At 38.7% G+C, this 72,089-nt stretch overlaps 1 protein-coding gene across 1 annotated transcript; it reads left to right on the forward strand.

The window, feature by feature from the left end:
• Positions 1-10,166: 10,166 nt before the first annotated feature.
• On the forward strand, positions 10,167-52,020 carry LHFPL1 (LHFPL tetraspan subfamily member 1; the record flags this gene model as incomplete). Its single annotated transcript, XM_080719153.1, has 3 exons — positions 10,167-10,548; positions 21,428-21,526; positions 51,839-52,020. 3 exons carry the CDS (start codon positions 10,167-10,169, stop codon positions 52,018-52,020), a joined length of 663 nt encoding a protein of 220 aa, XP_080575279.1.
• Positions 52,021-72,089: the final 20,069 nt, after the last annotated feature.

Below are 72,089 nucleotides of genomic sequence, written 5' to 3' on the forward strand. Positions count from 1 at the left end.
ATCTGCAATATTCCTCAAGAGGTGATATCTTGATCCCCAATGCAGTAAGCTTCAATGGTGGGATTTTTAGACAAAGATTGGATTACAAGAGCTCTGACCTCTTCAGTGGATTAATCCATTGATAATTGAAATGAATACTGATGAGTAGGACCTATTTGGATAAAGTAAGTCACTTGGAGCATGTGTGGAAGAATTTAGCTTCTCTCCAGATCTTTTTCTATTCCCTGGCTGTCATTAGTTGAGCAGCAATTCTCTGCCCATACCTGCCATCATGATCTTCTGCCTTACCTCAGGACCAAAATAATTAGTCCAGACAACTATGGACAGAATCCTCTGAAATTGTGAACAACCCCAAAATCTTTCCTCTTCTAAGTTTTTCCTGTCAGTGTTTTTATCATAGTGATGAAAATCTTAATAATGCAGTTCCCCAATGGCAGGTGTAGGCACTATGTGAAAGGCTATGCTTACTGGTGCATAGAGTGGAATCAACTATTTTTTATACATGTAGCCACATCTCACACACACAGTTATTATGAGTCTGTTGAAACTGGCTTATTTTTCATTAAGGAGGGCCTAGCACTTCTTTTTTATATTTCTAGGAGAAAGATAATTGGGAGATTATTAAAATTATCTGGGGAGCTTACATTCCTGAAAGTCTGACATTTCACCCAAGAGATCATCTGTCCCTCTCCTGGGAATTGCTTCAGTAAGCTATTATTACTGATAGAAATGTGGGTTATCAGTGCATGGAGGAAGAAAAAATGGTTAAAAACTGCTGATGGTAAGTATTTGGATAAGCTAATACAATCATGAATATAAGGTTACATTAGTGATAAAAAAGACAGGACATGTGCTTGTATCCACAGCAGGCAGTAAAAAGTTTAGTAACCTCATTAAAAATTAAGATATGTTGAATGTATTAAATATTGCTAGTTAATTCACCCTTAAAGTCTGAATTATTCTCACAAAATGCTGAAAAATGGGCCTGACAACCTTCATTATAATCCTATTTTTCGTGGGTCGGAGGAGATAACCCAGAACATTCAACCTCCGATCTATAATCCCTGCCCTATTTTTTATTCTTTAATTTCAAACAGGGTCTCACTAAGTTGTGGAGGGCCTCACTAAGTAGCTGAGGCTCTCAGCGAACCATGATCCTCTGGTCTCAGCCTCCCGAAAGCTGGGATTACAAGCGTGTACCACCATGCCCAGCTAACCTTTATTGTATTCTAGGAAAGCAACTGGAATGTCATAGCAGCACAGATATTTGGGGCCAGTCAATATGCTCTTGTAAGCTAGTTACCATTCTTCTTTTGACTCATTTTATCTTTGGTACTGGGGATTGAACCCATGGGCATTATTACCTCTTCCTTTGTTTTGTTTTGGAACAAAAACTCTGACTAGGTTGCTGAGAGTTTTACTACATTGCTGAGGCGGTGTCATTTAACCATGATCCTCTTGTCTCAGCATCCCAAATACTGGGTTACAGGAGTACCCCACCACATCTGACTCTTACAACTCATTTTGATTTATTCAATCAAGCTCCCTATTCACAAAGCATCTAGAAGGGGAAATGAGACACATCTGGATACAGCATTTAGTACAATGAAGAAGGTGATAAATTTCCCCCAAATAAACACAAAGCATGGGAGAGATTACATCAGATTGGAGCAGAGTGTCAGGTAAAACTCCACTTATCTCCAGAGCTCTGTTCTCCTAAACAAAAAAAGCAATTACTATGCCTTGGGATAAATTAAACTAACTTTTCATAGTACTATTATTATTTGAAAAGATACCCTTTAGCCCTTTCAATGTGTGATTTCAGTGGTTTCTTAACTGTAAGTTTGTTACATCGTGGAGTCAAGTATTCCTCTGTTGGAACATCATCCCCATCAGATGATGGAAATCAGTCTGGGGCAGAATGATTCTGCTCTTTCCATTCAGCTGTGGGTTCTCTCAGTTGTTTCCAGCCATATAGGTCTGCTACCTAATTTCAGTTGTAAAGATGATTGAGGACTTTTCAGGAAAGTTAAGCAGGTGAGGAGAGGAGATGATATGGGGGAGTCAAGTGCAGATGTATACACACACACACGCGCGCGCGCACACACACACATGCACGCGCTCACACACCCTGATTTGGCAGCTGTGAGGTCAAAACTTATTGCCCACTAAGCTACTTTCTACTTTAAGTGCTTGCATGCCTTAGACTGGGCTTGAAGCCTCCAGCGTGGTTAGAGTTAATTCCCATTAGGCTGGGCTCCGCCCCTCTCTCCCAAAGGTAAAGCAAGGTTTGCAGGCATCACTGAGAAAAGCAGCCGGGAATTCCACCCTTGGCTGACAAGCTGTGAGAAGAAGTTGTCTCTCAGATCTCAACCTGAAGAGAGGGAACAAGTCAGCCAGCTTTCATGGTCAAAAGGTAAATATGATCTTGGGCCAAATGCAATTGAAACAGCTGTATAAGAAACTGCTTGGCTGTCCCCTTGCCCAGCCCTCCTCCCCTCTTCCTTTCTCAGCTTCCTGTCCTTTCATCTCAAAGCTCAGAGAAGCTATTTTCTTCCCAAGGGCAGTCCGGTATACTTTTTACCTCCCCATAGTCTGTTGTTTATACAGAGGCTGAGAGAAATTAGGGCTGGATTTCTATTTCATATTGACAAGGTCTGAGGATCTAAGGGTTAAGTGCTATGTGCTTTCCCTGAGGGAGTCAATAACCTGAGAAGAGAAAGCACATGCCTCTGGGAGGGGAGAGAGGGATGTTGTTCCAACTTGTCTGTACAAGTAAAAATGAATCCAGTTTCCCGATGTGCTAGGTTGATCTTGTCTAATTGGGGTTCTGGGACTGAAAGTGGGTGATGAGCCTAAACTGAAATTCAGATGTTGAGGCAAAAAGGGCTGGAAATAAAAGATGACACTCATTCACTAGATATTTATGAGTTCCTACTATGTGGTGGTCGTGATGATTTACAGAAGAACCTGAAATAGTTTAACTAAATATCCATTCTTGCAAAGAACACTCAGCCAAGTGGTTTTGTTTTCTGGTAGGAAACCAAAAACAGAAGCTTAGGAGTTAGGAGAAATCACTGATAGTGAGTGGTACTGGGGTGAGGGAACAAAGAGTGATGCCTCACTTCTCTATGGTGTCAAATCCTCTCTATGACTTAGGAGAGAACGGGGTCTTCTCTGGTAAAAGCTGAGAAAATTGGCACCTACTGTTGTTGTAGGTATGCCACAGATGTTATTGAACTTGAACTGTAGGCTCCATCATCTTCATTTTATGGACAAAAGTGAAACTCAGAGATTTTAAGTGATTTGCCTGAAGTTCACATCACCTATAAGGGACAAATGTCAAGAGCCTGTCTCAGATCTGCTTCTGAAATCTGGACTCTTTTCATTAAAACAGTATTCCTTTATCACAAATTACCAATCAGAAAACTGAGGATTTAAAAATATATATAAATGCTCAGGAATTTGAATTCAGTGAATCTGGAGTAAGAGGTCATAGTCTATATTTTCTTTGTTTTTGTTTTTGGTGGTACTGGGGTTCCTGGAAACCCTTCTACCTACGGGCTTTACTCCCAGACCTATTTTATATTTTTTTTAAATTTGGAAACAGGGTCTCTTAAGCCAGAGAGGCTGGCTTTGAACCTGCGCGATCCTCCTGTCTCTTCCTCCCAAGCGCAGGGATTACAAGCGTGTGCCACCATGCCCAGCAATAGTCTGTATTTTTTTTGGGTGGTAGTGGGGTTCCTGGAAGCCCTTCTACCTCCGCGCTACACTCCCAGACCTATTTTTACATTTTTATTTGGAAACAGGGTCTCCTAAGCCAGTGCGTGCAGCTGGCTTCAAACATGAGTGATCCTCCTGTCTCTGCCTCCCAAGCGCAGGGATGACAAGCATGTGCCAGCACGCCTGGCTAATTGTCTGTATTTTGAACAAGCATCTTGAGTGATTCTGAGAACCTCTATTTTGAAATACACTCTTGCTGTACCATTTTGCCTTCCAAACCCTCTGAAGTAGGTGGAGAAGAATTTGGCTCACCTTCTTCCCACTCAATGGAGATGGTCAGCTATGGTGACATTATATTCCTAGCTAAGACAGGGGATGGGAGGTAAATGAATACTAGGTCTGGGATTATAAGTCTAAGAGCATGGGGAATACTAGGTCTGGGGCTATAAGCCTAAGAGAATGGGGGATACTTTTCTACTTAATGCATGTTTGAAAAAGCTAACCATATCGTGCCAGAGTATCTGGGTGTGACACTGAACTTTTAACCAACCAATTGATCAATGAACGTGAGGGAACAGGTGGCTTTTCCAGCCAGAGTAAAAATTGAGCTGAATATTCCTAGTTGGAAAAGCATTAGACATCTGGGAGCTCAGTGTGCAACATTTTGGAGAGAGAAAGAAGTTCATGTGAAATTTCAGGAAAATATTTCTGTTCCCACATTCCAACCTCAAACTCTGGAGAAAGGGAATACCTAGGACCTGATATGAAAGTTTTTTTTAATTGGGGATTAAATTTAAGGGCTATCTCCAACCTATACTTCAGCCCTTTTTATTTATTTTAAAACAGGTTCTTACTAGGTTGTGGAGGATCTTGCTAAATTGCTGAGGCCGGTCTCAAATCTGTGATCCTCTTGTCTCAGCCTCTCAGCTTGCATGTTCTTTTTATGAACTTCCTCTCTCTCTCTCCTCCACAGGAAACTCAACCCTTTTGTTTAGAGTTGGCCTTCTAGATTTTAGATTGCTCATTTGGTCCTCTCCTCTCTTGGGCTTCCAGCTTACTTGCTGCTGGGTGTATCCACCTTAGTGTGATGACAGGCAAATAAACAGTTGAGCAAATAAGCTAGCCCAATACATCTAGTTTTGCTAGTCTTTCTAGCCCAGACAAAAAGAAGAAGGGAGAGCAAAGGTCTGGAAGGAGATTCAGAATGCTTAAAATAGGGTTCAAAAGCCAAGTCTTCCTTTATATGTGTAGCTAAAGGGAAATAGAGGGTGAAAGGGGTACTATGAAAGTAGACATGGCCATCAGGGAAGAGGGAGGACAAGTATAAGGATTGGAGAGAGAAATTGATGAAAAAATATCATATGTATGTACCAATATACCACAGTGAAACACACCATTTTGTATATTTGAGATGGACCAATAAAAGAAAAAGTGGAGTCTTAGAATCACTAAGATACAAATGGAAAATGCAGCTCTTTCAATGATTATATCGTGAGATGATTTTAGACGCTGGAGAACTTGGAGCATCTCCCATTATGGGAATATTAAGACAAGGAGAAATTTCTAAAGGACACAGGTGGTAACAAATATAGAAAGGATGTTTGTGACATACTGTAATTTTTTCAAGGCTGTGTCTGAAACAGAAAGATCTAGAATGGTTAGACTACTTACATACCTAGCTTTATACAAGGATTAACATTGGTAAAAAGACACTCTCCGGAGTGGGACTCTGAATAGGAGAAATCTTTGCCTGCATATCTTATTCATTTCCTAGGAAAGTCTCAACACTAAGATCTATTTGTTAGAGCATCAGCAGGTAAGCAATATACATCATCTGGATGCATGATGAGAAAGACTTGTTCACATTCCTTTACCAGCACAGGTGGCAATAAGGCTGCTTCTCACATACCATTCCCAGACAAGCAGTTGTGCAGCCATATCTTCCTCAGCTGCTGTAAGCTAGATATTTGCTTCCTGACTACCTGTTCTGATTTTTAACTTACTGGCTCTTTTTCCTAGGCCATGATGCCCTTGGTAAGAGAGTGCTTTCCTCAACTCTGAAGTTGTACAACAAGCTCCCATGGGAACAGAAGGATTTGTGTCTTGTGTGGGGAAACTGGAGAGGAGATGAGGCAGAGAAATTACTTAGTTTATTTTTTCTCCACTAAGAAAAATAGAAGAGCTAAGTTTCCATTGGCATTGATACTAAGTTCCTACAAGTAAGTTGGGTATATCTGAAAGAAAAAAAGTGAAAAAATGATTGATTAAAGGCTTGGTGATGGGACACCATGTGGGTGGGAAAGTGCTCAATTTCAGGGGAAAAGGCTAGAGGTAACTTATTAGGAATATGAATTGATGAAGGGTTCTCATCTGGAGGACTCAACAAAAGGAACTGGCCTTAAACTATAGCAGAAATGATTTGTACAGAGATGTAATAACTGATTTGTTGACAATAAGAGTTATTTAGTTACTGAGAAAAATTGTAAACCTTCCATTCCCTAAATTTCTTTAAAAGTAGCAGAAATACCTTATGTGTTGTGACACATGTATATAATTCTAGTACTTGGGAGGCTGAGACAGGAGGAATGCGGGTTCAAGACCAGCTCCAGCAACTTAGTGAGACCCTACTTCAAAATAAAAAGGCTTGGGGCATTTCACAGAGGTAGAATGATTCTGGGTTCAACCTCTAGTACAAAAAAAAGTAGTAGAGATAACCATTTGACATGTATGGCTTAGGTGGATTTCCAACATGCTGTGGTTTGAGGTGACCCCTATCCATGAGGCTATGTTAGAATGAATAACATATATCCAAAAATCAGCAAACATTAGGCTTTGGTGAGGCTAGTAAATGCAGGACAGATATCATGCTTCCCCCCTAGTTATGCTAGTTATGAAAACTTTCTGGCCACATAGTGCATCTTTGTCAACAACTCTCAGAATCAGGTATGCGACTCTTTTCACAGATGAGGAAACCAAGGTAAGAAAAAATACCTAAAGAGAGAAATTCAAGTGAGAGTTCATCAATGTCCGGTTACTGGACCACTTAGTAGGAGCTCTGTGGCGACTTAGTGGTTCCTGAAATGCCATGTAACTGTGAGGCTAGACATTTCAAAACAGGGAAATGAAGCTATTGCATACAAGAAACATACATGAGAAATTAGGATACAATAAAGTGGAGTATTGTTTGTGATTTTTATTGATGTGACTCCAAAGCAACTTAGTTTCTGGCAATGAACTTGGAGTGCTCTGGAGGGCTGTCATGAGGATTACTCCACTGTAGATGTGTATGCAGTGGCATGAATGTGTACACTTCACATGTCCTACTGCCTTCCTATCCAGGAACAGAGAAGCTGGGCTGGACCATATGTGCCCAGTAAACAATGAGTGATGGAATCTAGTCTTTAACCTCATAAAGTCAACACAATGATTCAGAAAATTCTACATTCAAAGGGACAGTGTTGGTAGTACAATAGTTGCTTTAACAGCCTTATCTGTCACAGATGAGGTCAACTTTAATATATTAGAATCTCTTTCCTGTTTTTCTATTGCAGTCTGGGTACCATTTACTAATATAATGTCTTTCTCTGTCTTAGGTTTTCTGTCCCTCCTACTGGTTGTCTCACTGGATATTTTGATCTCAAGGTAATGGTGTTCATGGGGGACAGATGGGGTTAGTTCAGACCACAATGATGAGCCTGAAATAGCTAATGCTCATTTTTTCCCAGTTTTCACAGTATGTTTGGAGACACTGGCCTTCCTCTAACCTCAACTGTCTTCCCCTATAATTCCTGCCCTATCCTTAAACATTTTTTAAAACTCTGGATGGGAAACCATGGAGGTTTGTAATTGCAATACTGCTAGGGTAGTATACAGTGCTATTGGTGTAAGTCTGTGGGGGATGGCCACAGGTGAAGTGGAAAACTATGGCTCTGCCATTCAATCACTGCCTATCTGTGGGCAATGATCCTTGATCTTATCATTTGTAAACCAAGGGGGAATTCCTTCCTCCCCCATCTATGAAATGGTTGGGCAGAACACAGGAAACAATGGATTCAGAAGGAATTATGATGGTGCTGCCAGTAGCTGTTTATCAGCTTTTTTCCTCTCCTCCTCTGGCTTGAGCTTCTTCATCAGGAAATGAGTCCAGAACAGAGGACTGCTTGTACTTTTCATAATCACACAAAGTTTAATATAACAAGTAGAAGCATTACTTCATTGTGTCCAGGCATACCTGCTAACAGCTATTACTCAAAGCTAGTTCCACTCCTCTCCCTGTTGCCTTCAATCCCTCATCACATCTTTTTCTCATTCCCCCCACTCTCAGGCATAAAACCTCATTCCCAGCGGCCCAGCTCAGGGCATTCTCTTCCCAAAACCTAACATTCCAAAGTAAACACCTGCAATTTATGATCTCTGCTCCCTTCCTGCCCAAATCACACAGCACAAAATACATATGTATCAAGAGGGGAATTGTGGTGAAGAGAAAAAAAAGAGCATTGTACTGAGAATCAAATGACTGGGCTGCAGTTTTGCCAGTGCACCTCACTAGCCATTTCCCCTTGGGCAAAGCACTTCCTCTCCGTATTCCCATCTGGAAAGTGATGGGGAAGGGGGTTAGCATTGTGTGGTGGGAATGTGCTGGCCTAGGAGTCTGCATATCAGGTTTCTGGTATTTGCAAATTGTGTCTGGGGAAAATCATTTCCCCTTTTACTGGGCCAAACTCCCCCCCGCCACACACACACCATGTAAAACAAGAAGGTTGAATGAGGTTTTTCATTAAAGTCCCTGGCAGTCTGAAAATTGGATGATTCTAAGAAAAGGTTTTATTAAATGGACATGAAGTGCCATGCCTACTCCATGCCAGGCACTGTTTGATGATGCTTTTGAAAGAGATCATGGCTGAGACCCTGATTATGACTGCTGTTTGCTCCTGTAATTCCAAGTTGGCAATGTGGGACTCCATACACCTAGTTCCTGTACCTCTCCTGTGTTCAATGCCCCCACTCTACCTCCCCTCCCCAACATTACTACATGTAACTTTAAGCAATGACAATGAAGCATGGGGAAGTTTTTGAAACATACTTCACCATCTGCCTGCTGGAGATATTCATGGTGCTGTTGTCAAGCTGCAGTGTGGTCTCTAGTCGCCTTAAGAGAGAAACTGGCCAGAAAGCAATGGCAGATTAATGGATTGGGAGGGAAGTGGTTGGTTTTTGACAGAAGGGTCTGGAAAAACCATTTGTGAGCTAGGCTGAGACTATATCTGGAAAATCTCTCAGCATCTTAAATCTGAGATTACTTGTTCCAAAGGGGACTTTGGAGGGTTCTTACAGCTATATGTACAGGAGTGCCTGATTCTGACCTGTTTCAGAGAGATGGGAGGCTTCCTTAACTATATCCAGCAGAGGACAGAGAGGCTTGTTTTAAATTAGCCAGTCTAGAGTTAACTGTTGTTGGTTGGAAAGTCGCCTCCCCTTCCTTCCTTCTCTTTTTCTCTTTCTTTTTCTTCCTCCTGTTTCTGTTTCTGTTTCTGTTTCTGTCTCTGTTTCTCTCCCCTCTCTCTCTCTCTCTCTCTCTCTCTCTCTCTCTCTCTCTCTCTCTCTTTCTATCCCCCTCTGTTTCTCTTCTTTCTCTTTCTGGTACTGGGGGTTGGACCCAAAGGCAATCTAGTATACCAACATACCCAGTTTTTCTATTTAAATTGTGCTAAAATGACTAAATAGTGCTCTCTCAGTGACAGGAATAAGGTACCAGTCTAGACACCTATAATTTTATTCTACCCCTTTCAACTTGGCTGATATATCCTAGTGAAAAGCCCTTAGTGGCACCCTGTTGGACATCCTACCTGATTCAAATGGAAACAGCATCCTGTCATTCCATGGTAAATTATCTGCCCTCTGACCCTTTGTAAAGGGTCACTCATAAAATGTCCCTCATTTTCCTTCCTTCTTCACTCTCTGAAAACAACTTTGTTCCTGGTCATCTCAAGATAATGGCTCCTTCCAGGCCTTCTAGGCCCATACAGCTATTCCGTAGGAATCCCTGGGTACTCTTGGGTCAGCCTTGCTTTTCTTCAAACTCGATTGACACTATTATTGGTTCACTGCTGTATATCTAGAGTTATAAGCTGAATGGTCAGGCTGCATTTGGTTTGGCAAATGGGTCACTAATTAAGTTTTATTGTTCTTCCATTATAGCCTGGCAACTATAGAACTCTGAACTAGGCTGAAGGAAAGGAACACAGAAAGCAGAATCTCACAAGGACCCAAATGGTCTTCGAGAGAATAATCTTACGCAGAAGGAAGAGTCAAGTGGCACATACAGGAAAGCCAGGACTGGCCAATCAGATAATAAATAAGTCATTGGATTTTACATGGTAACTTTTTTCATTTGGTGCTTTGACCCAACTCATCACCTCATCCCTTCAGTGAGATTTGAGACCATGAGAAGCAGCCTGACCCTGGTGGGGACCCTCTGGGCCTTTCTTTCCCTCGTTACTGCTGTGGCCAGTTCTACCAGTTACTTCCTGCCTTACTGGCTCTTTGGATCCCAACTAGGGAAGCCAGTTTCATTCAGTACCTTCCGGAGGTGCAACTACCCTGTTCGGGGAGAGGGGCACAGTTTGATCATGGTGGAAGAGTGTGGACGTTATGCCAGCTTCAGTGCCATCCCGAGCCTGGCCTGGCAGATGTGCACAGTGGTGACAGGGGCTGGCTGTGCTCTGCTGCTCTTGGTGGCATTGGCTGCTGTCCTGGGCTGCTGCATGGAGGAACTCATCTCCAGAATGATGGGACGTTGCATGGGAGCAGCACAGTTTGTAGGAGGTAAGATTGTGTACCTAGGATGGAGTGAATAGAGGAGTCTTGGGGTGGGGATGTGGAAAATGTGACCTTATGGGGAGATTCACTTTCACCTCCTTCACTTTGCCTAACACTAAGGCTATGCATGGGGACATTTTATTTTAATAACCTGTCTAGGAGTTCCCAAAGTATAACTTACATCAAGATTTTTTTCACAGTAAAATTTACTAGAAGGCAGTGTTCATACCTATTTCTTAACCTCTATATTTTTCACCCACAATGTGCCCATTTAAGAGTATTATGCCACAGTTTATCTCAAAGAAGATAGTAGAATAGTGATTGCTAGAGATTAAGAAGTGGAAGAAAATGGGGGAAAGCAAGATAGTGGGTGTCAAAATAATTAGATTGTAGGAAATAGTTCTACTATTCTACAGCCTGGTAGGGGAACTACAGTCAAAAAGTATAATATTTTATTAAACTTGTGGAGAGAGTATAAAGGTCCTCAACATAAATAAATGATATTTAATAAGATGAAAATGCTAATTATCCTGGTTTTATTATTATACATTTTATACATATACCAAATTATCATACTATACCTCATAAATGTGTATATTTTTTATGAGCCAATCAAAATTAAAACAAAGCAAAGTAAAATTTCATCTTCATTACAGAGTTCATAGTTTGGTATATTGTAATAAAATAGTTATCTTCAAAAAACTGAAAAGAATAATATCTAGTACTGCCTTCCTGTAACACATGCTCGTCTTTCTGCTCCAATATAAATTCAATCCCCAAGAATTCTGCTCTCTGATAGTTACTTCAGAGGACATTGTTCTGATAAGTATACACAAGTACTAATTACTAACAGTCTTCACCAAAGAAATGCATCTCTAATGGTTTTCCTGGTACCTACCATTTTACTATAGGTGACTCCTTATTTGGCCTACATCTGAGGTCATCCAGGTTTCTTATGACCCTAATTTACCCTTCTTGTTCTTTGCCTTTTTTTAGGCCCCCTTTAGATTTAGTGCAGCCATCCTGGGATGCTGGCAGTTTATGGATGGATTAGAACAGAGCAAAATGCACAAATAGTAGAGTTCAGGAAGGCAATGGGAGCAATTTAACTTGGACTGTCCAAGAAAATAAAAATAAGATTAGACAGATAGTCAAATATGTATGCATATGCAGTTTTGCACACCTAGATAGGGCACTAGAAAAAAGTACTGGTAGAACTCACTGCTAAAGTTTACTGTCACATTTTTAGAATCGTTAGCCAATTCATTAACATTATCATCTCTTTAGCATCACAGTATGTGTGACTATATCCAGGAAACTTGAATTCTTTCACCACTTTGCTCTTTGGATCTTGTGGGCAAAACATAACTTTTCCTGTGCTTCAGTCCCTTTGAATTTGTCCTGTGGTAAAAAAAAAATCAGGTCTGAATTTTCTTTTTTCTCTCCAGTGACTGCATTCAGTTGGCCTCAGGGTGAGGTGGTAGTGCTGAGCATAGAGAGTGGTTCTCAACTGGACTGCTTGAGTATCCCCTCTCCTTTCAGAGAACATTTGGTTAGGTCTGGAGACATTTTTGGAAATCAAAACTTGAGAAAGGTACTATTGATATACAGTGGATAAAGGTGAAGGTTACTGCTAAACATCTTATAATACACAAGAAAAAAACATTCCTCCACCCCCAACCAGAAAGCATCCAACTCCAATAACAATAGTACCAAGTCTGAGAAATTATGGACCAAAATACCAAGGTTTCCTGGCCTGCTTATGTTAAAAAAAAAAAAAAAGATTGTTTTTGTGTGCTAGGTAAGGTGTCGCTTTTTGGATCCTTCTTTGCTCAGACCTGTTGTAAATGTTTTAAATCTGAGTGACACAAATTTTAGCCACACTGATTTTTCCTATTCTTTAGCTATTAAAGGTTTCCTAGCCACATTGAAAAGTAGAATCAGATTAATTTCTTTCTTTTTCTTGAAAAGGCACCAAACCAGATGCCACCTCAAACTAAGAGTGACAACCTATCCTCACTTGCATTTCTAATAGCTTCCAGCAAAAAAGAAAAAGAGGTTAAGTGGCAGGAATCAGAAGGCCATTAGCAATGAATGCCAAACGTTAATAGTGGTTCCTAGCTGGATGTGGTGGTGCATACCTGCAATCCCAGGACTTGGGAGGCTGAGGCAGGAGGGTCACAAGTTGGAGGCCAGTATCAGCAATTTAGAGAACCCCTTAGCAACTTAGTGAGACCCTGTTTCAAAATAAAAATAAAATAGGGATGGGGGTTTAGCTTGGTGATAGAATACCCCTGGGTTCAATTCCCCTGCACCAAAAAACAAAAACAAACAAAAAAGTGATTTCTACTTCCAACTTTCTTCCTCATGGGGGCAAGACTGAGACTTTTATAGAACCATCATAGTTCTCCATCTGATGCATTTCCATTGATCTCACCTTCTAGGTTAGGTCTAGAAAGTAAAAGGAAATTGTCAAGGCAAGATGTGGGAAGGTAATGGGGATTCAGACATTCCCAGCCTAAGTGAGACAGAACTTCAGCTTAGTGTCAGGTATATTATAGAGAAACTCAAAACATGAATATTATTTGAGTCTCAAAAGATTCTACAATCCTATATTCCTCAAGACCCATGTTCATAGTACCATGGTCACAGTGTTTACATTTAGATAAGTTTCTTTTCTGTGTGTTGTACTGGGGATTGAACTCAGGGGTATTTTACCTCTGACCTATACTTTTAGTCCTATTTCATTTTGAAACAGGTTCTTGCTAAATTAACCATGTGCTGTCCTCAAAAGTGTAATCCTCCTCTCTCAGCCTCCCAAATATAGATGAGCATCTTTAAAGTTCAAGAATAAAGTGCCATTTGACAGTAGTCCTAGAAAGAGTGGAGAACAAGGTTATGCCTCCAAGCTTACTCAGGCAGGGGAGCATTCCAATAGAATTATTGGAATAGATTCCCAGACCTCCACAACATTCATATCTGCAACATGGGCCAACTAATAGACCTTCCTGCCTCCTCTTTGGAGACTTGTGGCAATCAGGGTTCTATCAGGTATAAAGAATAATGAAAACTGCTTGGATATGGCATATTTTCTAGGAGCACCTTGGCACATAACCAATATCTATTGTTTTTTGGAGATCTCAGATCCGACCTCAGGGATAGACTTTGCCAGTGGCAAGAAGCCAAACACGGGCAGCATTTGGAGTTCCATGGATAAAAAAAAAAAAAAAAAACAAGAGAAAGAGAGGCAGGGGTTAAGTGTATGCTTGTTGTGCAGCTGTGAGGAATTGATTTTGCTGTTCTGGGCTTGACTGCTTCTCGGCAGCTAGTGCATTAACCGAAATTCATCAGGGAGGAGCCAATTTGTTTCAGGTCTGGATTATCTCTGCCAGACCCCAAACCACTGAAGAGATGGAGTATCCATTAAAAACTACATCCTCCCCCTGCCTGACTTTTGTTCCCCAGTCTGGCGGCTGCCCACAGAGATGAGTAGTGGGAAGTGGGAGAGACAGGAAGAAATAAAGAGCTGCTGGCCTGAGTCATACTCAGCAAGGTGACCTGATGGTGCCCTTGGGTCCCATTTGCTCCACCTGCAGCTGATCCAGCTGGATGAGCCCAGGGGCCAAAGAGCCTTCCACTGGGACCCGTGTGCCCTGCTCCAGCCGGTGAAGGAAACATCTGGCCAAGAGATTATTTCAACCCTGGGGATACTGAGGTTTCCAACCGGCTGGCTCCTCTAGTCCCTGAGAACATGGTCATTATTCACACTCCCACGTCCATACATATGCAAAATGCTTGGAATTATCCTCTGTCTTCAAGGTGAGCTGAATCAAGAAGAAATAGGTGAGAAGTAAAAATAAGGAACTCTTTGACAGGAAAAAAGTGTAAGATCTTGGATCTGGTTACTTGAGGGAGGCCAAGAAACATAGAGCAGAGAATGCATCAGAATCACCTGGAGTGCTTAAAAGAATGTGGACTCCACTATTCTCCAGTCTCCATTCCCATTGCGATAGTGATATACACAGCAACAGGTGGAAGGCTGCATGTTCCCTACCCCCAATCAACCCAAAGGAGGACCCTTATCCTGGATATTTTCTGTTCATTAAGGGGATCAAATTAACATACTCAAGGAAGCATGAATGCTTTCCCCTATGTAAGGTCCTAGTGCTACATGCTCCAAGCAGAAAGATGGTTGCTAGTGGAGATGGATCACTGATAACTTGATTTCAAGAACATTGCCATTTTTTTTCTAAAAAAACAATTATTTTTCAGTACATGCATACATTATATAATGATCAAGTGAGGGTAATTAGTTTATCTATCATCTCAAACATTTCTCATTTCTTTGTTATGGGAGCGCTCAAAATTTACTTTTCTAGTTACTTTGAAATATACAATGGTTATTATTGTTATAGTTACCATTAACTATATTCACCCTACCTTGCAAATAGAATACCAGAACTTATTCCTTCTATCTAACTTTAACTTTGTACCCATTTATTATGAGTCAATTAAAAAAATATGCTCTCTGGAAACCATGTTTCCTGGGAAGTCCTCCAAAACGTTTTAGCAGACATTATATCATTTATCCTTACTATGCTGAGCAAGGATTATGAAAATGACTGTTTGGGAAATCATATTCAAGAAAGTTAACATATTAGTAAAGACTTAGGTAGTACATTGGAGCACAGCAGAGAATATTATACAGAGCATCTGACTCCCAGGCTTGGGCTTTATTCACTGGTGCTCTTGATTTTTCTTTTTAGCTTTCAAAAAGAAATGCTATTGCAATGTTTTTAGAGTGGTCTAAGAACCATTTGCATAAGAATTATCTATGGTGTTTATTACTGCAGATGCCTCAGTGCTTTGGCTTAGGCCAAATCTGTCTTTTTCATATTCTGGTCACATTCCCTGATCTCCATTGAAAAGGTAACTACTCTTTTGTATTTCTTCCTTGTCACTTTCCAGCATGATTCCAGTACACACTAAAATTTAAGTGACGCTGCTCAATTTTGTTCATGGTGTGCTTCTTTCTGGAATTATCTTTCTTTACATCTCTGCCTGTAAATATTTACCCATCTCTCAAAGCCTAGACATAATGCAATCTCTCTGTGAAGACTCCATTGATCTACTTTCAACATCTCTAGCAATCTGAACTCCCCTGTAACTCTGAGAGAGAGCATGGGGTTAAAAGGATGGGGGAGGTGAGTGGGGCATTCACTGGAAAGGGAAGGCTGAGACACAGACACAGGGCAAGCTATAACTTTTCCAGAGTAATGTTTGAGTTGAAGTTCCTTTTTTCATTTTTCTTTTCTAAATTTATTTTTCTATTTATGTATTTTATTGCTGCATTGTAGTCATATTAAGAGAAATAAACTAAAATTAATAACAAATTAACCTATGCTATGCTTCTGCTCAGGGTAGTAAAATTGAGCTACCTAGGGATCCTACATGGAAAGGAGGAATGGCAGCTATGAGAAGACAGGGTATTTGGGATGAGGGTGGGGAGTATCACAAAATGGCTGCTCACTTGTCAGGTGTACTAGTGAATAGGATTGGGGGTGGGAAAAAAGAGGGTTGTTAACACCCAGTAAAGAAGCTAGTGTTACAGACGAAGATAAGGCACCTACACAATTGAGAAGGTACAGTTGGGGAAGGATTATATAGCTACCGGGATATGGGGAAATAGTCATTTGGGAGCAGGGGAAGGTTGAGGACAGCTGGAGTGAGGGCTTCAATTTCTGTCTCATATTTTGCACCTGAGTATTTGTATTGCTGTTGAGGTTTCTACAAAGGATGAAACTGAACAAGTGGCCAACTCCAGATCTCTGCTTGGTGAGTGCAATGAAGGCAAACCATGGTAACTACATTTGGAATATTTCATTATTAGAAATATTTTTGTAGTATTGCGAATGGAAACCAGGGGTTTTCTGTATCTGAGATACACCCCCAGACCTATTTTATTTATTTTTTCCGTACTAGGTGTTAAACTGAGGGGCATTCTACTTCTGAGCTACACCCCAAACCCTATATATTATTATTTTGAAACAGGGTCTCACTAAGTTGCAGAGGGCCTTACTAAGTAGCTGAGTCTGGCCGCGAACCTGCAATCCTCCTGTTTCAGCCTCCCAAGTACTGGCATTACAATCCGGCACCACCATGCCTGGCTTCTATTTTATTTTTATTTTAAGCAGGATCTTACTAAATTGCTGAGTTTGGCCTTGAACCTGCAATCCTACTGTCTTAGCCTCCTAAGTACTGGGATTACAGGAGTGTCCACCAGGTCTGGCTACAATTAAATGTTCTTAAGGTGGGAAGCAATTGAGGAAAGGAAACAGATAACAGCCCATTAGACATCTGCCTATGGGAGAGGAAGGAGAATAACTTGTTATAAAAGGATACTTTTCTAGAAGCAGATGAGAAAGAGAGTGCCCAGCTGAGCAACTCTGTTCGTGGTTGGTGGGTCAGTAAAACTGGGATTTATCAATGGCATGTGAAGAGAAAAGTGAGCTGGAGCTTTAGTTCACATGTGGCACAGCTAGATTTTCATTTGTTTTCTCTGCCACCAGAGCTTTTGCTCTTAACATTTTCATGGTGTGTTTTTTTTAAGTGTTGGGACTAAGATCAGAGGCATCAAAATTACAGGGTACTTTAAAAATGCATATTCCTGGATGACAGTTCCTGAATAAAATACTTCATGCCAAATCCCAAGAACCTACATATTTAATAAGCCCCTACTCTTCCAGAAGGTGGCAGAGTCTGGTACTGGCAAATGGTTCCTCTGTTGCTATTTGTAGCACATTTTCACAGCCTGAGATTGATGAGAAGAACTGTTGGGGACAAATATAATTGAAGATGAAATACTCTGTGACTTCATTTTTTATTTTTAGTGTGTCCCCCAGGGCATCTTTCTACAGCTATGATCATAATCAGTCATTAGTTACAAGTCAAATATCTTCATGAAGTAGGTTTATAACATAAAGTGCTCACCTGTCTAAAATGCAGGATGAGGGGACGGAGGGTGGAGGGAGTGCAGGTGAAGCAGAGCAGGGAGTTACAAGCACTGGGGCTGGACTCATACCTTGCAGGGATTCCTGGTCTCTGGCCAAGTACTTCTGCAAAATTGTATGATAACAACTTCAACAAGGATCAAGCTTGGTTCAGCTTTTGGCTTTTTAACTGTTTGTTATGAAGACAAAAAATTGAGAAAGAAATTAGCACAAGGAATATAGACAGCGACTGTGAGAGAAGCCATAGGGAGAGGTAGCTTTTTAATAACAATAAATCTTTGTTGAGTACTTTTTATGTACCAGTCACTTTATGTGCATTAATCTCATTGATTGTTGGAATAGCTACATAAGATTCAGTACTGTTATTATTTTCATTTCCAAATGAGTTAATTGAGGCACAGAGAGATCAAGTGACTTACCTGAAGCCACAGTCTCTAGATGTCAGATGTGAAATTTTAACTCAGGTCAAAGCTGACTCCAGAACCCATTCTTTTTATTTTTAATTTGTTTGGTACTAGGGATTGTACCCAATGTTGTTCTGCCTCCAGACTACACCTGCTGCCTTTTTTTTATTTTGAAACAGGGTCTTGCTAGGTTCTTTAGAGTTTCACTAATTTGCCAAGACTGTCCTTGAACCTGTGATCCCCCTGTTTTAGTCTCCCAAATACTGGAATTATAGGCATGTATTAACATGCACAGACAAACTTATTCTTTTAAACCAACATGTTGTATTTTCTTTCTCTATCTAATGCCTTCCAAATGCCTAGTGCCAGCTAGAGATTTTCTTGCTAAAAGACAACTCTCTCTAGAAAAAAAAAAGAATGCCTAAGGGCTTGATGATTTCTCCATTCAATGAGAAAGTGTTACCAATAACTGGCTATATGACCTTGAATGTATCACTTTCTCTTTCAGAATTTTACCATTCATGTTTGTAAAAGGGAGAGATTGGACTAAATCATTCCCAAAGGGCTTTCCTCTAAGGTTCTATGACTATATCAGATAGCGAGGATGATCTCTCAACTCTGCTATGGAAGTCCCTTCAAATGGCTCCCCTCTTGGGGAGTGTGTGCAAAGAAAGCTGTCTGTTATGTAGGCAGTACATCCTCTTAAACAGGATGTGTTTATTGAACACTTATTATGTCCCAGGCACCAATGATATAAAGATGAAGATAAATATGTCAGGGGACATATACTGTAATGAGGAAAGAAGATGACAAACCATGGTGAAGAAAATATATTACAGGCCATTTTGGTCGCTGGATTAAGCACCAGGTGCTATGAGAACCAAGAGGAGGAACAGGTAATTTATCCTGGGGATTGAGGATGGTGAGGAGCAGCTTCCCAGAGGAGGTAATTCCTGATCTCAGCATGGTGAGGCCTGAGCAGAAAGGGGGCTGGGGAGAGAGGAAGGTTCCCCTGCTGTGCCAAGAAAAGCACTTGGCCAGAGCTAGTTCCTGCTTGAGAAGTCAGAGTTCTTGCCAGTCCTGCGATCTGAATGTGGAGGCTGAAAAGTAGAATTGATGTTCTTTTATAAACTTGCATTCTTTTTCTTCTGGTCTGTGTGGGAAAGTTTGGTCTTTATTTACTCTTCTCACAAAGGGTAGACACTGAAGCAGGAAAAGGCTGAGTTTTCATTTCCAGTTCTGTCTTAAACCATTGTGTATACTCCAGGCAACCTCCTCCTATCATAGCACTTCAGGATCTGTGGTGAAAAACAGGGGTATTTTTCTATTGCCACTGGACAAATTCCAAAGCATAGAAAGGTCTTCGGTGACCAGTTTCATTTCCTGTATGACTATGCGGCAGATACAAATGCTTTCTAATTTTAAGCTTTTGGCTGATGGGAATTTCTAACCTTAATTGGTTATCCTTTTGCATTTTGAAACCTTTATCTCTGTCAGTAAGATCTCCCTATTTCTCTACTAAGGCCCTTTTACTATTTTTAAGGTCGGTGTCTTCTATGGCTTCAGTGAATATTGAGAAAAGCTGGTCTCCTTGTGGCAGACAAGCTTGGAATTCATCCAAAGGCAATAGTATATAAAAATAAATTAATTTTAAAAACAAAAGTGATGTGGGCTTCTGAGCTTCTTAGAATGTATATGGAATCTTCCTCAGTGAGAAAAGGGAAGTGAATTTTCAAAGCTCTGGAACACATTCATTCACCATCAATTAAGCACCCGCTCTTTGGTAGTTCCTTTCTGCAACCACATTCATGGCAGGTGTCCTTACCATGCCCTGTCATGTGGCATAAAATTATAATGATCTTATCATTGTCTTATTTGGTTACAAATGGTAGAGATTCACTTGGGTTCTCATAACGAAAAGGGAGTCTACTATAACGCGAGAAAATTGGAGTTGGAAACCCATCAAGAAACACTGATTTGTCTTTTCTCTAGCTCTTTCATAGAAAGAAATTATTTTCATAGTGTTACTGCTGTATGTCTCTTTTCTACTGTAGTTTCTTCCTATACTAATCCATTTTCTCAGCTTACCCAAAATTGAAATTTACCCATAACTCAACTGAAAGTTTGACACAGACTTGATTTTACCTCCTGGTGTTTTTGCCCCAACCTGTTCATTAGCTCAACATCTTTATGTTTCTTGACAGAAATTATTTTGTCCACCTGATCTCATCATGCCAGGCTATAATGTCACTCATTACCAGACAATCAATTTCATTGCATTTTTATCAGGTGCCAATGCTTGGTGCAATTTGCTGGGGCTAAAGGTAGGATAGGGTCAAACATTATAAAATGCAAAAAAGAAGGTATAAGAATGAGCTATGGGTGAGGCAGTTGCCCTTAAAAGGCAGCTTTGGCAAGCATATCCAGATTTGTATCTCTAAGTCAGAGTCAAATTACCACAAAGTTTTCACAGATATTCTATGAGGTGACTAAATGAACTTAAACCAAAGGGAGATAAAGGTGAGGGACACAGTGGAAGGTATTAGAAGCCAAAGATGGGAGGTGTGTGGCTTGAAGCTGAAACATTATTTTTGTGGAAGAGAGTATAGTGCCCTGTTCACCACAAGAAGCTTTCTCAATGTATATGTTCTTCATAGATCTCAGTTTGACAGTGGACTCTAAGTAGTTACAAAAAACTGTGACCTACTTCTAGCTAGTAGGAACATACCTACCACTTAGAAAAAGCTAGATTTTAGGAAATATTAGCAGTTTCCAGAGTGTTATTCACTGTAAATCAAATTATAAAAGATTGGAGCAGCCAACTTAGTACTATAAGTTATTGCCAAAGATACCTTGGCTGTAAAATATATCTTGGCCTGGGTTGCTTTCCAATACTACCTGTTATACTTGGATTTAAACTATCCCACAGTTCTCATGTGGTAGATAAAGGCAGCCATGTTGAAGGTAGGACTTGGTTGTTGGGGAGGGGTAACTGTGGGCATGACCATTTTTCTCTTTTACTGTCTGCTCCACAACATGATGCACTGAGAATCTGTATCCCCTACTTGGAAGCTAGTCTAGTATAGACTGAAATATCGGCTGGCTCCATTAAACTTTTTAAAAACTTGAAAAAAAAGAAATATCCAGATATATGAGCAAATAAACTATGTTTCCTCTTCTAAGTTTTACATGTCAGGTGTTTGGGTCATAGTAGTGGGAATGCTGAACTGAAACGCTACACTTTTTTTTTTTTTGAGTCATCCACTCTGCTATATATTGCATTCCACCACCTATAGTATGGCAAAGAAATCCTGTTGAGCTGCCAATACCAGATAAATTTAGATTAAAATGGGAAGGGTAAGCTGGGAGTGGAGGAAGCAGAATGTGACCTAAGGTAATCTAGGAGGGGCAGTAGGGTGACAGAAGACCTATTGTACTTTTTTCTAGCTATGTGTATGCTTTTCTTTCCAGGACTGCTGATAAGCTCAGGCTGTGCATTATATCCCTTAGGATGGAATAGCCCGGAGATAATGCAAACATGTGGGAATGTCTCCAATCAATTTCAGTTAGGTAAGGAGGCCTGGGAGGGAGGGCAATAATGTCCCATGAGAAATCTGTATTCCAAAGTGATTTACCTCCTGGAGGGACCTCTGCTTGCTAGTGGAACGTAGTGGCTTGGTCAGACTTATTTAGCCTTGCTAACTCACAAAAGCTGGCTGTAAATTCAATTTATTTATCTCTCTACATTGTGTATGCACTTTTCTCCAGTAATTTTTTTTTTTTTTTTTTTTGCGGTACTGGGGATGGAACCCAGGAACATTATACTTTCGAGCAACACCTGTAGCCCTATCTTTTAACAAATTTTGGGCAACTCTGTCTATATAGGGACTTAAAGTACTTGAAGATCTGCTATCTTCTGAATAAATCCTAGTTACTATTAGTGCTTCCTCCTAGGCACTATTTTTCAAATATAAATTGACAGTATCTCTTATAAATCTATACCAAGGATATAACAAGTAACAATTTAGCTTACACAAAGCATGAAGAAGGCTAAATTAACTGTTGGAACTCATTCCTATTAGACTAGATGATAGATATAGCTCTGGGTCATACTGTTTGCCAGCTTTCATTGAGTATGGCTTAGTATTATGACTGTGGATTGGTAATAGATTAGCTTTTAATTGGAAGACTTCAAAATATTTCTATAACTTATCACAATAGGAGAGAGTAGGAGAGAAAATATCTAGAGTCCCTTGAGTATTGTCAGTTGTAGGAAAGGATTGAAAACAATGATGTCATCCATTCACATACAGCTTGTGCTTCAATACTTCCCTTTCTCTCTGATGCCTCAGACTGTGTTTTTGAGTTTCTTCTGACTAACATTTGGAATAAGGAACTGTTCTCTGTACAAACATAATATTAGGGTAGGTTTATATAAAAGATGTGACAAGTTGGACACCTTGAATATTCAGTGTTCTTGACAGAGCTCACCAGTAAGTATAAAAATTTTGCCATAATGCCGGGCATGATGGCACACATTTTTAATCCCAATATTTGGGAGGCTGAGACAGGAGGATCGTGGTTTGTGGACAGCCTCAGCTACTTAGTGAGTCCCTTTGCAATTCTGTGAAACCCTTTTTCAAAATAAAGAATAAAAAAGTAGGGCTGGGGATATAGCTCAGAGGCAGAAAGTCCCTGGGTTCCATCCCTAGTACCACAAAAAAAAGTACCACAAAAAAATTCTGCCATGAGGAAATGAAGGATAAATACTTGGTACAAATGCCAAAGAAAAGGGAATTCAGACACTGGTCCTGCTAGTTGGGCTATAGAAAGCTAAAACTTTTTCTAATTTTATGCATAATAATTATACAGCATATTGCTGTACAAAAGTACTTAATTTTAATAAAATCCAGTGTATTTACTTTTTATTTTGTCACATGTGCTATTGGTATCATGGCTAAGAATACATTGACAAGTCCAAAGTCATGAAGATTTACTCTTATATTTTCTTCTAAGAATTTTTATAGTATTTTGGTTTTATAATTTGAGTCTTTCATTTTTAGTTAATTTTGTATGTGGTATAAGTGAGAGTTCAAATAAATTATTTTGCATGTGGATATCTAGTTGTTAGAGCAGTATTTATTAAAAAGCCCATTGTAAACTCCTCTTCTATTGAATAATCTAGGGATCCTTATTGAAAATCAATTGTCCATAAATGTTGTGGTATGTTCTCTGGACTGCTGATTATTCCTTTAATCTCTGTGTGTATTCCTATACCAGTACCATACCGTCTTGATTACTATAGCTTTGTAATACTGAATTTGGAAAGTGTGATTCCTTCTTTTTCAAAATTGCTGGGCTATTCTGGGTCCTTTGCATTTACATATGAATTTGAGAATCAGCTTGTGCATTACTGTACAAAATTCAGGTGACATTTTTGTAGAGACTGGGTTCATTAGTTTGGGGAGTATTACTATGATTTTAATGATACTAAGTTTCAATATATGAACATGAAATTATTTTCCATTTAGATAGGTCATATATAATTCTTTTCAATGATGTTTATAGCTTCCACTATATAATATTTTAACTTCTTTAGATAATTTAATTCCTAAGTATTTTATTAGTTTTAAATTTTTATCTTAAATGATAATAGTTATACAATGTGATATTATAAATCATGTGTATAATTGAAGAAAGATTAAATCGGGCTAATAATATTACTTTATTAATTTTATTTTCAGATTGCTTTTGTTAGTACATAGAAATACAAATTTTAATATATTGACCTACTTACTTCAACCTTGCCAAAATTCTTATTAATTCTATTGATTTTAAGTAGGTTTCTTGGGATTTTCAACAGAGAAGATTGTTATCTGAGAAAAGAGATAGTTTTACTTCTTCATTTCCAATCTTGTTGCCTTTGTTTTCTTTTCCTTGCCTCCTTTCTCTGGCAAGAACCTCCAGGACAATGTTGAATGGAACTAGCTAGAGCAGAAACTTTGTTTTAACCCTATCTGAGGAGTAAAATTTGCGGTAGTATTGGTATCTGTATTGGTATCTTCAATCACATTTAACAAAAAAATTTATTTCTGTTTTTGTTATTGTTTTTGAAGTGCTAACTGGGGATTGAACTCAGGGTCTAGCACATGCTAGACAAATGCTCTATCACTAAGCCATATCACCTGCACTTTCTTTTTTTCTTTTATTCAATTTCTGTTATCATCCCTCTAATACATTCTCCTTCTTTAGTTATAATTCTGTCCTATTCCATGTTTACCTGAGGATTCTAGCTTCCTTTGCCTCGATACACTGCATACTGTGCTTTCCTGCAAATCCCTAGAAATAAAAGGATTACTACCAACAAAGGATAACTCCCTTTGTTGGGATACCTTTGAAATCTTTAGAAATTTTCAGTGACTCTCATCCCTCCAAATCATATATTTTGCCCACATTCACATTCTCTACTTTTATGCCCCCATATTCATATCTTTCTGGTAAAAGCTGAAAGTATTGGACACCTGTACCATCCTTGATCCTTTTTTGGTAAGCTTCCAAAGCACACACTACAGTCTCAACTGTTTTAACAGCTGTTCTTTAGCAATGTGGAGGTGCCAGGAGCAGAAGCAAAACATGTTGTAGAATTTACCAATCTTTTACCTGTATTGGTAATGTCATGCTTAAGATAGTGAAAGATTGGAAAATTCAAAGATAGAAATAGAGCCTTTCTCTTCAGATATTTTTTGAATACTGTGGACATTCTGTCAGTGTGAAAGCATCCTTGGCACAGCCTCAGTATTGTGTGGATGGATAAATGAGGTCGGAGAAATGTTTCCTTGCTGTCCAATGTGCAGACTTTTGTTCCTTTCTGCTTACAAGGCAGCACAGTACACTGAAAGATCAATGGCTTTAGAGTAAAAGTCCTCAGTGGTTTTCAAGGCTCTGTCATCTACATTGTTGTATGGTGTAAAATGTCTACAGTAATAATATCTGTTGTAGTATCATTGTGTTCAAGTGTAATAATAAAACATATGCTAAAATAACTAGTATAGCATTTGACTCAAAGTGGTGACCTTCTTTAAGATAGGGAATAAATGTGATAGGGACTAGACTGTCAATTGATGCCATTTACTCTGCTGTAGATGGCATACTGTATTTTGTGCTATTTATTTTAGTTAGGGAGATTCACATAGCTAACACACACACACACACACACACACACACACACACACACACACAAATAAACACTGTACCTACTACAGGGCCAAAGCTTTTTATGTGACTTATTTGAGAGAGATGAAAGGGGTAAGGATAATAGAGGCAGACATTATTATTATGTCAGAGTAAGTAAAATACATTTTTAACTTTGGAACTCTGATAGGCTTCCTATAGCCTTCAGTATGAAGTGAACACACTTGCTTGCATCCCGAACTCATCTTCTCTACGTTTCTATTCCAGCTACACTGAAGCATCCATGCTGTTTTTGTCCTAATTTGGATTATTGATACAAAATTTATGCTATGGCACTAATCTTGTTGCCTCATTAGGTTAAAGATAGCCACAAATTCTTGGACTCTTCCCATAGAGAGACCAAAACTATCTCCAATCTCTGACCCCCAAATCTGGGCTGGCCTATAAGAGCTTTAACCTAATCTAATTACAATTCAGGTCCAGTGGTGTGTGGATTACAAGCACACACTTGTAATCCCAGCATTCCGTAGTTGGAGACTGGAGGGTCACAGTTCAAGGACGGTCTGAGCTACTTAGTAAGGCCCTTCGCAACTCAATGAAACCCTGTTTCAAACATAAAAAGGACTAAAAAATAGGGCTTAGGGTGTAGCTCGGAGGTACAATGCACCTGGATTCCATCCCCAATACCAAAAAAACTAACTCAGGTACATAACCTCTTATTCAAAATGTCTTGGAATAGAAGTGTTTGAGATTGTATGAATACTTGTACATATGTAATGAGATATATTCAGGTAGTGACCCATGCTTAAAAATGAAATTTATGTCCCATATATACCTTATACACATAGTCTGAAAGTAATTTTATACAATATTTTAGTGTATCTCTGTTTTGACTGTGATATATTACATGCATTCATGTGGGAACTCAAAATTTTGTGGATTGGGGAACATTTTTTATTTCAGATTAGGGGCGATCAAGTTACATTTGACATAATACTGTATTTGGCTTCTTAAATACAATTAATATATAGTTTCTATCTTGGTTTCCTGAAACTCTGAGCCATCATATAAAAAATCTTATTACTCTGCTGGAAAGACCACATAGAAAGTTCTAGAAGTACTTTGGAAGAGAGAGAGAGAGAGAGAGAGAGAGAGAGAGAGAGAGAGAGAGAGAAACTCAGCTGAGTCCCACTTTTCAAGTATTTCTGCAAAGGCAAAAGACATGTGAGTAAGCTGTCCTGGATTCTCCACATGGACCATCTGAATACCACTGAATGACCCAAGTAAATTTCATTTAGATTAGAAGAATTGGCCAGCTGAGCCCTGGCCAAATCATGATCCACAGAATTATAAGCTATAATAAATGGTTGCTCTTTTAAGCTGATATGCTCTGGGGTGGTTTGAAATACAGTAATGAGTAACCAGAAAAATGCCAGCCAGTCAGTCTCTCTCTTCTCTCTCTTCTCTCTCTTAACATATATGTATTGAAGGATGTTATTTTTAATCAAAAGTAATGATCATATGTTACAAAATAAAACAAGGTTTAAAATCAAAATCCAATCTTTTTCCTGACCTTGATTTCATTTTCCCCCAAAAAATTAAGACTTTTTGTGTTCTGCAATATATGCTTCCATCTAGAATCATAGGATCTATATAACTCTCTAATTAGCTATGCTGTTCTGTACATTGTTTTTCACTTACCCATAACACTCGAAGAGCTCTATATACATCTTCCCACTATATTTTAGGGATACCACTTTTTTCCTTTTTAGAGATAGCATATACTTCATGACAGCAGGGACCTTTATCTCTTGTTTATTGCTACCTTTACAGTGCCTGCTTGAACAACCCAGTAGTAAGCACTGAATATTTGTTGAGTAACTAAATCATAGTTTTAACTATACTGCTACTTATACACAATTGGTTTGTTTCCAGTTTTGGGCATTTCCAAAACACATTTCAGTGAAACTGTATAGGTCTTAGTATACTGGTATATCTGTGAAAATCCCTATATATAGAACTATTGGGTTAATAGTAATGCATATTTAAAAATTTCAAAGGTACTAATTAATTGCCCTCCAAAGAGACTATATCAAGTTTTTCTCCAATCATGTGTTTTCTTGTTGTCTCTCCATCTCCTCATAAGTGTTCTAATTGCTTCTACTCTTTTATTTTGCTTTAATAATTAGGAAGAAGATTAAACATTGTTTTATTCTTACCGGTCATTTTAAGCAATGTATTTTCAATTAAAACAACTTTAAATGTAACTGAAAGGTGTGGTGGCACACACCTCTAATACAAGTGCTTAGGAGGCTGAGACAGGAAGATCACAGGTTTAAGGACAGCCTCAGCAAATAATGAAACCCTCATCAACCTAGAGAGATCCTGTTTCTAAACAAAAAAATTGAAGGACCAAGTGTGTAGCTTGAAGGTAGGTAGAGTGCCCCTTGGTTCAATCCTCATGCATTATATCATTTAACCCTTGATCACAGACAGAGAGGAAATAACTGAAAGAGCAAAGTTTTTGAGACGGTAGGTGTGAACTTGCCCATAGGGACAAGGCTTGTAATTGACAGAAGCAGGATTCAAACCCAGGTCCAGGAATCTCTGCAGCCTAGCTCTTAGCTACAATTTGAGCACCATAGTCCTTATACACTTAAATGCAAGAATCATGTTAATTATTTAAAAATTCCACTATGTGCTGTGTTCATGTATGTTCCACTCATTATGATGAAGGGGTACAATATGCAAGTAAAACATATTTTGAAAAATTATTATAGCTGGGTGTGGTGTTGAACACCTGTAATCCTAATACTTAGGAGGCTTAGACAGGAGGATTGTAGGTTCGAGGACAACATCAGCAAGTAGTGAGATTCGCATCAACTTAGTGAGATCCTGTTTCAAATAATAAAATTAAAATAGGGCTGAGCTGTAGCCTGGAGGTAGAATGCCCCTGAGTTAAATCCCCAGTACCATACAAAATTGTTGCATAATACTTCAAATATTTTTAAAAGACAAGTAGAAATATGATGCATACCCACACACCTATCATTAGTTGAGTGGCTACTTAAGGTCACTAAGTGGCAGAAATGTGATTTGGATCTCAGGTAAAGAAGTAAAACTTGCCGGGCGTGGTGGCGCATGCTTGTAATCCCCGCGCTTGGGAGGCGGAGACAGGAGGATCGCGCAGGTTCGAAGCCAGCCGCGCTGGCGTAAGAGACCCTGTTTCAAAAATATAAAATAGGTCTGGGACTGTAGCCCGGAAGAAGAAGGGCTTCCAGGAACCCCAGTACCAGCAAAAAATAAAAATAAATAAAAAAGAAGTAAAACTTTATGAACATGATTGAATCTCTTTATTTACCCCATCTGAGCTTCATCTCTCTGCCTTCTCCAACAGAGGTAACTATTATCTTAAATTTAGCGGTCATACATGCTATATACAGTTAATATGGTGATTATGCTGTGAGTTTTGTATGTATTATCATATATTATTCTTGAAACAATTCCATGAGGTTGGATTTATCTATTAGTATTATCCTGAGAGAAAGTATATGACCCTAATATCCCTATACTGAAAGCACAAAGCCAGTTTTAATGAGGTAGCATATTTAGCCACACTTAATATATTTTACAGAATTATAGAAAGTCAGAACATGATTGCTTTAGCTATTATTTGGGGTTGACTGGTTTATTATTACCCTTCACCTTAAATATCACAAACTAAAAGTTTCTCCAACACCATAGTTTTATATCAGAATATCTTTTTGGTTCTCTTTGTAACACTAATCACAATCTGTAATTATTTGGCCAGCTTATGTGATTATCCATCTCTCATATTAATAAGAAGTCAGGCTCTGTAGAAGCTCCATGGTAGCAGGAACCTCATCAATCCTTTATTTTTTCACATGCAAGTATAAATCTGGTCCAGCCTCCTCAGTTTGAAGACAAGAAATCCAAGGCCTAGAAAATTACTTGCGAAGATGTCATGGTCTAGGTTTTGTGACTCAGGCAACTGGTGCAGGAGACAGGGAGTATGGTAGGAAATGGTAGCTGTCTTCATGTTTTCTAATCACTGTGTTGGTAAGTATTATGCAGGAAAAGACAAGGTTTTGAGAGAGAATAATAGAGAAGCATCAAACTCAAATAGGAAAGATTAGAGATGGCCTATCTTAGAAAGGTGAGATTTAAAATAAATCTGACAAATGGGTAGTCTCAACCAGGATAAGTGCAGGAAGGAGAGAGTTCCATGCAAAAGATCTAAAGTGATAAGGTGATTTTACCTGGAAACTGTAAGGCCAGTGTTGCTGGAGCAGTTGAGCAATGGGAAGAGTAATAGATGATATCAGATGTATAGGCAGCAGTCAGAATTTACAGGGTTTTTTTTAAAAATTTTATCCTAATTACAGTGGGGATATATGGTGGGATTTTAAAGACAGGGACACATTATGTTTCATATACTAGGAAGGTTCCAGTAAGGTTGTGGTGAATGGCTATGGGGCTGGTGACAAGAGCAGAAGTAAGAGGCTAATAGGAAGGGTAGATCCATCAAGTAGACAAAGAGATGATGGAGGTGGAGATGATGAAAGCTGGCCCTTCATATTCATGGCTTCTGCATCAAAAGGTTTTGCACCTTCAGGTTAAATCAACCATGAGTTAAAGATATTTGAGGGGAGAGGGAGAATTGCATTTGTACTGAGCATGCACAAGTGTTTTTATTCTCATTTTCCAAATAATACAACAGCTATTTACACAGCCTTTCCATCATATTAGCTATTGTAAGTAACCTAAAAATGTGTTAAAATATACAGGAGGATGTGCATACGTTATAGGCAAATACTATGCCATTTTATAAAGGGACCTGCGTATTTTGATATACATGGGTGGGAGTTTTCTGGAACCCTGTGGATCCCCGTGGATACTAAGGGGGCAACTGTAGATTCTAAAATCATTTGTAATCATTTGTAGGTGATAGATTTGATGTGAATAAGAGATGTCAAGATATGGGAAAGACTAGAAGAGAGGATTGGGAGGAGAAAGAAGGAAACTCAGCATAGACAGCTTTCTCAGAAATCTGTGCGGGGAATTTGAGTGGAGATGCCAAGCAAGTAGACTGGAGCTCATTGAAGTCCATAACCTCAGGTGTAGAAACTAAGAGTGCTTAGAATATAGGTGATGCTTAAAGTTCAGGGTATAAATGATTGTGATAATAATAATGTATAGCAGGTGTTTAACCAAGTGTTTTACATGTATCATCTCATTCAACATTTACAGTAACCTAGTAAAATGGGTGCTGTTATTATCTTCATCTTATGATGAGAAAGGAGAGTTTATCAAGAAGTGAAATGCCTTCTTCAAAATGAGTTTAGCCAGGAAAATAAGTTGAGTGAAAAGAGAAAGAAGATGGGTCCAAGTCAGGGAAAATTTCCAACATGTAAAAATCAGGCAATAATAACAGGCTGTTATATAGTACTCATTATATATGCAAGAACTCATTATATATTAACAACAACCTACAAGGAAAGTACTATTAGCATCTGTCTTAGTCCCTTTTGTGTTTCTTTAACAGAATACCTGACACTAGATATTATATAGAGAAAAGAGGTTTACTTGGCTTATGATTCTGATGGCTTTAAAGTCTAAACAGTGCATTGATGACATCTAACTGCATCTCAGCATGGTGGGAAAGTAAAAGGGAAACTGGCTGTGTGCATAAAGTTGTGAGCAAGGAAGCAAGAGAACAGGGCGGGACCAGACTTGCTCTAATAACAAACTCACTTGGGAACTAATCCACATTCTCAGGCCTGACCCAGTCCTGAGAGACAAAACTAATCCATTTATAAGGGTAGAGGCCCATGATCCGATTACCTGGAACTAGGCCCCACCTTTTAAAGGTTTCACTACCTCAACACTGCTATACCGGGGTCCACTTTAGCACATGGACCTTTGAGGGACAAACCACATCCAAACCATTGCAGTTTAATTTTACAGGAAGGGCAATTAAGGTCAAGAGAGATTATCTAACTTGTCTAAGGTCAGTAGGCTGGCAGTTAATGGCAGAGCTTCATTCTATCATCTATCTATCAATCTATCTATCTAGCAGCTATCATGAACCCATCATACAGGGGATTAACCCAGGGGAATTTTACCTCTGAGCTACACTCCCAGCTCTATTTTTTAAAAATTTGAAATAGATTCTCACTAATTAGCTGAGAAGCTCACTAAGTTTCTGGGGCTGGTCTTGAACCTATGATCCTCTCAAGTACAGTGAGCATGCCCCACTATGCCTGGCTGCAGAGCTGCTTTTCTAATCTTAGAAGTCTGGCCTAGGCAGCACCATTCAATGAAAGTCTCTGGAATGACTGTAATGTTCTACATGGCACTGTCCAATATGTTACTAGTCACATGTTGCTATTAAATAATAGAAATGTGGTTGGTGGAACTGAGGGATTACATTATTAATTTTAATTGTATTATATAAATATTTATTTTTTCTTAATCTACTTTCATTTTATTAATTTAAATATAATAGCCCCAGCGTGACTAGTGGCTGTCATATTCTTATCTGCTCTGTACCTCTGTAGAGGATCTTACTAAGGAAATCAAAAGAAGTTGCTGAAGAGACATAAAAAGAAAATCAAGAAAGGATGCAAGGTCCCAGAAGCCAAGAAAAGAAGAATATGGCAAAGAGTATGTGGTCAACTGTGTTTAATGCTATGTGAGTTACCAGATGAGGACAGCTAAGTAACTACTGAAGTTTGCTAGACAAATGTGACATAGATGAGCAATTTTCAAAGTTAAGATATTGAAGACATTGTGAAACCAGAGAAATGAAAGCAGTGCTATTAAAATGGGGGTGCAGTTCAATAGAAAAGCATATATCTAGCATGCATGAGGACTTGTGTTTGATCTACAACACCATCAAAAAATGAAAGAAATAAAAGAAAGGAAACAAAGGTTTCACTGGGAGGAAGAGGTGGAGAAGCAGTGGATGAAGAGGCTTTGCCTAAGATGGCCAAATGCTTGAATGCTGATGAGAATGAGCCTATAGCCAAGAGAGACTGCCGCAAAAAGTAAGGTCCTTGAGAAAGCAAAGGTTCAATAAAAATTTTTTCTTTTATTATATTATAGAGAAATATAAAAATCTAAGTTAAGAGCCTTAGAGAACTCAACTGACTTTGCAATATAAATAATTGAGTGCCAATGAGATTTTCGAAATCTTCTTAAATGAGCAAACTTATAGAGAATTCTTTCATAGCTGATGAACTAGGGGAGAGTACACCCAAATAGACCCCACTGATAAATTGAAATGAAACTAATACTTCTAATGGAACATAGCTATTTTACCATTATGTTATCAATAGCACTTAATTCTTAGGTAAGATCTGTATTATCAATCAAACCATATTTCTAACATTCTCATGACTATAATCTCTTCCTTGAAAATGCATGCATAGCTGGTGGTAATATGCTGTTATTATAATGAGGGAACCCTGAGACTTTGAGAGGTATAGCAATTTCTGAAAGATCACACAGCAAATTAAAGACAGAATAGTAAATGTAGAGTATCTCCTATTTCACTTTCTTGTATGTGCTACAATGAATTTTTTCTCTCAATTGATGAGGGTATGTCTTAAGCTATTTGAGAGATTTTTCCTATAAGATATATTTTGGTTTTATTGTTCTGAGAAACAAATGTCTGAAATATCAAGGAAAGTACCCAATTTCATATCCTTTATCCTCATTCCCACTGTTAACTTCAGTCCCCGATAATATTTTATTATAATTATAGTAAGATTAAGGATAATGGCTGAATCTGATGGGATTCTACAAGAGGCTTCTAGTTGAATGGATATATATGCAAAATTTTAAAGTGTCTCTAGATTTGATATGTACTAGTAAAGGTACCTAAATTTTCCTGTTAATCTTGATATTTGAAGAAAGATATACAAGCTAGATACAGTGGTACATGTCTGTAATCTCTTAGTACTTGGGAGGCTGAGACAGGAGGGTCACAGGTTTGAGGCCAGGCTCAGCAACTTAGTGAAGCCCTTTGAGAGTTACTGAGACCCTGTTTTAAAATAAAAATAAGGCTGGGGTGTAGAATGCCCCTAGGTTCAACCCTCAGTACAACACACACACACACACACACACACACACACACACACACACACACACACAGAATATGAGCCCTCTCTCTGATCTTCTAAAATATCTACTTCTTATGTACTCCTTAACTCTCTTACTTCTTAAGAGAAAGATATTTCATGTTTCTGAGTGTGGGGAGAATGAATTATTGGAGAGGGTCACAGCCCTAAATTAAAAAAAAATATATAATTGCTAAAAGAATACCAAATCCCTTGACATGCCAAAAGTTTGATCTTCCACTGCCTCTCATGATTCTATGATTTCTTCTCATGTCTCCCAGTCTTTCAATTCTCGTATTATCCCAGGACTTCTTTTTTTTAATGGTACAGCGGATGGAACCCAGGGGTACAAACCTCTGAGCTACACCCCCAGCCCTATTTTTTATTCTTTATTTTTAAATAGGTTCTCACTGAGTTGCAAAGACTGTCCGCAAACCGCGATCTTCCTGTTTCAGCCTCCCCAATGCTGGGATTACAAGTGTGTGCCACCACACCCAGCTGTTATCCCAGGACTTCTTCTGGTGCATGCTCTAAAATCACTTAACTGATTCCCATCCACCAGAGTCTTCAGTTGAATAGTTCAGGAAATAAACTCTCTTTCTTCTGTTCTTCATTTAAGGAAAAATACAGCAATAAATATTGAATAAAGAATTGATAAAAATTAACCACATGCCTGCACTGAAACTCCAGTGAGAGGTACTGTTCAGATCAATTGATGGGCTCAGTGACAGTTACCGAGGCCCAATAAGGGCAAATGACTTTTTTGAGGTCCCACAGCTAGTGACTCAAGACAAGCTTTGATGTACCCTGTAGATGCAGCTCAATGACGATTCAATTTATTTCATTTTGTTGAATGAATCACTCATTCATTAAGAAGGAGAAAGTCAGGCAAGGTCTGCCAGCCACAGCCCTGTAAAGTACAATGTCTTTCCCACACCTTAATTTTATTAAGTAAATGAAAGATTTAATCTGAGAAAGGTGCTTTGTTGCTTGCTAATTGGACTCTAGCCATCAAATGAAGATTTCATGGACTTGATCAAATGAATCCCTGAAATGTACAATGCCAAATGTATGCATTTAACTCTACCTCCTAGCCATTCTTCACCAAGTCTCTAATTGGCATCAAAAGCAGAGAGAACCAGGAAATAGATCTCCTGGGAGAAGGGCTGGGTGTAGATTGTCTAGTAGCTTGAGTAGACTTTGGCATAACTGTATAATAGCTTGGATATGTGACCTGGGGGCAAATTGTTCAGAATTTGTGAGATTGTTGCTACCTCCTGGGGTTGTTATGAGAATTAAATGAGATTATGCATGAAATATACTTAGAAGAGTGTCTGGTTTATAGCAACCAGTCAACAGCTGCTGTCTGATATCATTATTATTATACTGATACCAGTTATCTAATTTAAAACACTACCAGTATTTTCATTTTCAGAAAATAAGGAACTTTTACAGCAGGCAGACAGTCTATAATACATGAAGAAATAAAACACATGTTAATAGTAGAAAGACCTGTGTTCAAATTTGTGCCCTGTCACTTACTAGTTGTACAAATCCGAGTTCACTATTGAAGATTTGTGTGTCTCCTTTAATGAATATTAGTGATAGCATTTCTTTGCATAGAATTATTGAGATGATTAAGTAATAGACACATACAAAGCACAATAGGCTGCATTAAAGATAACTTCTTACTTGTAGGTAGTAAACCCAGTTCTTAAGCACCTCTTTGTGGTACTGTGCATTGAACACAGAGGTATATACCCCCAGCTTGTTTTTATTTGGATACAGGGTCTTACTAAATTCCTGAGAAGAGCCTCAAACCTATGATTCTCCTGTCTCAGCCTACTAGGATTACAGGCTTGATCTACTATATCTGGCTTCTCAAGATCCTCTTTGGAGGGCATACCCAGGCTTGGCTTCTGGATGAGAGGGATCCAGCCAATTTGGAAAGGCTTGCAATAGAGGCTACCCAAAGGCCTGTGTATGTTCCCTTTGCTTCCTCTTCTTGAGGCTCATTTCCTTTGTTCTCCCAAAATTTCCTCTCATTCTTGCCAGTTCAAAGGCTTTTAGAGTGACTTAGGTTTGGCCTTTGTGGGTTCAGTTTCCAGGCATTTCCTGTTATCTTTCCTTTCTGATAGTTACCTTCTTTACACCGTCTGTTTTCTTGTACTCACTAGAGCACAATAGGTTAATCTTAACATGTTCTCCTATTCACAGAGGGGAAGGAGAATGATAGAAACAGGCCTAGCTTCTGGGCATGGTGGCGCACACTTGTAAACCCGTGCTTGGAAGGCTGAGACAGGAGGAACGGGCAGGTTCGAAGCCAGCTGTGCTGGCTTAAGAGACCCTGTTTCCAAATAAACATGTATAAAATAGGTCTGCGAGTGTAGCCTGGAGGTAGAAGGGCTTCCAGGAACCCCAGTACCACCAAAAAAAAAAAAAAAAAACCTAGCCAAGGTATTAGGATACCTGGGTTTACCTTTCCTAAACTTGCTTGGGTATATTGCATTCTCAGTCAGCCTTGGTTTCCCTGTTTTTACATACATAGCATTTGACTAGATAGATGAGAAACTAGAGGCCTTGGATATCTACCTAGCTTCCTGTCATGAGCTGTCTACCCTTTATGGTGAAGCTTTTGGTCTACATTCATATTTACATATTTTGTTCTTAAAATCTTAAAAATAGATTCCAAGTACCCTTACATCCCATCCCATATATGCAGGGATAACTATGGAAATGAATATATTAATTTTTTACTGTAGTAATTATTTCACTATAAAAATATCAAAGCATAAAGGTGAATTGAGGAAGAAATCAGTTCAAATAATGTTATATCCATATATAAAGCTCACTACCAATCTCACTAACATGTACAAAGATGAAGGAGGGGGAAGTGAGGCAGAATATTGAAGAAAACACACCAAGTAATGTGTGCCTGTATGAAGATACCGTTTGATGTATAATTATAATGTACCAATAAAAGTATAAAAATAAAAATATTAAAACATCATCTTATATACATTAAATATATACAATAAAATTAACCCATACACTTAATGACTTTTTTCTTGCAGTTCTGGGTATGGAACCCAGGGCATTGTATATGCTAGAAAAGTACCCTACTGCTGAGTTATAGCCACATCTTAACCAATCTACTTAAGTTAACCTTCTTAAAGGAGAGGAGAACCATTCAATCAGTGTAGGGGGCAGGAATTGGTCAAGGGACTTACACAAAGCAGTTCATCTCTTTGTGGCAGCATCAGCTAGAATGTTCTGATAGCTAGTCCTGGAAAATTCATAGATCAGAAGTTGCTTAAGATGCTTTGCCTGCCTAGCCTACCTAGAGAGGAGACTGTATCCAGAGGATAACCTGGTTTAAGCTGGAAGAGGCAGAGGCAATCAGTGGATAAGGAAATAACTTAATTAAACTGCCCATCTCCAGTGCCTGGCATACTGTTGACACTATAAATTTTGCAATGGGTGAAATGGAAAATATTGTAGAATGGCTGTGTTGCTCTTATTGTGTGGTCATAGACAATTTGTTTTTACTTCTTCATGCCTATTTCTCCATGATTGATATGAGAATTATTTTAACTAACTTCATAAATTGTTTTGGTCATGAAATAAAACATGTACATTAAAGGGTTTTATGGAAACAATGCCCTACGTGTATAAGGGGTAAAAGATCCAAATGCTAATTCATTATATTTTCTCTCCAATTATCTTGTCTATTCAAAATAGTAAGTTTCTTAAAGTAATGAGATTCTATACATCCCATGGGACATGAGCTATTTTTCACTGTGAATTGAAAAACATGCTGGTGCTTATAAACACTTCCCTTTCCTGAAATAGTCTGCATGAGAAAAGGGCACCCATCTCGCTAAGGTGACTTCCATAATGGTGACTGCAGAGGAATACAAGGCCTTTTACAAAGGTCTCAAGATCAGGCTCTCTGTTTTGCTAGGTTTTATTTCCCCAGTGCTTTGCACAAAGTGTCCAGTAGGTTCAATAACTGAAATCACAAACCAGCACTACTGTGAACCATTTGTCTTTACATCAACTCACCACATGATGGCAGTAAAGTCAGGCAAATTCATTCTGTTCCCTGCCACTTTCTTGGCCTGTTAAAGGAATGTGGATCACATTGAATTTCCTTCCTTTTCTTCCACTGGTGTTCCTTCTGGCAATCTAATAATCTTCTTCACCTTTATTGTGCCTTAGTTTCTTCCCGTCTACTGTATCTTAAGACTGTTGAAGAGCAGAACCTATTTTAAATGGGGATGCTAATACTGAAGTAATCATGTCACAGGGCTTTGGTGGTGAAGATAAAATGAGAGAACAGACCTAGCACATTTCCTCCTGCAGGATCTGTACCCAAAACCTCACTACAATAGTTAATTTTATAGGTTAGACTAACCCAGAAAGATTATTAATGTGTTAAATGGATTTCAAAGCCAGGAAAAAGAAAGAAAACCAGGAAAAACTGAAATATTAGCAGCAATTCTCTGGTTAGAATTATTGGGTGATAATATATGTTATGTATGCATTCTGTACCATATGATATTTCTTTCAAACTACTGTCACCAAACCCCATCCAGGTGAACTGGATAAATGGTGAGAAAAATAGAAATGTATCTTTTAATTGAAAGCCTCTAGCACAGCATCAAGCATAATGCAGTCTCATTTTTTACTCATTTTTAATTTTTCAACTGGTGCATTGTAGTCATACATCTTAATGGGATAAAAGACTTGTGGAGACATACATGCACATATCACCCAATTAGCCCTTACCAGGGTGGGGGTCATTGTTGATTCTTATGGTTTTCTCTGTAAAAGCTAGACCAGTGTGGGCTAATGGCATGGTCTAGGTCAGGTGATTCCTCCCTGGGCTGTACACAGAAAACATGTGGACTCTTTCCCCACAGATATTTGTCTTGTAGATATGAAACAAAACCTAGAAATCTGTACCTTAAACCTCTGCTAGAGAATTTAGAGAACTGGTAGACCAGCTGACAGTGTTTAGCAGGGAGAAAGCAGAGCAGAGACATAGTCATTGTTCTAGGCTCTGTGCTAAAAGCTTATCTCATCTGGACCCTCCAAGCTTATTCATGAAGTAGGTGGTATCACTTTCATTTTACCCATGGGGGAGTTGAAACACAGAACGGTTAAACGATTTGTCCTACAGGTTCAGTTTCATAAGTGACAGACATAGTTTCAAAGGCAGTTACTTGTCACTCTCCTCCCAGGCTCTTCTCCTGGCAACACACTGACTTACTAAGCTCATATAGTTCTGAGAAGAGTCGATGTACTCTCTAAGAGAGGCCCTTGGTCAGACACTTCATCTGGTTGCTAGTTTTTTTCCCAGAGAATAATATTTTTACCTCTAGCTGGGACTTGATAAATGAATCAAATAAATGAGAAATGATTAAATGAGATAATAAATGCAAAAGTACCTTATAAATGATAACTTGCTGTACTCATGTTGGATGGTAGTATTTGTAGGATATTGTTGGAACCTTGGGTTCAGAATAAGTCTCTACGGTGTGTTTCTGTTAGCTGATGAAATATTGATGGAAATAGCTAATGACTAAAGCTAGCATTCCCAGTATGGGGCTAACTGAATGTCTGGAATGAGGGAGCACTCGCTTCTGAGTCCTGAGGTAGGTTGTTTTGCTGTGTCTGGTCTTTTAGCATTCTTGAGTATTTAAGGGTTATAGCAACATGAATAATAGTCACTTAATTAACATATTATGGATATTCACTGCATGCAAGATGCTAAATAAGGCACTCTAGAAATGCAAAGAATTTGAGGATAGTCTCCATGGAGCTTTTATATTCAAGGAGATATTCATGTGGCTATCTAACAAATACAACCATAATGATGTCAATCCAAATTTAGTCCTTTCTCAGAAGGAATACCATCATAATACTAAAGTACACAAGCAGAGTACTGTTCCATTTATCAGCTTAATTCCAAGAAAGTTTAAGTGGATGCAAGCAAAAAGCTTACTGAGCAGATGTTAGAGAAGGGCCAGTTTCTTAGTAGCTAAGTGTCCTAGAGAGTACATGTTGAATCAAAGAGGTTCCATATTTTGACAGCTGAGTTTTGACCTGCCTCCTTGGGAAGAGTCTCCAAAGCTATTTTGGGAAACTGCTGCAGTTAGAGCTCATGGGTTATACAAAAGGTAGCAAAGAGTAGCACGGAATTTTCTGGAGAAAGACCAAGAAGTACAATTTAAATTAGCTTGAGATAGACACTTCAATGGACATGATGTACATATACAAATTTAACAATTCCAATCACAATGTTATGCACAGGGAGGTAGGGGGAAGTGAGGAGGGATCTGGAGGAAAGCTCACCAAGTGCTATATGGATGTTTGCCTCTATCACTCTGAACTTCATTGTGAGGTATGACTACAATGCACCAATAAAATTTAAATAAATAAATAAATGGGCCTAAGATAAGATTCTCCCCAACTGAAGTAAAAGATGAACAAGATGGATAAAATAAAATAGGTACACAGGAAGTGAAATGTCTAAAAAGAAAGAAAACAGGTCAGCAAAGCCTGAAAAGAGCTCAGAAGCAAATGCTCAATAATGGAAGAAATTTTCATTAGAAGGACTCAGATTTGCTTGACAGAAATGACTATGTATGAGGGAAAAATCAGATAAATCCGAGCATCTTTGTCATCACAAGGACTTTGCTCATTACTATACACTTCTCATACTTTCCAACAAGTGTCTAGGTCTTTCTGTTTCTTTTAGAGTATTGGATTGAACCAAGATGAATTTGGGAATCTAGAAGATCCTACGACTCCAGTAGATCTGTCTGGGTCAAAGAGTCACTGTCTCTTTGCAATAGCATGTTGACCTGAACAACTAAAGTTTTCAGGTTTTTCCTTCTTCTCTGTCTGGGAATCCTGACAGGCTTCTAGAATACTCACTAGGTTCTGGGTCTTCCATATGGATTGCTGATGATACTCACACTTAGCCTGAGGTGTGAGAGGAGAGCTGTTTTCATAGCTTTGGCTACCTTTTTACTGGGAGGTGTGGTAGGGATTGTAGCGTATTTGGCAATTGCCCTTGAATTCATTGGCTTTGCTTTATCTTTGACGATTATTCATTTGTGTTTGCTAGAACCTAGTGGAAAAGGTTCTCAGCTTATTTAGCTTGGCTGCATTGAAAACATTTTATTTTGCTACCTATGAAAACCTTAAGGTCTAAACTTTAATGTCATCTCTGAACAAATGGACAACCAGATTCTTTTAAACCTCTGCTGCTCTTAAAGTTATATAATTTATATAATTTAGGTCCCCCTGGCCAGGAAATGCCAAATTGTGATACAGAAACCCCCTGTCACCCTCACCCCTACCAGGTCCACTGAATAACATTTTGGAAGATAGGATGTAGCCTAATTTCATGAATTTAAATGGTGCTAAAATGATGGAAATAACAGCATTGGGAAACATAATACCCTCAGTAGGGAAAGATCTGGTGAAGGGTTTGATTTTCTCCACTCCTCAGTCTCCATGTACCATGTTCTCAGTATTCCATGTTAATCAGATTTTCATTGCTGGGACAAAATACCTGAGAAAATCAACTTAGAGGAGGAAATATTTATTTTGGCTTTTGGTTTCAGAGGGTTCAGTCAATGTTCAACCACCTATATTGTTTCTGGGCCTGTGGTGAGGTAGAACAACATGGTAGAAAGGCATGGTAGAGCAACACCCATCAACTATAACAGCTGGGAATGAAAAAGAGTGTTAGAGGACTACAAATTTCTCTCAGTTCTTGGCTCACAAAAAAAGATTTAATTTGGGGGACACATATAGAGTAAGCATGAAAGACTTTATTGGGTGGGTTCAGTTGGAAGGTCACAGGCTAAGAGTGGAGTAAAAATAGGAGCAGTCCAGTTTGCCACATGGTGAGTTTTATACTATCCAGAAATTCCACTCCTCCTCATGTGCAATAATCTGGAGTGAATACTTTTAGGTTTCATGTCATGGCTCATCATGACTGCTCTTTGACTGTGTCATGTGAGAAATCTAAAGCTGTGAAGTGATAAGCTAGAAGTCTCTGAACATATCTGGAAAAATTATTTAGTCTTCAAGGGTATGCCCCTAAGGACCCATCTCCCAGTAGTCTGTTAAGTTATGAATTTGTACAGAGATACTGGTGAGGTCAGAGCCTTCGTGGTCCAATTGATTTACAAAATCCCTACCTCTGAGCACTTCTACACTGGGGACTGAGCTGTCAACACATGTGGCTTTGGAGTAGACTTCATATTCAAACTACAATATATTCTAATTTTCTATCTTGTTCTACCATCCTTCAGTTACTTTCTGTTATATGATCATTCTCTATTCCTTCTACTCATTCTCCTCGCTACTTAATTCTAAAGGATTCCTTGGTATGTCTTTGTAGCAGAGGGTCTTGGTCTCAAAGCCAATATAGACAATCTGGCTTGATAGGGGCAAGGCAAAGGCTGTCCCAAATGGCTTTTGCACAGACTAATCTGCATGTCCCTCTTGTTACTTTGCATTGGGAAGGGAAGGTTGAGGATGATATGCAGGTTATCATTGTAGGTCTTCTACTCTTATGGTCACTCTTTGTACTATCTCTCAATCTTTCTGGTAATGTAGTATATTAGATGCAAAAATAGATGTAAGTATTGATTTTATGCACTATACCTGAAACTTCCCCCTAATTTTCTGATCCAAAGAATTCCTAGAATTTGCATTTCATTTATGTAAAGACTTACAGCCTTCTCTCTGTATCCCTGGACTGTTCATATTCTCCAAACAGCATTATTCCTCTTACTCTACTCTGAAACACAAAGCTCCTTCATATTTCTTAGCCATCCTCCACTTCCTACCACATCAACATCCAAGGCTTCTTACCACTGTTCCTAGGTATAAGCATGTCTTTTCCTATAGCAACAGCTTTCAGAACTTGACTGTGAGTAACACTTGTGTCAAATAAAATCTTATATATATGAAAATTTAATTACATCTCATCTAGTCCTAGTTAGTTTGTGAGGCATTAATAGTCAATTTGTGCTTGCTATATTTCTGCTTCCATATCTTTTCCTTCAACCTTTCAGGGGCCTCAAATTCCATCGAATGATTTCCTCAAGAAGAAAACTGAAGAAGTTTTAAACAGATATATCTCACCCTCTTTGCATGCCTTTCCTTTTCAACATTGTTTCCCTCTTAATTCCTTGCTTTGAATTAGTTTTCAGCCTTATTGGCTTCTAAACCGGCATTTTGAACATGCTCCATGAAGATGAAGTCTCTGTCATACTCTGTCCTATTCTGATTTCTAACTCTGATGCACATATCAGTGGTAGGCCCCATGATGAGCATGAATTTGGGGCTAATTCCTCCCAGTGACTAATTAAGATGCATTCACAGCTAGGCAGACACCAGGTCCCTGAAGGGCATAGGATTGGGGCTCTAGGAAGGGTGATCAGTTGAGTGGCAGCTAATAACATTTTTCTCTCTAAACAGTAGAGCCATAATAATGTAACTTAATGCTGAATCAAAGGAAACAGTCAAACTCCAAACTGAACTCCACTTTGAATCAATTTGATTTGCAACTTGGAATAAAAGCAACATGTCTTGATTTAAATGTCAGGCCCACTGCTGAGTGATGATTTAATAACTTTTATGAGGAATCCTGTCATAGCAAATTCAACACTAGAATATAGTGACTCACAGATAGGGTGTTAGAAATGATATAGAAGCACACAAAAAAGAACAGGCTTATCTGAGGGCTCATCCAGATATTTTGCATAAAAGATAATTTGCAGTTAGAACCTTATTTCTCTCTCTATGTTGACACCCAATCTTTCTCTTCACAGACATCCATGCATGGATGTACATCGAGCCTCTAGGAGTGTTGTCAACTCACTTAAACATTTTCTGGGAACACAGGCACTCAAACAAGTTTAGTGTGGTGGCTCAGAGTCAGTGCATTCAATCTGAAGGCAAGGTACCCTTGAGTATGACTACTTCTCAGGGGATTTTAAGAACTCATCTAGTAACATTGCCCTGTCTTTAGATAGGTACTTAATTATTTCCCCAAGGGAAGAGATAAGGGTAAGAAAGTTTAGACCCAGTAGGGTTAAAATATTTCTTCATAGTCCAGTCCCTCCCACTCCCTCTGCTTAAAATGCCCATTTCCTACTGCTAATGCCAAGTTGAAATGCTATTTCCTCTATAAAGCCTTATATGAGCCTGAATTCTTCCAGCAACAATATCTCTCTTTGAATATCCCTACAGTCTTTAACTCATGCCCCTGAAAGCACTTATTTGTTTATTGTATAATTTTTAAATTTGTATCTAATCTTCTGACATCCAGGAAATAAGAGCTTCCTCCTGAGTAATTTGTGATATCTGTCTCCTTGACCTTCCCCAGCTTTCCAGGACTAGAACTCTTGAAAGCTTCAGGATTACCATGTCTCAAGCCCTGTCTGCTTCTCAGGTCAAGAAGGAATCATGCATGGCCATTCTCTTGTGTATGTGTGGTACTTGACATTGAACCCAAGGACATTCTACCTCTGAGCTATATCCACAGTCCTGGTCTTGCTAAGTTACAGCACTGGCCTTGAACTTGGCATCCTCTTGCCTTAGCCTCCCAAGTTCTGGGATTACAAGTCAGTATGCCCCACTCATGCATGGCCATTCTTAGCTGTTGGCATTTCATTCTGTTGGGCTAATATTTTAGTGGTAAAGTTTCATTTTGAAGGGAATTTAATATATAAATATCTGGTATTTATCTAGATGAGGGTTGTTCAACCTTTACGGTATTGACATTTTGGGCTAGATTCCTTTGTTGTAGAAAACAATTTTATATATTGTTGTTTGTGCAGCAATGTCTTTGGCCTTGGATTAACTGTTTTCTTGGTTTTTGTTTTCCAATAATTTACAAGGACATTTCAGGTTCATCTTTCCTAAGTCTTTAATAAGGTGACTCTCATTGGAAATCCACAATCCCTTCCCAAGGGACATTTTGGGATATCTGGCAATATGTTTTCCTTGCCTTTAAATTTATTTTTTCTTTACATTTTAAAATTAATTGATTAATGTATTTATATAGCATTAGGGCTGAAGCACAGAGCATCACACATGCTAAGCAAATAGTATACTACTGAGTTATGCCCCCAGGCCCTTTTAATTTTGAAAACTGAGAAAGAAGAAGGGACAAATTACTATAGATATCTAGGTAGTGCAGCAATGCACAGGGCAACCCATCCCCCAAATTTCTCTCCAACAAGGTATTTTTTGGCCCTAAATGTCAATGGTGCCAAGGTGGAGAAAACTTACTATTTTGAATGATCTCTTGGTAAGATACATTTTCTTATTCCCTGCTGCTTATGAGAATGATGACAGATTTATGGCCCCTTCTAATGTCAATTTGGCTTATTAATTGTCAACTATTCTACTGTTCTAAAAAATTTGAATGATATGCTGCTTCTGAAATATGTCATTTTCTTTCTCACTCATATAACTTCCCTCACACCAACACCTTCTTCTGTTTGAAATGTCCACTTCCTACTGCTAAAGCCAAATTTAAATGCTATCTCCTCTATAAAGCCATGTATGAGCCTGAATTCTTCAAGCCATAGTAATACCTCTCTCCCTGACTATCTCTATAGTGTTTAACTCATTTGTTCCTGAAAGCACTTATTTTCATAATATAATTTTTAAGTCAGCATTCTCACTGCTAATACCTGATATCTATGCACCTGAAATGCACAACTTAGATGAAAAACACTTACTTGCTTTTTTATCTAGAGATTTGTGTCCATATAAATATACAGTCCATTTTATTCAGGATTCCAAGCAGGAGCCACAGTTGTGGTCCTTAGGGCATAATGGCAGGAAGAGAGAGAGAGAGGGAGAGAGAGAGAGAGAGAGAGAGAGAGAGAGAGAGAGAGAGAGAGAGAGAGAGATGAGAGATTGAAAGACATATGCAGAGAGAGATTCAGTGAGAGAAAGAAAGAAGTCAGAGGATTAGAACCAGATGCTGAGGCTGGACAAAGCCATCTCACACACACACAAACAAACACATATGCACATGCATGCATGTGCGCACACACAAAAAACATTCACATCTCAAACACATACAAAAGCACTGTACTCAGCTATGCCCTTAGAGACCCATCTCCCTTAGAACATGGTGACCTCCAGGACATGAGGTCTAGAAAACATTTTAAATTCTAACTATAACAATAATATAAATTTGAATTGAATTTGGCTTTTAGAAATCTCTTTGGTAAGATTTCTTCCACATAAGAAAATTGATGCCCAGAAAGTTGATCTGATTTGTTAAAATTGTTGTACTTTACTATAAAAATTAAACCATAATAATTTGTGTTGGCAGCCGGGCATGGTGGTGCACGCTTGTAATCCCCGCGCTTGGGAGGCTGAGACAGGAGGATCGCACAGGTTCGAAGCCAGCTTCAAATACTTAGTGACGCTCTCAACAACTTAGTGAGACCCTATTTGTAATAAAATATAAAATGGATCTGGGAATATAGCCCAGAAGTAGAAATCTTCTGGGTTCCACCCCCAGTGCCACAAAAACAAAAAGTTGTGTTGGCTTCATTCCCCTGCCATAATTGGAATGGATGGTATTGAGCTTTAAGTTTGGAGCTTTAAATTAGGCCTGGTCTTCAAATCTAAACTCTGACCCTTGTAAGATGGTGGAGTCATTTCTTTCTGAAACTCAGTTTCTTCCACAATAAAAGGAAAATTATTATGGCAATAGTGAGAATCAAATAAAAAATGTATATTCAAAATGCCTAACACATAGTAGGTACTCAATAAATATTTGTCAAAAGAATAGAAGGATCACAGTACTTCTAAGAATAGGATTTAGGGATTGGTGATAGTCCATGGACTTCCTAAAAGTTTATTAGAGGCAGAGTGGCAGCATTCTGCTATTGCTCTTTAATTTTTTTTATCTTTTCATAGAAGGATTCCTCTATGAGCCATTAGACCAGTGTCCAAACCTTGTGTGAAGGAGCTGAATACTCAGAGCAATGTCAAAGTAGAAAGACAGTTTTTAAAAGGTATGACTTCTAGCTGGATGTAGCAGCACATGCCTGTGATCCCACTACTTAGGAGGCTGAAACAGAAGGATCATAGGTTCAATGCCAGCCACAGCAATTTTATGAGATTCTGTTCAAAATTTAAAAATAGGGCTGGATTGTGGCTCAGATCTAGAATGCCACTGAGTTCCTTCTCCAGTACTCCCCCCAAAAATGATATGCTTTTGTCTTTTTCCCCTTTTTACAATGACATTGATATAATTTCTCTATTCCCATGAACAGGTAACAGGAAGGGTTGTGAGGAGGGGTGGGATAAAAGATATATTTCCTTTGTTTTTCTTTAGCTTCCTGCAGGATAGTATGCTGGGGCTTAGATGCTATTCACTGGCCTAAAAGGAGTGTCTGTGAGAGAAAATTCAGGATGCCCTTGGGTGGCATTGGAGTACTTTGGTGTTGGTTCCTGGCCTAGTTGCAGCAGGCTCTGAGTTCAATACAACCTGCTGGGGCCTTTCTTCACCAGCCCTTTACCTTGTAGCTGCTCACTCTGTCAGCCTTCTTTCTGCCTAGGGCTTTGGGGTAATGACATGCTATGCATTTATTCCTTTCATTTAAAGAAACAAGACTCTCCTTGGTCCCAGGGTACATGTACCTAATAGAAATATCCCTGCTTCTCTAATGAGGGGATGACCTGACAGGCAACTAAGCAACAGAATGAGAGTTTCAATGCCTGTCTAGACTAGGTTGGAAATATGCTGAGAAGGAAATTTGTTGACAGCAGCTCAGCTCAGACATGGTTTCTGCCTACTCAGCAATGTGAGCACAGATTTTGGTTGGAAGGCATAGAAGAAAAGCACAAGTGAGTCTATGACAAATTGAATTGGACCCTCATCTTTATAGGTCAAGGGACCCATGAAAATGTTTTGGGAAGGATAAAAATCCAGGAAGGGAACTTGGCATGTTAGCACACAACTGTAATTCCAGTACTTGGGGGGTTGAGAGAGGAGTTTTGAAGGCTTGAAGCCAGTCTCAATAACTTAGTGAGACCCTCTTTCAAGATAAAAAATAAAATAGAAAAACCTGGGTGTAATCATTAGATATAAAATGTTTTATAAAGAGCTCATGTACTAAGCTCAGGTTTGATATAGTTAAGTCATAAGAGTTTTAATCTCATCATTGGATAAATCCATTGTAGATTTATCTGGCTGGAAACTTAGGATAGTAGGGTTGTACTGTAGAAGGTGGATACCTGGGGGTATGACCTTAGGGATTGTGCTTGTATTTTTTTACTTCCCTTGCTTGCTCTCTCCTATTTCTTTATTTCTGTCCTCCATTGTATTCAGTGAAGCCTTGCACTCTCCCTCTCTTTGATTTCCACATGGAATGAACCCCCAAATCCCCAAGGAAACCATGAGCAAATACATCTTTCTTCTTCTAAGTTATATGGTCAGTTCTTAGATTGGGGCAGTAAGAATGATGACTAAGATATTGGGACTATAATGAAGAAGAAGAGAACAAGAGAAGGAAGAGGAGGAGGAGGAGAAAGAGTAGGAAGAGGAAGAGAGGGAAAAACCAGTAGGAGGCAGAGCACTAGTCTGGGAGAAAAGAGACCTGGTCTGGATCTCTGCCTCTGTCTTCTCCAGAGAGAGTTACTAAGGATATTGCTGAGCCTCAGCTTCTAGTCTGTAAGGTGGGTGCAATAAAGCTAGAAGTCTTCATCTTGTGATGGCAGAAGTTGAAGGTTGAAGGTTTTTTAGTCTCCAGTTTTACTCTGTGACCACAAACACTGTGTAAAACCTTATTTTGAATGAGGGAATGAGTGTATGAGCATGTGTATGTATGTGTGTGTGTACGGGGAGTATAATAAGGTGGTGTACAGATCTATTGGCTGAAACTTCAAGATGATATTCTTCAGTCTACAATTCAGAGCCCGTTGTTTTGTTTATGTTGAGGCCACTTTGGAGATGGTTGGATTCCTTTCTCTAAGGAAGCTTCTCTTTCAAATCCACACTTTCTCTCTGTATTTTTCATAAATGTTGTGGTCTTGTTTTCACTGTGATGTTGGTGGATTTTAGGAGTTAAGGAAAATCATATGACTACCCAGGTCTATTGGTATACCTAACACTTGATGCTTTTTATGAGAGAGAGTAAGGAATCTATGTACAAAAGTAATGATAACATGGTACCATAAAAACCCCTAATGAGAGACTTTGACTTAGGGAGGTAAGGGAAGCTTTCAAAGAATGAATGAACTGAGCTCTTAAGAATGAATTAACATGAAATAAGAAAAGAGAATGATGAGATACACACACACAGACACACACACACACACACACACACACACACACACACACACACACACATGCAATAGGCATTTTGAGCAGAGGGAAGAAACTGTGGATGGACTTTGTGGTGGAAAAGGTGAGGACCCATTCTAGAAGCCAATAGAATACTATTTGAACTGGTTTCACCACTATAATTCAAATTTTAAACCAGAGTTTTGGATATTGAAATCTAAAAGTACCAAGAGCATCTAGGTTCAAAGTCTTGTTAGGCTAGATCAAATATATTGAAATTATACTCATTGTGGACAAAGTATTTTGTGAAGGATATATATATATATATATATATATATATATATATATATATATTTATGAAGGTACCACTACAAATCTTGCTAATATATGCAAAGAGGAAGTTGGGGAGTGAGATGTGATAGAGAGGGAAACATGTACATATAATTTGTATAACTTTGAACCTCACTATGATGTATAATTAGAGTAATAAGAGTATTTTTAAAAAATGATAAGAAACGGGATAAAGATGTAGCTCAGTGGCAGAGTGCTTACTAGCATGCACATACCCTGAGTTCATTCCCCATTACTACCACCACCACCCCTCCCCACCACCACCACCGCAACAACAGCAAAACCAGGATAATTTGTAGTTGGGCATGGTTTTAAAAGTCTGTAATCACCATACTTTGGAAGCTAAGGAAGGAGGATCACAGGTTCAAGGCCAGCCTCAGCAACTTATTGGGAACCTTATTTCAAAATAAAAATAAAACAAGGCTGGAGCCATAGCTCAGAGCTAGAATGCCCCTGGGTTCAATCCAATCTCCAGTACAGGAAAGAAAGAAAGAAAGAAAGAAAGAAAGAAAGAAAGAAAGAAAGAAAGAAAAAAACAAGGAAAATAAATCCACATGTACTATTGAGCCAAAATTCTTGAAAGGGGAAAAGGAGAAAGGGCAGATGAAAAATATGTAAAATGTGACTCTTCCAATGTTTTGCCAAATAGATAGATCTATATATGAGGTGTACATATGAATTCCTAGAGAGCTGCTTATTTGAGATGACTTGAGCCCATTGGAGTGAAGGAGAGAAGGCTTCCAACAGATGCTAAATCTTGAATAGTATCTTTGGAAGATAGGAATTGGTGAATAAGAGGAGGGAAGGTGCTTCTGGCAGAAGAGACAGTATAAGTGAAGACTTGGAGGTAGAAAGACTCTATTTTATGTGCTACTGGGGGTGGAACTCAGAGGCTTTCTACCTCCAGGCTACACTCTCAGACGTATTTTGTATTTTATTTGGAAACAGGGTCTCAATAAGTTGCTGAGAGCCTCACTCAGTAGCTGAGGCTGGCTTTGAACCTGTGGGATCCTCCTGTCTCCGCCTCCCAAGTGCGGGGATTACAAGTGTGTGCCACCACACCTAGCTTGAAAGTCTCTTTCTGAGATTAAAAAAAAATCGGGGATAAATTAGATTGACCTGAATGGGGAAAAGCAAAGTGGCCTCACCGGGGGCCATTTCAGAGTCTATGCCACATCAACTAGTCAATTAAAACAAGGAAAATTAAGGTTCAGTGCGTTCCATGCAAACAGAAATAATTGGCTATTTGATTGGATTTAGCATTTAAAAATAAATTATCATAAATATCAGCCTTGACATCCTCATCTGAGTGTGATCAGGACAATCCTTATGCAACACTGGGAGGCAGGTGAAGGCTGCTATCTACTTTTCAAGACTTCTATGCAATTTTATATAATTGGGCTCCTATCACAATTTCTGGACTCCCCTTTGCTTAAGTATTTCTGCAGTTAGTTATTTTGATACCTCATAAAATAATAGCCCTTCTTTATCTAGGCATTAACATAAATTGCTGAAAAGAACAAATCCTTCAAATCAAGAAATCTACCTCTGATAGGGTGGATGTGTGTGAGGAATTTATCTTTCTCATTACTCTTTAAATTGATTCTACCCTTAGAAACTTGGCTTTTCTTCCAAAGTATACTGCCCAATCAACCACTGTGGAAAGGTTAGGTTAGAAGAGAGACATGTAGCCAGGCATAGTGGCGCATGCTTGTAATCCCAGCATTTGGAAAGGTGAGACAGGAGGATTGCGGTTTGCGAAAAGCTTCAGCTACTTAGTAAGGCCCTTTGCAGCTCATGGAGACCCTGTTTCAAAACAAAGAATAAAAATAGAGCTGGGGTGTAGCTTAGAGGTAAAATGCCCATGAATTATATCCCCAGTACCACAAAAAAAAATTGAGACATGTAGTAGGAGGGAAAGGATTTGATTTTGCCTATCAAATCTCTTGATACAGCCTCTTTGGAAGCAACGATGTACTATAGTCTCTCTCTCTCTCTCTCTCTCTCTCTCTCTCTCTCTCTCTCTCCCTCCTTCCCTCCCTCCCTCCCTCCCTCCCTCCCTCCCTCCCTCCCTCCCTCCTCCTCTCTCTTCTCTTCTCTCTCTCTCTTGCTCTCTCTTTTTTTGGTACTGTGAACTGAACTGGGGACATTCTATGCCTGAGCTACATCCCGAGCTCCACTTTGTTATTATTTTTTTAAACTTTGAAACAGGGTTTCAGTAAGTTGCTAAGGTTGTCCTTTAACCTGTGATCCTCCTGTTTCAGTCTCCTAAATACTGGGATTACAGGCATATGCCACCACACTCGGCCACTGTATATTTCTCTTGTTAAAAGTGTGGAGCTTTGGAGTCATCATGTATTGCAGTTCATATCCTGACTCTACCATTTTCTAGCTGCAAGAATTTTTTATAATTAGCTTGATCTATGCCTCAGTTGCCTCATCTTTTGTAAAACAGGGATAATAAATGTATCTGTCTCATAAAGTTATTGTAATGATGGATAATATATATGTGCAGAATTTAGCATAATATTTGACAATCACATTATTGCTGTCATCATTGTCATTAGCATTGCCACACCATCACAACCCACACCACCCCTATGTTCCTGCTCTAATTGGAAAATAAAGTCTTATAACCTTTTTCTAAAGCAGAGACTAGAAGTCAGCAAAAAAGGAAATGGGAGACCCAATTGCATTCACTTCTTCCTCTTCTCTCCCTAATCATAATATCCCAGAGGGAATATATGAAGACTATACTCTCGGGTATCATTTCTAAAGTTGGTTAGCAAAAAGAATATATGAAAAGATGACCCAACCCTCATGTCTGTGTCCCTGTTTCTACAGGCACCTGTCGGCTTGGCTGGGCTTATTACTGTGCTGGAGGTGGAGCAGCTGCAGCCATGTTGATCTGCACCTGGCTCTCTTGCTTTGCTGGAAGAAATCCCAAGCCTGTCATGATGGTGGAGAACATTATGAGGAATACCAATTCTTATGCCATGGAGCTTGATCGCTGCCACAAACCTTGATCTTTGAAAGAATATTGGAGAGGGTAGAAAAAAGGGAAGGGAACCCGTAAAAGAAGTATTATGGCTCGGCCAGTTGGCACACGACTGCCTGTAGCATAGCCTAGTATTTGCATGCTTTCTAACTCACCTGCCATTTATTTACTTTCCTGTAAGCTACTGGGTCATTGGTTATTTACAAAATTCATCTAGTGTAATGACTGCCTCAAACATTTATCTCAGTGAATATCCATGGATGTGCAAGTCCCAAAGTACTCTTTTATGAAAAAATAAGATCTTCACCTGAAAGATAACCATTACAATGAAGCAGATTTTCAGAGATGAATAGGTACTGTTTCCCACCAATATTAAATCTTAAAGACTGAGTAAGAAGAGTTATACAGAGAGTGACTAGGAGATGAACAGGGTGGGTTCCATCCTGGCATTTATTGCTACCCACAAACATCTCTGTAGTATTATGGCTCAAACTTCTGTGACTTTCTTAGTGCTTTATCTTCCGTTTTCCTTCCTTTCCAGAGGGGGAGCTTGGTGATGGGGGAAGGTTAACTCTCATTGGGGTACACTTTAATCAAAGATGCTTGCATTTAGCCTGGAATCTCTTCCACATTATGCTTTAGAATATTCGTAGGAATTAATTTTGTGTTCTATTTGGGTGACATATCAAAATATAATGTCAAGTGTTCTCTAATACCTTATAGGAACAGAAAAGGTGTTCATCAAATATTCCAAGAAGAGACTAGAATTTACTGGACACTCAATAAATAATTATTTCACAGTGACAATGATAAGGATGTTTCTGCTGAATCTATATTGAAATTTATTGAATTTTCATTCAGGGTTCATTATAATTGACTAGAAAATCCACAGTGGCATTTTGCCTCTGTAGTCACCCTTAGTGTGAGACAAGTTTCTCTGCCTGACTGGTCATCAAATGATCTCTCTTCCATCTGGGATGAGTTAGACATGAAAGAAAACAGCTCTGATGTCACCTAGGGCTGATGTAATTTTAGGCCTGGCGTGTTTCCCATCTGTGCTCAAGGATGACCGATGGTATAAAAGAACCCACTGTCTCTTGGGGGCAAAATTAATCTCATCCCTCTCCCCATATACTTCAGACCAGCTCTATCATTCCATCACTATAGCTTTAGGAACTAGGGAAGGCCTGAGACTCAAAAGGCCAGCTCATTTCTTTTTATTCTTAATCATTCCAGTATGGTTTGGGTACAGCCCTACCTCCAGGGAGAATGATGGAAAATACTGACTCTGAAAGTTTTATATGCCATGCATTAGAGTCAGGTTCTTGAATTGACTTTGTACATAAATTAATTCAAATGTATATTACATTTATAGTTCATTTATTAGTTTAGTTGCCCATTCAAGGAAACACTTATTGAATATATTGTTATATGCCACATTCTGTGCTAAGTACAGGGGTTAAAAGGATGAAGTTTCTCACCTTAGAAGGGATAATGGTGAGTAATAATAGACATGTCAATCAATAATTGCCTACATTTTGAGTGCTAGGAAAGAGAATGAGGGCTAAAAGATCACAGAGGGGCCACAAAACCAACTTGGGGGTGGGGAAGATTCGTGAGAAAGGTTTCTGGAAAAGACAATACTTCAAATGGGTCTGAGAGATAACTAGGGGAGTTAGTCAGAAAAGATAAAAAGTGTCTGAGACAAAGAGCAGTATCAGCATGTATGGAAACATCAAGTTTGATGACCAGGTATGAAAAAGGAGGTGACAGAAGCTGATGCTGAACATTATCTATACTCTGGGCAACCTTCTACTCCATATTAAGTAGCTTGGATTTTATTCTACAGGAAGCCATTGAAATGAAAGATAAATGTGTTTTATTTAGCCAGGTGTGGTGGCACACGCTTGTAATTCCCCTGCTTAGGAGGCTGAGAAAGGAGGATCACACAGGTTTGAATCCAGCCTCAGCTAATTAGTGAGGCTCTCAGCCACTTGGTGAGACCCTGTTTCCAAAAAAAAAAAAAAATAGGCCTGGGAGTGTAGCCTGGGGACAGAAAAACCCTGGGTTCCTTCCTCAGCACCACAAAAATGTTTATGTTTTTCCAAAATATCTGTTTGAATACATCAAGATCAATGAATGCCTCAAACATTTACCTCAGTGAATATCCACGGATGCTCAAGTCCCAAAGTACTCTTTTATGCAAAAATAAGATCTTCACCTGAAAGATATAGTGACAAGAATGAAAAGGAATAGGGAAAAACTAGAACATTTCCATAATCTAGCTGTAAAACCATCAAGTCCTGAACACAGGTAATGACTATGGGGCTGGAGTAGGTAGGCAAATGTGTACAAAGATAAGGTGATTAAATGTGAAAGAAGATACAGGTTGAGCATCCCTAATCTGAAAACTCTAAATCCAAAATATTCCCAAATGCAAAGCCACGCAATTGTTATGCCAGTGCTTGGAAACTTTCAGATTTTGAATTTTTAGATTAGGGATATACAACCTATAATGTCTATGCAAATATTCTAAAATCTGAAAAACTCTAAAATCTGAAACATTTTCACTCCCAATAACTTTGGATAAAATAAATTTAACCTGCATTTAGAAAGTCAATGGACATGTGAAGGTGAGGACAAATGAAAATTTTGGGATGACCATTCTGGCATGTGGATGGTTTCTATAATCAAGATGGGAAACACAAGAGAAATAGTATATAGGAGGAAACGGGTGAATGACTTGTCAAGTATTACCTCACTCATGGAAGTGGATAAGTGTTCAAGGTTAGGCAAATTAAACAAACCTCACTGGGAGAAAGTTACTTAACTGGGTATGCAGCATCACTTTCTCCAGGATGACTAAAAACCCGGATTGGTGGTATACCCAGTATTTGGGAGGCTGGGACAGAAGGAGATACCCTGTTTCAAAACAAAAAATTTAAAAGGGTTAGAGATATAGCTAAGTGGTAGAATGCCTCTGAGTTCAAATCTCCAGTAACACACACACACACACACACACACACACACACATACATACACACACTCCACAACAGTAACTAAGAACAGCTGAAGCAAAATGGAACTGGATTTAAACTTATCTTTATCATGCAGATACAGTAATGCACCTTAATTTAGGAGAGCACAGTATTTGGACACTGTCAAATATTTGAGAAAAGAAAGATCACTTTCTTTATAAAATTCTATCAGGTTATCACTGTTCTCAGGCTAGAGAAATTTCTGAAATTCTGAGGGATAAAATTTGTGCAAATGAGTGTCTATGAAAATCCTGGCAGGAAACAGATGGTATATTGAAAGAGTTTAGCTGAGATGAGCTTAATGAAGGAACCATGTATGGTGCTATGTGTGGAATTAAGGGAATTTACGAAGAAGGGTTAGGTACAAAAACACTAAAGAGTGAATAGCTATTACGGTACCAATGAATGAAGAATAAAGAGGGAGAAATGATGCCATTGGAGCCCATAAGGAATTGTAGGTGTGCAACAAGGGTGACTGATAAGAGTTGTGGTTTAAGTAACACAGTCTCTGCCCAAATGACACACAGTCTGGAAGGAGGCAGGGGAATCAATATTCTTAGCTCACTCTATTCCTGCTCTTTGATCTTCTGCCACCATTAGCCAGATAGAACCAGATGCTACCTCAATAGATTGCAGCAAAAGGTTTCTTTGTGAGGTGTCCTTTGCAATTGAACATAGCAGGAAGCACAGAGCATGGAGCTTCGAGGTGTGTGGAGTAAATGGAAAATAACTACCAGTGAGTGTGGTCAGCCCCCAACAGTACCATTGCCTGCAAGCACTTTTTACCAGGAAGTATATGCTTTCCTGCCCTCCCTGGCTCAGAAACCTAAACATACTGTGAAGTAGTTGAACTCTAGAGAAGAAACGGAGAAGGAAGGATTTAGTTTAAAATGACCATTTAAAATAACTATCAGCTTGTAAGTAGAGGTTAGTTATAATGTTTCCACCTCTTTTCTAGGGAAAGGGGATCAGATTTAAAAGGGATCTTTTTACCTTAAAGAAACAAGGCCTGCAGGGCCTTATATTCAAAGAGAGACCCAGCTCCATGTTTGATTTGAATTTGAATTCCTCACTCTCTGTGTCTGGTCTAGTTTACTTCCTGCCAAGCCTTGTGTTGGCATAAATGTATGAATAACCTAGTTTTCTTTTGTGTTTCCTGTGGCATGGAGCAGACTCTAGGAAGCTGAATCTATCTCTTCTGGCTGCTGTTGTGCAGAGAAGCCAAAGAGCCCATGGGTCGGGTGGAAGGCTGAAAAAATACAGTGAGGACCTTAGAGGCTCTACAATTTAGCCCATGCCTAATTAGTTGACATGCTTCCTGCCTGTGTGCATAGCCTAAGTGCCTATGCATGGATCCTTTCTGACCCTGGAATCACTTTCATCTTGAGGAGGTGGTGAGAGTTGAGAGACTATTTATCTGGCCTAACTCACAGTTGACTATTTCTAGAGAGCCCATTCAGCAGGATACTTCTTTTAGAAAGGAATGGAATATGGGCAATGAAAGAACAATTGACATCTCTCTGTTCAAACTTACTGAAATTTCTACAGTGTTAATTCAGTCTGTTCTGTCTTGAGTGATATTCATTAATGTTACCCATCATGTTTCAGTCAGTATTCTCATTGCCATGATCCAATAAGCTTGACTTCGAGGAAGAAAGACTTATTTGCTCACAGTTCTGGATATTTCAAGGGTTTAGTCCATGTGAGTCTGAGTTCATCTATAAAGCTCAGAGCATGGCAACAAAAGACAGAGAGAGGGACCGGCAGAACTGCTCTCACATCATGGAGTCCAGAAGCAGAAGAGCCAGCAAGCAATGGGATTCAAAGATATCATCACATCCTCAAGGGCACACCTGTAGGAACCCACCTTCAGCCACATCCTACCTGCCTACTTTACCACCCAGTAAACCTATCACAACAGATTAATCCACTGAAAAGATCACAATCCTCATTACTTAATTATATCAACTCTAAATATTTATACATGAACTTTTCAGGGGATATTCTATATCAAAATCATGGTACCTCATGACCCTTGCTCCTAGAATAGCTACCTCCATTCACTTACATCTACTGGTGGCATCCAGGCCAACAATTCCTTCCTTGAAGGAAAATGTTCTTCAAGTCAAAAGGGAGTGTCACTAAACTCTGGGAGAGGGAGTTCTAGATTTTTAAAGAGTGGGTGGCAATATAAAGTTTTGGTTAGATGAGAACAACCCTTGAGGATGAAGAAATAAAAAAAAAAGCTTCTGAGAAACAGAGATTTTATAAACTGTCAAATAAGCTGCACTAAGAGAGTGGCTCCATCCTCTTTAGAGCATTATCAGGACACTGTATTAGGTTTTTTTTTTTTTTTTGCTATTTTATCTGAGGCAGGATACGTGTAAAGAAAGAGGTTTATTTCTTTCACAAGATCACAGTTATGGTGCTCAAAGACAGGGTACCTGCATTGGGTCATCTCAGCTGGATCATATCATAGTAGATGGCAATGATGGGAGTGCACTGAAAACAAATGGTTGTATCTTGATATGGGAATACAAAGACAGATTTGGGGCATATTTAGGCTTTCATAATAATTTACTTTCAAAACAATCAGCAAGAGAATGCAACGGAACTATTTAATCCCTTCATAATAGGGCCCTCAATAACCCAAGAACCTTCTACTAGGTCCCACCTCTTAAAGGTTCCTTCTCTTCAGATTACCACAGTAGGGGCCAAGTTCCCAATACATGGACGCTTTGGTGGGGAAAATGTCACATCCAGACTATAGCAGACACTTTTTTCAGAGGCTGTCATTCACTTTCTGCAGAAATACTAATGTGGAAAAGTTCTAGGGTTTATTTTTTCTCAAGGAAGCCAAGTGATGGGGAAAATGGAAGGTTCTAGAAAATTAATAGTGAATGCATTTTACAAAAGATGAAAGACATCCCACTTTGTGGCTCAAGGGGAATGCTATGCTATTTCTAGAATTCACAATCAGTTTCTAATCAGGCCTAGTGAAGCATTCTTAGTAGACAAGAGACAAGACAACCCTTCTAAGGATACATCTTCACCTGGTTTCCTTGGCTTCAGAGCATTTTCTGGGCTGGATTGGGGCTGGAATTAAAATGTATCACTGGTTTCTCCAGCAGTTGTAGAGAGATGCATTTTCAGTTTAAATTCTCTTTTGTCTACTTACTAGATTATGCTTTTCTAACAGCATCAACCCCTCACTGGGTCCTAAAATATAATAGCAAATAAACAGTTGCTATGTATGCACACAAACAATTTAGATTTTTATTATATAGAACTGCTGATATGTTAGGAGGAAGAAGTAAGGGAGAAAAAATAATTTGTTTTATAGAACTATCTTTGGCTTTTTCCTTCTACAGAATGAAGGCCCCAGAGAATAGTATTTGGGAGAGGAGGCCACTGTGGCCAGCTAGCATCCATGTGGGAAGTGCCACAATGTAGTGCCTCAGCTTCCTGATGAGGTGGCTGCTATAGATGGGAAACAAAGTTTAAAACCTGTTAAAACAGTAAATAAGGAGATAAATATCAGAATCACTCCAGAATCACTCCAGAGACAGTGTCTCTTCCCACTGTGGTCTACCAGAATCTTATTTGGGGTACTTCAACATGCCTTACAAGGAATATTTTTGAATCTTATATACTGTCCTTCTGGGTAAAATGGCAAAGTGAAGATAGTCCAGGATTTGGAGTTAGACAGGTCAAAGTTTCAATCCCAGCTCAAAAATTTCTTAGCTGTGTGTTCTCAGGTAAGTTACTCAAGTCTAAGTTTACCAAGCTTACTAAAATGTCATCTACCTATTGTTGGCTGTCACAAACTTCAATAGCTATAGAAAGTATTAATCACCTAGTGACCACATTCCTTTTAATTTGCATTGGTTAACAAGTTTACTCTCATATGGTAATTTTTAATCCTGGCTTACATTAAATCTGGGAAACTTTGATGATTTTGTTCTATCTCATTCCAGCTGAATCAGAATCTCCATGGGCCAACTAAGCCATGCCACCCTTTTTTTTATTGTTACTATCATTTGCTGAACTCCTACTAATTTCTTTCACTGAAAATTGTAACATCTTGATTACTTTCTTTTATTCCTATTTATATCATCCTTTGGTAAACTTCAATGTGAACCATTCCTCCAACTTTCTGGTCTTTAATTCTTTGATTTCCTTACCTCCAATGATACTTTTTCTTTAAGTCAACTTCTGCCTCTTCCACTATGTTTTGTGTGTAGTGCTGGGGACTGAACCCAGAGGCATTCTACTTCCAAGCTATACCCTCAGTATCATTGTAACAGGGTCTCAATAGGTTTCTGAATCTGGCATTGAACCTATGATCTTCCTGTCTCAACCTCCCAACTACTGGGATTACAGATGTGCAACACTTCTTTTCAGCTTGTATAGATGTCCTCTTTTGTTTGCACATATATATCCAATAAAGTCCTAATTCAGTTGTGTGTGTGTGTGTGTGTGTGTGTGTGTGTGTGTGTGTGTGTTTTACTGAGGATTGAACCCAGGGAAGTTCTACCTTTGATCTCTATACCAGGCCTATATTTTTTAAAATTTTGATACAAGGTCTCATCTCACTAAGTTGGTATGGATCTTGCTAAGTTGCTGAAGCTGGCCTGGAACCTATGATCCTCCTTTTTCAGCCTCTCAAGAATTGGGATGACAGGCATACACCAACATTCTAATTCTTGTTAAATTTAATAATTTGCCTTCTGAACTTAAACCATGTTTTAAACAATTGGTGAAGAAAAGTAATAGTTTTCCCTGTGTATACCTACTCCATTGGTGAGTTTATCTGATTTCATAGCTTCTGCATACTTGCTGCTAAAAGTATAGGCCATGGTGTTATTGTATGCAGGTTTAGTGAGAGAGAAATGACTCACAAGGCCAAGGGAATGTGCCAATTGAAGCCTTTATTAGCTGACCAGTGGCAGTACCCTCAGACTAGAAATATGACTGGAGGGGTGCACTGAGGCCAGACCACAAAGAGTAACCATTTATAATAACAAGAGACTAATCAGATTAACCCAATCACCATGTGAGCTATGACAAACAAGCCAAATACAATAGACAATTAGCCATTAATGGGGCTAGGGCGGGAACACAGCTGCAAGCCATATATGGTGATAACTGAGGCCAACCAGAATGGTTAGCTAGATCCTGTTTGACAAGAACTACATGTCTCAATCCTCACAATCAACTCTACAGTTACAAAGTGGTGGAGAAAACAAGATGAAGTTACTTCTTTCCCCACTGCTATTGTTAATTTTTCTCAAATCCTTGAGAAGCTGAAATCTCTGATCTTCTGGCACCTGTCAGGCTAATGGTAATGGGGACAAAGAAAGTCAATTGAGCTACTTCCATGCTGAGAAGAGTCGAAGTGGGTCCCTGGCCTTGAGGGTCACTTGTGAGAGTTAGATCAGCCGATGTTTGAAGTGTCCATGACAGTCCAAGGGGCTCTGGCAGATATTTATCTGGAGCATCATCTGAATTTTGACAGCTTTAAGTCTGTGAGAAACAAAACTCAATACAGTTTAGCAGACATGGTCCAAAAAGTAGGAGCCATATCACCCCTGAGGAACCATATAAATCGAGTTACTGACAGTTGGCTCTGAGGCTGCTGACTTCAGGCAGCTGTAAAGAACTGGGATAGCTAAACTGACGATGTTTTGTCTAATACCAATTTATACATTAACATTTGGGAAGTAAAAATATAGTATTACAGTTACACAGGGGTTAATTTTCTTTAGAAGTGAAACCATAGAAGAGATAAGTAGAAAACATACAGTAGAAAACACAGAAAATCATCTTAATAGAACCTCATTGTAAGCCTTTTGAATAATTTTAAATATAACCATCTTTCTCACATGCAATATTTCTTAGACATAGACAACAGTTAATTAAATAACATAAGAATATACTAAACCAAAATATACTGCCCAAGAGGATAAAATTTTATGTCACCAAGGTATTAACCAATCATTTACACCAAGATTATTTGGATGAACTGGAAGTGGATACTAGTGTACAAATATAACAGGCACTTTTAAACTTATCCTGGTCCACTGTTCTTGGTTCTTTTAAATAATACTCTTAGATCCTTTAAAGGCTCACAGGGATAGTATTGAAGGCTCATAGGAATAGTATTCACAGGGTTTGTCAGCATCTGGAGGCTTACTCCTGAATTTAGGGCCTTATTCCTGCAAAATCTCCAAAGGTACAGGCTTAATGAATCCAGGAATTGCATTCTTATGGTAAAAAGGCTCCAGGAGTGCTAAGAACTTGGACTTTTGCCACATAGGTTAATGGGGAGTACACTTAACTAGGTCCCTGAAGAAGTGTGTGGAGGAGGTAGCCTCTTTATTATTACCTTCTGAAGGTTCACTACTGCATAGACTGAATTCTGGATTTCCTTATGAAGCTACTCTCATTAGCAACCAATTTCACATCAGGTTTAGTTAGAGGCTGATCATCAGGATCAGGTCTGCTAGCATACAAGACTGGACTAAACTACCTTTATACAGGTTTAAGACATTATAAATTTATTTGGCCTTGGGGTGCTATCAACCCCAGGTACAAGATAGCTCTCTTTAGAAAAGAACTCTAGGAGAGACAAAGTGAGCATAAAAACTAAGCCCTGTATCTAAAAAAAGATCAGTATTTTGGCCTGTCACCTTAAGAGTCACCCAGGCTTCTTTACTGTAATATCCAGTGGGTTAGAGGGCGGATGAGAGGGGGACTTGCCTAGGCTTGGGCATTCTCAGTCTTTGAGGGGAGTCATAATGGGAGCAGATGACCTCACTTCCCTTCAGAGGTGAGGGCAACATGCTTTCCAATATTTTCTCTTTGCAGAGGTGGCACAGCCCAGGTATAGATGAGCTCCACTCAGGGAAGTATTTGACACAATGCACAGGCACTTTGTAATAATGGCAGGTGCCAGGCCTCTAGCTCCTTTCCCTTTCTAGAAGACGACTTTGGTATCTCTTGAGGGGGCAGGGACTTATTACCCAATGCCAGGGATACATTTGTGTCCGCTGGTACTTAATTTTATCTACCTCATCTCTGTTGTTGAGAAACCCCAAAGGCCAAACTTAAAAGCTGATTAATGGGACTCTGAGTCCCAGAGGCAAAATAGCATCTACATCTTATTTTTGTTAGACCAAACATAATAGCCAGGTTTTAAATTCATTAATATATCATCAAGGTTTTCTGAAAATTGACCCTTTTATACACTAGCCTATCTCTGGTAGTCCATTGACCCATTTTTACACTGGACTACACTAGTAAATATAAGTCTATGTAAGCTAACAGTACTGACAAAAATCAGATAGCTCTAGATTTTTATAATTTAGAGAACAGCATTAAAATAAAAATAAACTTGTTACCTGACAGATGATTATATTTTAAGACATTTACTAAGCCAAGAAAAACAGATGTAAACCAGGTCTTAATTCTGAATCTTTGAATCAAAATGACAAAAAAATCTTATTGGTCTGCTCACATACAAGTATCAAAAACATACACTTTTAACTTATAAATTCTTTTGACACATTTAAAGGAATCTAGATATAAAACACACTTAGCTCTCAGATCTAGATAAATCTATGGTCACAGGTATATATTTGATATTTGGCTGTTGATGTTTAGCTCTTATTTAGACAAATTTTTACTTACATTTACCTAATTTATCCATTTTAATAGCCAGTCAGTAGATTAGCCTGCATTGATTGTCAAAAAGAGCTGCACCATCTGCTAACATGAACAAGCCTTCACACCTAGGCAAAACAATTACCAACCACACAAAAGAGTCATAGCCCAAAGCCTCCATACTTTTCCTGTATTTTTCATCATTATAAGTCAAGCTTTTGAAACAATAAACAACTTTTTTAAAAAGGCTAAAAACTCACCAAGGACACAGGTGGACAGTACAGTACCCAAACTTCAAAGCAGGCATGCACCATGTAACCCCTGACCTTGCTACAAAACCTGACAGGAGGCGGAGAACTACATCTTTTCCGAACTTGATTTACTTACCAGAAATTCTGGTGGCTTTGGCTGAGGAATATTTTCTCAGGAGCTCCCCTCTACCCTCCTGGTCAGTCTGAAGGACCACAAATGTAGGCAAATTTGGTCCCTACTGAGGACTCTAATTTTCTCTCAAAATCTTGCTGGGGCTTCCAAATGTTGCTTGCTGGTTTAGCAAAAAATGAGATACTCAAAAGTCCAAGGGAATGCCAAATGAAATCTTTATTTTCTGGGCAGTGGTGGTACATACTCTCAGTCTAGAAATCTAACTGGAGGAATGTGCTGAGGCCAGACAACAAACAGTAACCTTTTATAATAACAAGGGACCAATCAGATTAACCCAGCCACTATGCGAGCTATTGCAAACAAGCCAAATAAAGAAGCCAATTAGCTATTAACAGGGTAGGAACACACAGCTTGGAGCCATATATGATGATTACTGAGGCCAATCAGAATGTTGTGGTTAGCTAGGTCCTGTTTGACAAGAACCACATGTCTCTATCCTCACACAATCAACTCCATAGTTACAAAGTGGTGGAGAAAAAAGAATGAAGTTACTTCAGTGTACATGTGTCAGCCTTACATGGTAGTGTATTAGAAATTTATAATCTTATGAATGACCCTAGATGGATTGTAATGGGTTAGATTTTTAATGTCCCCTAAGAACTGATGGAGAGTAGGCAGCAATGTTGAAGGTGGAACTTGGTTGAGGAGGGGTGTGGCCTTGTTGATTATATGGGGTTCCTCCACTTGTTCTCTCTTGCCTCTGATCTCCATGACATGAGAGCAAAGCCTAGCTCTTGGTGATTAATTTGCATTTAAGTTTGAGAGGTACTGATCTATACTAATGGTCCTCAGCTTAGATTGCAAATCAGCATCAGCTGGAGAGTTAAACTACTACTACCAGTGGCTACTTTCAAAGGTCCTAATTTAAATGATCTAGTGTGGGACTTGAGCATGCTTATTTTTTTATTAGTCATCATGTGAGCCGGGCGTAGTGGCGCGTGCTTGTAACCCCAGCATTCAGGAGGCTGAGACCGGAGGATCGTGGTTTGCGGACAGCCTCAGCTACTTAGTGAGGCCCTCTGCAACTCAGTGAGACCCAGTTTCAAAGTAAAGAATAAAAAATAGGGCAGGGGTGTAGCTTGGAGGTCGAATGCCCCTGGGTTCCATCCCCAGACCGGCAAAAAAATAAAATAATGTCATCATGTGGTTTTTAACTTTTTCATTTATTTAAGATAGGGTCTCACTGAATTCCTAGGTTCAAGCAGTCTTCTCTTTTCACCTCTCAAGTAGCTTGGATTATGGACACAAACCATGATGCCAAACACCATGTGGTATAATCAAGTATATGATTGAGAACCACTGATTAAAATACTGATAACTCTCAAATTAATGTCTTCAGGGCAAATGTCAATGAACCCCAAATTCATATGTCCAACTATCTAATGCACATCTGTACTCGGATGTTTAGTAGGCTTGACAAATTGTCAGTATTCATAACCAAGATTCAAACTTTTATCTCTAAAACTATTCCTTATTATTTTCCCCATCTCAGAAACAAATGGCACCATACCCACCTAGTTTCTCCCCCTGTCTTTGGTGGCCTTTTGCTGGATGTTCTGCCTTTGTCCAATATCTTTTTTTTTTTTTTGAGGGGGGTAGGTGTTAGGCATCAAACCTAGGATCTTGCACATGTTAAGCATGCACTCTGTCACTGAGTTACATCTCTAGCCTTTGTTCAACTTCTTAATATTTACATGTTCCAAGGAACATTGCTCCTCTATATTATAGAATCTCCCCCACAAGATCTCATTGACATGCTGATGAGGTTCAAATTTAAATGGTCAAGTTGCTCAAATTTAACCTGTGTGAAAGGAAGCTATTAGTTTCTCTCTTCCTCTCCTTCAACTAGCTGCTCCTGCCAAAAGGCTGGGAGTAATTTTTGGTTCCTATCATTTTCTTGGCTCCTACCTCCAATCTATGTGCAAGTCCAATTAACTCTACTTTTGAGATATATTCTTTATCTTCCCATTTCTTTTATTTCTATTACTACCACCATAAGATATTAATGATAAAAATGTCTTGGCAAACTGTGACTAAAAGGAAGCATTCTAGCCTGATAAAGGGCATTTCTGAAGCCTTCAGCAAAATATCTTACTAAATAATTCAATTTCAGAAATATTCTAATTTAAATCAGAATAAAAGTCAAGGAAAAATATTTCAGTCCACAATGACAACTCAATCCACAAGACTAAATCTTAAAAATTATTCAGAGAAAGTTATAAATCATTACCGAAGGGAAGTAAAAAGTTAAAAAGGAGAGATATATAGATTACATAAATGGAAAGACTGGATATCTTAAAGCTTGTCAGTTCTTTCCAAATGAATATATGAATTCAACATAGTTCCAATAAACAGTCTCCCTTTTTAGTGTAGCTCCATGCTAATCTTCACATTTGTATTCAGATATGAAGACATTGTAAAGTAATTACAATTAACACATTCCATACTGACAAAGGAATAAACAAATAGGTGAATGGAACAGAATAGAAAATTAGTATAACAATAGTTATAAGGAAACTAGATATACAATAGAAATTGCATTATAAATTTGTAAGAGAATGAAAGGTAGGCAGATCACTGGTACTGGAAATAGAATTTTCAATTAGAAAATAAAATCAACTTATGTTATTATCAAACTCAAATCTCATTGCAGACGAATTAATGACCTATATGTAAAAACTTTAAACTTAAAGTAGATATTATGAGAAATATAGTTATAAGGGTGGAAAAATGTCTACAAAAGGCATATGCTATTAATCAAAAGAATGATATGTTTGACTATGATAAAATTGTGAAGTTTATCCAATGAAAATGTCTGATTGACTTTTATGGCCCCCTGGATTTGGGAGGGACAATGTAGCTAGTTCTGGCCAGTGGATTGTGAGCCTTAGTGATATATATTGCTGCCACACTGAAGGATCAGTATTTGCCAGTATGAGCCCCTACAAATCTCTCTTCTCTCCCCATGTTGACAGGTAACATTCTCGTTGAAGTCAGCCTAAATCTTGGAGTAAAGCTGGGTTAGATAAGCACCTCCAGCCAATACGTGATGCATATTTGCTACTTTTTTAAAATTCTGGCTGCTCACAGTGGCACATGCCTATAATACCAGTACTTCGGAGGCTGAGACAGTAGGATTGTAAGTTTGCAACTTAGCATTCCTCAACAGATTATCAAAGTTCTCTGCAGCTTAGTGAGACTCCATTTCAAAATAAAAAATAAAACAGGGCTAGGGAGTAATAGCTCAGAGGTAGAATGTGTCAGCGTTCAATCTCCAGTAACACACACACACACAAACACACACGCAAAGAAAATCTGATCAATGAAAAATATCATAAATATAATTAAAGGACAATCCTCAAACTAGAAGATATTTATAAAGACAATAGAAAATATAAACAACTCAATAAAAACAGTCAAATAATATGATTGATTGATTGATATACTATATAGAAAACCTGATAGAATACTCAATTACCTAGATTGCAGGAAAGTACAAATTAGAGCAACAATTCCAGAAAATAATACAATGCCCTTAATAATAAAGCAATACATTTTCATACCTACCATTTTAGTAAAAATGTGAAAGTATAATGTCCAGTGTTGATGAGAAACAGGAAATATCATACCTGCTGACTTGAATATAAATTGGCATAACCCCACTGAAGAATTTGTCAATATCTAGTAAAGCTGAAGGCATAGGCTTATACTTAGATCTGTTGATAATTTTATCTTCATGGATGTGCTGTGGAGAAGCTAGAGAACATGAACCTGGAGAAAATGTTAAGAGAAATTAGCCAGCCACAGAAAGTGAAGAGTCATATGTTTTATCTCTTATGTGGAAGCAAGGGAGTAATTGGGAAAGTGGGATTTTGATAATGGAGAAGAAACTCCACTGGAATGAGGGAGGTGGGTTTGAGGAGGTTGTGGGGGAGAATTAATGAAGGTAATACTTCCACTGACAATATGTATTTATGTGAGAATACCAATGTCTAACTCATTATCTTATATGGGGAAGAAGGGAAGTGGAGAGGGAGCCAGGGGAAAACTCACCAAGTGCTTGTGCATATATGCTGCTATCACTATGAACTAGATTATGCAGCAATAAAGATATAAAATGTATAAAATTATGAATTATAATGTCATTGATATCTGGAATAGGAAACATCAGATATAGATAACTATAAAAGTAGAAAAATAAATTTGATATATTATTCAATGGAAATTAAAATTAATGACTTGGAGCTACATTTGTGATCACATCTAAAAATCATGTTGAATGGGTAATGCAACTTGAAGAATGACTTTAGAGCACTACTTTTACCTAAAGTTTGAAAACTTGTAAAACAATGCTATATTTGTTATAGATTATATTTTTGTTCAAAGTATTCATCCCTCCTCCCACAACCTTTATTGGAAGAATATACTTTCCCAGTCTATTGATGGTTAGTCATAGGGTTTGCTTTCTCCAGTGGAACATGTGAATAGAACTGAGAATGAGAGTTCCAAGGCCTTAAGACTCATCACATCTTCAGTTTTTTTCCTCTGTGATCTTCTGATCTCCACAATGAGAAGTACATTTCTCCTAAAGTTGTCCCTTCAATCTCAGCCATAGAATAATAATGTATGGAGAAATGTCCCAAAATATTATTGTATGGTACTATATTTTATATATAGCAAGAACAGAAGGATGTAATGTGTGTGTATGTCTGTGTGCGTGCACACACACATGCATGCACACATGTATGCAATCTTTATTATATCACTCCTTTTGTATTATGGGCTAGGTATTACTGCCAAATGATCATATTCCACTATTTAGAGTGCATAGACCACATGACTAACCTGAATGAGAATATCAGGATTCAAGGTAAATATTAATTAGGGAAATTAAAAATAAATGATCACTATTTTGAATTCAAATGGGCATGGTGGCTAATGCCTGTAATCCCAGCACTTAGGAGACTGAGATGGAAGGATCTCAGATTCAAGACCAGCCTCAGCAACTTAGTGACATTCCGGTCTAAAACCAAACAAACAAAAAACAAGCCAGTCAAGGCGGTGCATGCTTGTAATCCCAGCATTTGGGACACTTAGACAGGAGGATCCAAGTTTGCGGCTAGCCTCATCTCCTTAGTGAGGCCCTCTGCAACTCAGTGAGACCCTGTTTCAAAAAATAAAGAATAAAAATAGGGCTGGGGTGTAGCTCCTAGGTAGAATGCCCCTGGGTTCCATCCTCAGTACCAGCAAAACAAAACAAAACAAAACAAAAACAAAACACAGCTTAAAAAGGGGCTGGAGATGTAGCTCAGTAGTAGAGTACCCCTGGGTTCAACCGAAAGAGGGAGAGAGAGAGAGAGAGAGGGAGAGAGAGAGAGAGAGAGAGAGAGAGAGAGAGAGAGAGAGAGAGAGAGAGAGAAAGTCAGCTTATTGTAGATCACAATAAGATATGGTCTTAACAGTTTTCACTGCTTCATTAAATTGCTTTATGCTTCCACACCCCAAAATGCCAGAACTATGTCTCAGCTCCTTTGTTCCCCCAAATGCTAAGTCCTTTTTGGCAGAACTTTGTCTACTTCATCATTCTTTTCTAGGTCAGACATGCTGTCATTATTTATACAGAATTCTGACTCAGTAGCATTTCAGGATCCCAACCAACCCAAACTCAAAACTCTTAGCAAACAACTAAGGAAACAGGACATTTCTCATTATTATGCAAGCTTTTCTCCTCTTTCAGACACATGTACTTCCCCATGGATCTCTAAGCTCTTGCACAGTGCTGGTTTCCCAGCCAGCACCAAACACATTTTTATTCCATACTTTTATGTCTGAGTCAGTGGTTATATAGAAAATTAACTCATTAACAACACAACTCTCTTTCCTTACTCTAAAGTAGGTTGCTTTCAATAAGAAAATGTGGAGTTTTTTTTAAATTGTTTGCATTGCCATGTGTGTGTGTGCTTGTGTTACTGGAGATTGAACCCAGGGGCATGCCACCTGTGATATATACTCCAATCCATTTATTTTTTTTGTTTTGAAGCAGTGTCTCACTAAGTAGCTGAGGATTGCATTGAGTTGCAGAGGCTGGCCTTGAACTGGTGATCCTCCTATGTCATCCTTCCAACTACTGAGATTTCAGGCATGTACCACCATGCCCAACTGCACTGTTATACTTTAATAGTGTAGTTGGTAAGCTCAAAGTTATAAAAAGGTACACAGTGATAACATGAAAGGATACACAGGGATAAATATAAAGCATAGCTCACACATAGATTGAGGTATAAGTGTTGGTTATCTTATATAATATATCCTTCCATAGTTGCTTTTAGAAAGAAAGCATTAGAGGCCTGGGGTGGTGGTGCATGTTTGTAATCCACACGCTTGAAAGGCAGAGACAGGAGGATCATGAAGTTTCAAAGCCAGCCATGCTGGCTTAAAAAGACCCTGTTTCCAAATAAAAAGTATAAAAATAGGTCTGGGAGTGTAGCCCGGAGGTAGAAGGGTTTCCAGGAACCCCAGTACCACCAAAAAAAAAAAAAAAGAAGAAGAAGAAGAAAGAAGACATTAGAATCTTCATACACCTTAAATTTCATACTACCAAATAAACGTAACCTTATTTATTTGCCATCCTCATTAAGTTTGAATAGTAATGTGCTTCTTTTTTTCTTCTGTAAATCTTCATCACAATGCATAGATATTAGTCGCCCATCCAACCCCATTCCCAGCTGCACTACTAATCTATCCTGCTTTCATTTCTTAACTCATGTGTACTATTTCTCTTTGATTTTATAATTTAGAGCATCAAATGGTACCATATCCAGAAACTTATTTGATTTCTCATCATTTAAAATAAATCATGAGCATTTAGATAAATAGAAGTATTTTCATTTTTTGCAGCATTAAAATTGAACTCAGGGGAATTCTACCTCAGAGCTACACCCCCAGCCATTTTTAAATTTTTGAAATAGGATCTCACTAAGTTGCTGAAGCTGGCCTTAAACTTGGATTTACAAGCATGTGCCACAAAAAACAGCTCAGATGTATTTTCAAAATAAGCAATTCAGTTTATATGATGAATTACATGGATTGATTGTCATGTGTTGAACCAGCCTTGCATCCAATAACCCTACCTGGTCATGGTGTATGATTTTCCTGAGGTGATTTTGAAAGTGTGTTGCTAGTATTTTGTTTAGCAGTTTTGCATCCATAAAAACAGAACCAAAGACAAAAACCACATGATCATTTCAATAGATACTGAAAAAGAATTTGATAAAATCCAACATCTGTTTATGATATAAGCACTGCAGAGAATCAGAATAGAAGGAGCATACCTCAACATCATAAAGGCAATCTACAATAAGCCTACAGCCAACATCATATTAAATGGGGAAAAGCTTTGAGAATTCCCCCTAAAAACTGGAACAAGACAAGGATGTCCATTATCACCACTTCTCTTTAATATAGTACTAGAGATTCTAGCCAGAGCAATAAGGCAAGCAAAGGAAATCAAAGGAGTTCAAAGAGGAAAAGAAGAACTCAAATGTTCATTATTTGAAGTTGACATGATACAATACTTGGAAGACCCAAAAAACTCAACCAAAAGGCTTATAGAACTGATCAACAAATTCAGCAAAGTGTCTGAATACAAAATCAATCTTAAAAAATCAGAAGCTTGGAAATTGCAGCTCAACGGATAATCTGATATTAGCCTTGTAAGACCCTCAACAGAGAGTCCTGTCACACCATCCTGTACTTCTCAACTGCAGAATGATGAGCCCATAAATAGGTACTATTTTAAGCAATAAACTTTGTAGTACTTTGTTAAGTAGCATAAAAATTAGATATTTTACTAGATTTTTCTTGTCCCAGGATTGTGGAGCTCCTAAAACCATAGATCATGTTATGTCCATGGAAAAATTTCACTGTCCCATATACAAAGTTTTGTTAAGTAAATATTTTAGAACAGTTAATTGATGACAAATAAGTTCACAGAGCCAGGTATAATCGCTCAAAGTACTCACTGGATTTAGGGTGTTATCCACCTCATTTTTTGTTCACTGCTACTATTAAACTGCTTCCTGGCTGGAAGATGAAGGCCACTGAGCTACAGCATTCAGCCTAGCTTTCCTCCTTTTCCCTACAACAGACAGGAAGAGTCCCTCAGGCACACACGAGTTTAACAGCTACATCGTGTGGTCTTAAATAAGCCAGGCTGGGCTCCCTCTGGGATCAGGGAGAAGATATCAGGAATAAAAATAAACCATAAGGCACTTGCTGCCCTCATTCTTGGGCTGATGAGGAGCCAGATGATGAAGTTACACTTTTAACATGATCGTGAGGGTAAAAAAGGGCTCACTCCTTTTTCATTTCCCTTCAGAACCTTTGCCCAGAGAAAGGCTATATTTACAGGTGTTTTGCAAAATGTAACTTCCTTTCTATTCTTGGCATTGAGGGCATCAGTGATCACTGTAATCTTTGTTCATCTTTCTCTTTCACTTTTATTCTTCCTTTCCTTCCTCCTTCCTTTCTTTCCTCTGCGACCTATGCCTGATTTTATTCTATTTTGCTATTGAGTAGCTTAGTTGGGAGAGTAAAAAATCCAGAGCAGCACAGAAAAAGGCCCTCAGCCTCTCAGAGTGAGATAAATGCCCTTTATTTTTATTTGAGTTTTTCACTGTTTAGAGTGTAAGGGTAGAAAATAGAACAGTCTGACAGAAACAGAGAGCAATACCTTTTCCATGGTGTTTGAAGAAACTAAAAACGGGGCAGAGAAATGAATGAGGTGACCCTGTTTCTGTCTCTTGGCAGTCACTCAGTCAACATTTCTAGACTACTGTGACATTTACTGTCATTTTACATAATTAAACAGGGTATAAGAGGGTTTTAGCCTAAGAGTCTGTTGTGCCTAAACATTTGCTGTCTCTTCTTGGGAATGAAAAGAAACAGAAGA

Source organism: Muscardinus avellanarius (assembly GCF_963383645.1).
Source record: "Muscardinus avellanarius genome assembly, chromosome: X".
NCBI lineage: Eukaryota > Metazoa > Chordata > Mammalia > Rodentia > Gliridae > Muscardinus > Muscardinus avellanarius.